This window comes from Coptis chinensis, chromosome 7 (genome assembly GCF_015680905.1).
Source record: "Coptis chinensis isolate HL-2020 chromosome 7, ASM1568090v1, whole genome shotgun sequence".
Classification (NCBI taxonomy): domain Eukaryota; kingdom Viridiplantae; phylum Streptophyta; class Magnoliopsida; order Ranunculales; family Ranunculaceae; genus Coptis; species Coptis chinensis.
In genome coordinates, this window is record NC_141462.1 from 162,368 (window position 1) to 225,780 (window position 63,413).

The window sequence follows — 63,413 nt, forward strand, 5'->3', positions numbered from 1 at the left end:
AATTGACACGGATAGTAATCCCTTTGACTCTCTACTAAAGAATCTCACCCGTAGATAGTTCATCAATCAACGGTTCCCCTAAAAACTTTCAAATCCAACCACGTGACCGACCCATGCCCAAAAACAAAAAGACAGCATCCCATTGGTCCATTACAAGTAACACGGATAGCAATCTAAAAAAGAATCTCACCCGTAGATAACTAATCAATCCAACGATCCAACCAAAAAACATTCAAAAAAACTCAAAAACCAAATATTTCAAAACTCCCGCTTCACAAAATTTTGAGACCCCATCTATAAATACCCCTCATTCCCCTCACTTGCATTCCACCAATTCACAGAGAGAAAAAAAAACTAGTTTTTCAGTAATCATCAAAAGAAATGGCAAGAACAAAGCAGACAGCTAGAAAGTCTACAGGAGGAAAGGCACCAAGGAAGCAACTTGCAACAAAGGCAGCAAGGAAATCAGCACCAGCAACCGGAGGAGTCAAGAAGCCCCATCGTTTCAGGCCCGGCACTGTTGCTCTCCGTGAAATCAGGAAGTACCAGAAGAGTACTGAGCTTTTAATCAGGAAGCTTCCATTCCAGCGTCTTGTCCGTGAAATCGCTCAGGATTTCAAGACTGATCTCCGTTTCCAGAGCTCTGCTGTTGCTGCTTTGCAAGAGGCTGCTGAGGCTTATTTGGTTGGGCTATTTGAGGACACAAATCTCTGTGCAATTCATGCCAAGCGAGTCACCATTATGCCTAAGGACATCCAGCTTGCCAGAAGGATTCGTGGTGAACGTGCTTAAGGTGTTTGAGATATTTGGTGTTTGTGTATGAGTTGTTTAGGGGTTGGGGAATTCAGTAGTAGTAGTTGTAAAAAGTGTTTGATGGTTTGTCTGACTGGGAAATTATGTTTCTTTATCTTCAACTATTAATGAAATTACTCTTTTGTTAATGAAATTTTAATTGTTTTGATTTGTTATTTGAATGCATAATGGAATTGCTGGCGTCCTTACCCCTTTCACAGCGGTGAGCCATTGAGTCATTGGTTCTGCTCTTCTCATACGAAGGGGATACTGGGGATACTTATCTGCATATATTGGCAGAATCAAATATCCAGTAGGCTATTTCTGTAAATGACAATGACATGCTTCAATTAAGATGCAAAAACAAGGCCAATCTCAACAGTTGGGAGTTTTCAAAGCCTTCAAAATTCCATTAGATAATTAAAACTGAAACAGAAGTTTTCATTTACATAATAATTCTCAACTAAAATTTCCAGTAACAATGTAGTTAGGAAGGTAAGGATACTGTATTCTGTACAACACAATAATGCTTATACTTCATGACAAACTTTTCTAGTGCAACATCCAATAAAAGCTCCCGACCAAGACTGGTAAAGACTCATTCATATAGAAATAGAATTCAGTTGGAAGAGCTCTCTGTGCAACTCGACACCTCAACTTTTGTGCTTTCAAAGATGGGTCAGACCAGCGATGAGATTTTAATCTTTTCTCCAACTTCTCTAGTTCCTTCAGTAATGAGATCACGATTTTCACTGCAGGACTTTTGGGAAATCACCAGCATGGAAGATGTCTAAAATCACAACATATGTTGTCAATAGTTAGTCAACTGTCAAATCATTGGTCAATTGGATTACAAATTTGACACTCCGTCTCAAGTTTTTCTTCTCCCTATTTTCTTTTACACATACAGGTTACCAACTTTATGCGGTTGCATGAAATACAGATAAGCATATCATGCACTGTATATTAGATAGTCGTTATGAAATTGCAGATTACAACACAATTCCAAAGAAGAATACAGAGGAGCCCCAGCCTCAAGGATTGAAATGATTTCTCCATTTCAGAGAAATTTATAGGGATGGGAGAAATATAAGATAGAAAACACTGCAGGAAATGAAAAGGGCTTTAAGAGAAACAGAAGTAAACCATCATATTATGGAAACAAACCTTAGTTCCAGCAATGATGGTCCCATTGAGGGGATGGGAGGCACAAGCAGTAACCGTTTCTGACAAAGGAACAAATCTGTTTTGAGTAATTTCCGTTGAAATTTCCTGCATTTCCTCACTAAGAGAAAAAAGAAGTAAGAAATGTCACAAATCAACAGAATGAGAATGTACACCATATGGACATTGGAAAGAAAAAAGTTGAGTAAAAAAATAGCTATAAAAAGCTAGACAATTATTGAAATTTATCTAGAACAGAAAAAAGTGTCATAATTTCTCCAATACAAAACTAACAACCATGAAATATTAGATGTATCAACAAATTTCTTGTAAGCTAACCACTCTTCATGAATGCAGGGATAATGAATTGTGTTGCATACATTGTTAATAGAAGATAAAGAGCTAGAACTTGCCTAAGCTGTGAATTGTAGTGCTAAGACCAAGCCGTGTACACAGTGAAGAGAAAAAGGATGATGGAGGGTGGAGAGTGTGTGTGTGTGTGGGGGGGGGAGGGGGTCCATATCGTTTGGCTGCCCAAGTATGTTATGTAATATAAACTGATCATGGTTTAAACCCTAAGTTTCTGTCAACTACTGCTTCTGGCCATGTTAGCTGCTCATGTAAAAGTTAGAAGATTTACTCACCAATTCTTTCAATTCTCTTGTATGTGTACTTTACTCTGTAGGTAGTTTGTTCTCACTATGATTTCGTATTAAATAGCCAGATGCCTCCTCGAGGGGAAGGGGGAAAGCCTCTTAATGCATTGACACCGATGTCAAAGTATCTCCAATTTGCAAAGGTCTTATTCAGTAAATTAGCAACATATAAGGATGTTTAGCCAGCCATGTGGTGTCGAATTCGCAGCCTGTAAAAGGCTTAGACACTCTTTTACCACTTATCTATCACATATTTTGAGGAAAACTGGAAGAGTTAGTATTAGACCTATATGTGCAGGAATTCCTTAACAAAATCCCTATCTCAGAAAAATAGGACATCCATGGAAGATAAGTATATGATTATCAATTTGGGTAACTCACTTGAAGTCCACATGGCACACAGACGTGGGAACTGGATAGAAATCTAAAAGGTGAATACCATTGTCAAAGGTAGATCCAACTGCATAAATCTGCAGATATAAGGCATATACATAATGAAAGTAATACAAAATAACAATTCTAGAATTTAAGCTATAAAACATAAAACATGATACATTCCTAAATTCCTGAAGTAAAATAATCAATTGTATGCCAATAGACCAAACACTTTTTCCATCAAAACTAACTTGTGCCTTTCTCTTTAGTAAGCACGGTTCATGCAGACAAGTTTATGGTTGGTAACAGTTCCTTACTGATTTTGGTCCATTTCAAGGCTGAAGTAGGTTAGAACTGCTCAATAGACTCAAAGATGACATAAATTTCCAAAAAAACATATCAGCAGCATTCAAATTGTCCAATATACTTTTTATACAGTATTGCACTATATTACAAGTTTGTGTGGTTCTAAGTTTCTAACAACTATGAAGATCAACTGGGTAATCACTAATCAAACATTCTGTTAAACGTCAACTGCAATAACAAAATCACCAGAATCTACAGAGCACACATACTCCCAAATATCAGGTTTGGCGCATGCCTCCTAATTAGCCAGATATTAATTAAGAATTATACCATGGGTCAGGTCTCTGGTGATCTACCCTGTCCACCCGGTTAGGCACCAAGGTGAAATAGCAGAAATAAAGATGAGATCAGAATAGAGATTGAAAAGTTCACCGAACACGTAGGAAGCCATGCCGGTTTTCTCATAAGTCCATAATCAAACGACCCTTCCACGCCATTCCTAATTAATTGAAAAGCAAATTATGAGTAAAAGGACAAATTAACTAAGATATTGAGTTAAACAAGCTTCATTAGGTGTTGTTTCTTACAGCCAAGCAGGGGGTGGGCAATGAATATGAGTTACTTGGGAACTTCTAGTATCCACAACTCCAGACCTGCACAGATATATACGTTTTTAGGGTAAACCTGATCATAATTACATTAAACGAGGAAAAGAAAAGCCTTAGGTTCATCCAAAACAAAAACAAAAATGTGCAGGAAACATACCAACCATTATCGAGATGGAATGCTAATTGATATGAAGCTGAGGGATCAAGGTCAATTGAACATATTTCCCTTGTGACAATATCTGATTGCTCCTGCGGTCATGATTAATTCTGTAAGTATATTTTTTTTTGCACATTTATATAATTTTGTTTTCATAAATGCAGTTTGTTGAATAAGCAGAAAAACTATGCTATACAGAAAAAACTACCGTTTAACATTACCATAAACTCACTGATTTTGTAAATTGCCAAGGTAAAAGACAACTGAAGAAAAAGAAAAATTGTTTAACCTCCAAAGAACATTAAAACAACAGTCAATATGAAGAGCCCGATTCTCATATTGGAGCCTTGATAAATCAGGTTTACCTTGGCAAAATACATTGATAAATCAGTAAAACGGTTACATCAAAGAGACTATGGTAGTTAGCTAAAACTACCTACCTAGGGAGTGTATTGAAGGAAGAAACATCTGGAAACATCAAATAAAGATAATATTTTGGGAGCACTAACTGCAACATTGGATATAGGCATATTTGCATGATGTACAGTTTTGAAGAACTACAAACCTATAAAATGGCGTGCACAAAACTGAAACTAATACAAAATAACGAAGAACATACCTTCAACAACCTAATTTTCCCCAACAATGGTGCTAGCTTTACAGATGATAAGGGTGGATGATATACCTGGTCCAAGATAGAAGTCAAAAACACATTTCATGAGCAACTGGCTTATCTTCACTAAATGCAAACATTAATATACACATAATGACTATTAGAAGTATTTTGATATAGTACATTTATACACAATATACAAATATTGACACACATGCACAAATTCTGAATTATCTATAGCTTCTTTTACCATTAGTGAAAAAAAACAGAAATAAAAACTAGATTAAACTAAGGGTACCCTTAAACTAAACTAGATCAAAGCTGGAGTTTCTGTTGACTTGACTGAAAAAGCAACAATTTGAACAGCAACTATAGAGGGCTTGTCAATGGAAAATAGCAGTTGATGTTTCAAATATAGTCTTCCTGGTTGAATAGGAGCAAACTCCGATGTCAGTGCAAAAGTGCAAAATGATTTTGTTGACCATAAACAGGAGGCTTAAAATACAAACTTTTGGAATTTGGGAATCTGCTGTTCAGTGGGAAAGTGTGAATATTATTTCAAGTTCTTTTCAAGTTTTAAGAAGCATATTTTAGGGGAATTTGTTAGAGCGCATGAACAACTGAAATTAAATTGAATTCAAATTTGGAAATAATTGAAAGACCCTTGAACATGAGATTACTTTTGAAAGAAATCATGTAACACAAACATATGAATAAGATAGTAAAGAAGATCCTAGACACAGTTCCACATTAACAATAAAATAATATAGTATTCATAGATAATACATACCTCTTTATTATTTTGAAAAGCTACGGATGTTCTGCCCCCACGAAGATCCCAAGCATAGATTGTCCCATGTTTGCCAGCCCCAAAAACAATCTACCAGAAAAAAAATACAACTAATTTATCAAATTGAATGGAGGAATCGACAGACATAAACACATTCATTCGAGAATGATAAATTTAGCAAGACTTTTTTTTCCCTAAGGCAGACCCCTACTTGTATATTAAACGCAAGAAATTCTTAAACCCCTCCCTAAGAGTTAGCAGGACTCTCGTACGGTCTTGTCTTTAATGAAAAACAAACATAAAAGGATGGAGCCAGAATTTGATGTCATGATCAATGTTAATAATTCTAAATTATATATAACCTTAAAACACCCTGCATTTCATAAGGTTACACAAAAGCCTTTGTAACAACCCACCCCATACTACCGTACTATCCCCATATAGCCACCTAAGGCCCAATGGCAGTTATGGATGTGGGGTATTCTTAAAGGGCCTCAACATTAGTATGTAATAGATCATTCCATCATATCCTGGACCTATGACACTGTTAGTATGTAACTGATGTGCGACAATGGGAACCTTACAATAACAGTCAAGGCCAAAGGCTTGTTAGGTGCATGTGGCAACTTGTGCAAGACTTTGAAAACAAAAGGAAAAACACACACAGAGTTCACAGTCACACAGATGATGCATTGAAACTGTATGTTTTCAACATCATAGAACAATATATTAGAAAACAAAATCACAATTGACGGTTAGAAGAGAAGATCATACCTGATTTTCCAAACTTAGCTGGATACTATTTAGTGGACTATGAGTGTTGGAGGTAAGCTCAACACATGGAAAATTACTCATTCGCCTATCCCATAAATTGATTACACCATACATATCAGATGCAAGCAACCTAAAGAGGGGAGAGGAAAATTCAAAGGCAGTTAATAAGCATAAATTAGGTACAAAAGTTAAACACAATAGAATGAAACAGTAAAACAACATAAAGAAAGGAAGTCAACATTTACAAAGGAAACATTGGTGTCAGTTCTATGCGCAAATTAATTTCATCATGGTAGTTTCTCAGAGCTATACAGAGATCTTCCACCCAAAATTTGGATATAGGGAAAGATGCTAGATCTGTTTGCTGCTGAGTACCATGAGCCAAATATGGCCTAAAGCAATTATAGTCACAATATCACTCAGTTGTTATCATTTAATTTGGATGTCTTAACAAATTACATTGTCTACACATTCTCGCTCTGAAAAGTTCTCCAAGTGTGTGCACCCACCTATATTATGTATTTATGTTTAAGCATAAGGTGTTCATGATGATTTTGCAAATTCAAACTATATCAAAAGAAAGAAGAAACACAAATTGATGCACCAGGAGTAAACATTATACAAATGCATAGTTTGCTCAAACAATGATACAAGTGATTTGGAAAAGCTACAATCCAACCCTTCAACTGCTGACCTTGATTTGTCACTCGATGAAAACGCTATGTCACATAAGCCTCTAGGGACTTTGCAACCATTTACAGTGACAGTAGGTCTCTTCCTTAAAACCTACTTAAGAGCATTAAAAATAAGTATTAGAAAGATGAGATTACATGGCATAGACATATGACCAAACTACATATGAAAAAAATTCAGAATCAAATACTAATATGTAGAATGATGACCTCCCTAATAACAATCTGATTGCATTAATGCTTTGTAAGTTAGCACATCAATTCATTTCATTACACAATGTTAAGGCAATAACAACACCCACGTATTTAACTTTAAACATCCTTCTAATTAGGTATAGCCTTTTGCTCCTATCCACTTGCCAAATAAAATTACATTTGGTAGATAACGATCACTTGACTGCATTTTCTATATCAACCCAAGCAACATTGAAATAGTTTTCACCCAATTCTTTTACTTTCACTTCCATTAGGGCCTACTTTGATTCAGGGGAAACTATCAAGACCATATGGGATTAAGAACACAACAAGGGTTTGCGTAACCAGAAAATGGCAGGCAAGTTAGAATGCTGCGTACTGAAAGCCGTCTAAAAGCTCAAAAAACTATGAGATTGCACTCCAGATGACAAGTCAATACAATTTTATGAAGATTAACTCACTAGAAACCGATGCTAAACAGCAAATATTCATTATATTAACACCCATTCTTTTTCCTGTACTTGTTTGTTACGAATTTGAGAAGTAAATGTTAAACTTACACAGCCTTGCGATAAGTAAGGTAAGCTACAAATTCATTTCACAAAAAAGCTATAAAAAGACTGAAACTTCCATAGTCATCTGAAACCATTTTTCTTATATATGGCATTCTGGTTTTTCTTATCATAAGTAAATCAAAAGAATTCCCTTAATAGAAAACCACAAAGTATAAATAGCTTTATAGTACAATTGTCATATAGGTTATAGACCACGATATACTTGGAGAAGAAAAAAAATATTATAAGTAAACAGACAAGTAAACTGAATATGTATTTCCAAGCATCAAATATTATCAACTCAAAAATATTGTAAAGCCGTAAAGAGTTAAGAGAGGGACTGACTTCAATTGGATCAGAAGAGACGTAGCCAATATCAAATATACGAACTTCATTACTTGTCATAGATGTGCAAGCAACCTGGGGAAGTAAACATCTAAAATTATCATTTCAAGTTAAGAATTTAAAAACAAAACTGAAACCTAGGGTCAGCTCACAAGTTTCAAAAAAAAAACATCATATCACATGGATGAAAATGATAATAATGTAGAATAGCATAATGGTAACCCAAACACACAAACAATACACAATAGGCTAAAAAAAGTAGCAGAGTTTGCCAGTGAATTGAGAAAATGTAGCTATGAATACTGCACAAGACACACAATATCTCAAAAGTGCAGTAGCAACTTAACATAATGAATTGCGTGCAAGGTTAAGAATGTCCGTACGAGAAGTGTGGCTGTCAACTGCTACAATGAGCATGTGCATTCTTACAAGCAATGTGAACAAATAGTTTAGGCCTCATTAAAGTAGAATCTATGGATTGCCAGTCCAAGTAATTTTCATGCTTTGTTCGTCTTCCCTTTTTATTAGGTATAGCGGAATGTATGGTTCAACACCAAGAATAGATAGAGGGAAAAAACTTGTTCTGGTATTGCTTTATGATGTTTGAAACTTTAAATTACGAATAAATAATGTCAGGATAGAACGTGTCGCATTTTCTTGACCAAAAATTTACTATTATCACCATGAGCACACATGTCAATGAGTACTTTATCATATAATTGAGATGCACCATGTGTAGGGCTGTCAATGGGTTTCAATAACCCGATACCGACCCGAACCAAACCGATAAAAAACGGTTTGGGTTTTGGAAATTTAGTTTGCCCTCCACCGAACCGATAAGATATTGGTTTGGTTTCGGGTTTGCCCTCCACCAAACCGATATGAAGACATTTTAGTAATATTTGTGATTAATTTTGTATAGGTTTTATCAATTGTTTGTCTAAAATTAATTAATTTGATTAAGGATTTAATTGATTTTATAATTTTCGGTTTGGGTCGGTTCAGTTTTGGTTTGTAATATATGTTATCAGTTCGGTTTATCGGTTCGGTTCGGTTTCGGATTTTCCAGAATCCGACCCAAACTGATCCATCAACAGCCCTAACCATGAGTACACAGGTCAATGAGTATTATATTATATAATTAAGAAATTGAATATGATAGAAAACATTGTTAAACGAGAAAGGTCCTAGCTAATTTACTGTAAACAAAATGTGCAAAAGCTGAAGGGTTGCAAACTAAGAAAAAAAGGGTTTTCAGTTCATAACTGTTGATAGCAACCCCAGGTCGAATTTGGCAGATATCATTCACAAAGTAGCCAGGACAGACGTAGTAAAGAGTACAAAAATATTCCACACCTCATCTTGGTTAGCAAGATTCCATCGAACAACATCAAGTCGTTGACCTGTTGAAAGGTGGATCAAATGCTTGCTTTCGTCTTCCACTGAAAGTACCAAAGAACAGTTTGAATGAGCTTAATGTATTAAAAAGATTAATATGACAATCAAATGCATCACAACCAAGAATGCTGACAAATAACATATTTCACTATTGAAACTTACATGCCGAAAGACCATTACTGAGGCAATAAAGTGCTTCAAAGTCGTGAACCGCTAAACACCCCGACTTCGTCACAGATGCCAAGTATATCCCCTAAAAGGCAGTCATCAGTAACAGGAATAGTAGACAACAAAATGTCCATCACTATCATCTTCATGAAAGCATTTTCTAAAATAGATAGATCTCTTTTGTATATAGATCGATCAGTAATATGAACACTCATTTTTCGCTGACAAATAAAAGTGAAACACGCATTTCCCTGAATCATTTGACTGCCCAATGCATTAACTTGAAATGTGAAAGAGACAAGGGAAAAGAAGATCATGAAATTCACCTTGGAGTCAAACTCGAGTCCAGATATGCCTTCCCTGAAAACAAAGTAGTAAAGCATAAAAACTAGTTATTATCCACCAATAATAACAAATCTTCTGGCTACCAAGAGAAATGATGAAAAATTGTGTACCTAGTATCAACATGCACAGGCAAACAAAAAAAAAAATAAAAGCAAGAATATACGACATTTTAACAGTGTAGAGATAACAGGTCCGCTTCCCAAAACAGACCATGGATGCCACATCAGCAACTGTGTATTTATACTTAGTGGAAAAGGTCTTTCAGTACATGTCACATTAACACACTGGTATCCTTATTGTCTATTCTAATTATGATATGACTCTTAAGAGGACTGCTCATAAAGTCCTACAAATATTAGCACCTCATGTCCTAATTCATAGTTTTGTTCAAAAATGATTTGTTATATATTTAAGTATACGTCACTGCCAAAATAGAAGAAAGATGGGACTTTGAATAAATTTGGGAACTGAGATGCATTGTAAATGACTCTGTGAAGGATGTAATTTATTCAGATCACCTCTAAGGAATATATACTGGCTTTAAATAATCTACGTGCTTACTTTTCTTTTTGAAAAGGAACCTATGCTTACGTTGTTTAGCTGAATTTCTTATTTGGTACTGCAAGTCAGTTTTCACAGTTGCAGTTGTAACTTCTAAGCCCCTTATCATAAATCCCGAGGTAGTTAGAAGAAATAAGTTCACCATTTTGGACAGATGGTCTAACACTGTACTTAGCTAATTGTTCTACAACTTCACGGTTCAACAACCTTTGTAAGTCTTCCTTTTAACTCTAGAAACAGAGCACTGGAATACAGATGATCAAGGAAAATATAAAGTGTAATTTGCAAAGCATCACTCACCTACTAATTTGCTGACCACTAACTGCATTTACCACACGATTTGTCTGCGCGATAGATGTTAAAAGTCACCTCAAAAGATCTAAGAGAACAAAATTATTTTATTATGCTGAGTAACCTGTAATAGAGCTATAAGCAGTCTTACATGGGTCAGACATCTCAATTCACCGATGTGGTAAAAATGAGGAAACGCTCCAATCTTTTTCCACGTAAAAAATACAACACAAATCATTAGAATAGTAGGTCTTAATCATGAACTATGAAAACAAGATATTCTATTTAAAAGAAGTTACTTGTGTCTTTGACTTGATTGTTGGGAAATAAATATCAACAGCATCATTAATTTCAAGCAGTTTTAGTATAGAACACTTTATGCAACATAATAATTTAAATCCAGTGACACAATATTCAATTTACACAACTTTGGAGCTTGAATAGCTCCTATTTATGGAAAGATATGCGAAACGAAACATTAATACATATACTGCCATAATGAAAACAAACCAACAATTTTCAGAACAAATGCCACGGTTGCTCCAACCACGTCTGCAAACGGACAAGATGGCCATACGTTGATCACTAACGGTCTAGTGATTCAAGTGCAGCAATTTCTTTGACAACTTGAGCTTTGTCAGCCTCAAATTGCTCGTCCTCTTTCTCAGTTGTGAAGCCTCCAAAGAATCGAAGAAGCTTGCTTCTATTGGCAACAAGTACACTCACAATTTCAGGAGGTTTATTCTGATTGGCAACAAACAGCTTGAAAACATGAAACGCCTCCAACTGGATATTCTTGCTCGATTCCCTAAGAAGATTCATTAGTATCCTCAAATTATCCTTCATGCTGACATACCTAGTCATAACAGATGAATTCGAACGATCCAACAACATATCTCCCAAAAGCTTCACAGCTTGTCTTCTAGTAATATAATTAGGAGACTCCAACAACTTGGAATTAAACTCCACAAAAAACCACTCAAAATTCTTGGACAGAAATTCCGCGACCGTAGACTTATGCCTAGTCATAAGTTCCTTAAAAGTAGTCCAAGCATCAGACGAAATATCAAAATTGGGAAGCTGTATATACTCAAAAAACTTCTTCATATGATCAGACTCCAAAACATACTTTGCAATACTCTGATGCCTAATACATTCCCTCAACATTGCACTATAATGCAAAGCAAGTTCTTGATTCTCATACCCGAGAATCAAAACATCCATAAGATCCTTATTCGATTCCAAATACTCAGACGCAATCAATCTCGAATGAACTTGTTGTCGTTGTAAATTAGCAACGACTTGCGTTGCCCCTTTACGCGCTTCCAAATTCAGTTTAGGCAAACAATTAATTAATAAACGTAAAGTATTTTCTCTAAAAAATTCTTGTGTCAATTGAGCACATGCTTCTGGTACTGGTTCCGATTCACTACTACCATAAAGTATACACTTCAATTCATAAAAACACTTACTTATTTCTTGGTGTTTTTCTTCTCTCTTTTTCACACCTTCTCTTGACGTACTTGTTGAATTTGAACTGTTTGAATCGAAATAGATTAATAGATCACGTGTTGAACGGACAATTTCAGCTGGGGTTTTTGGTTTCGATTTGAAAAGACTCTTCATTTTTTCAAGAAATGATCTTTTTTTTTTTTTTCAAGAAATGATCTTTTTTTTCTGTTTCTCTCTCCTCAAGTCTTCATTCAGTTATAGAAGATTGGAAATTTGATTTTCCATGAAATTTCGTTTTTGTTTCGATAATTAAGATAAAAATTTCGATATATATATACCTGGGAATAAGAATGAAGCAATAAAGCGGAAGCATGACGGCGAAACTTGAATGAATATCTGCCGTCTATTTCTGCTACAACTCTCTTCCATGGGTCCCTGAGATCACGGAAAAAAACTGATTAGTGTAATAATAATAATAACTTTCAAAGTCATGGGTTGAATGGAGAAGAAGAAAGTGAGAATGTTTTACCTTCGGGGTTTAGGATGTTGGGGAGGAGGTGGAGAGGAAGAACGAACAATGTATTTATCCATCACCTCTTTTTTTTTTTTATGTTTTTGGACACAATCAACAAAGTAAAGAGAAAAAAAAAAAAAATGGAGGGAAATTTATATTTTTCCCGCCATTAAAAAAAAAAACTTCATCTGCCAGCTGGACACACACAAACAGTAAAGAACATTTTTTTTTTTTTTTTTTTTTATTTTTAAGTATATTTCAATGCTGACATGTTGTTGTGTTGGCACCAGCAATGCACTTTCTTATATGTTTTGTTTATGAGTTAGGGCATCTCTAATGGGGGTGTAAAATTACACTTTTATATAGGTGTACCTAGATGCCATTAGGATTTTACAATTCCAATTGTAAATTATTGTAGAATCCATAAATATCAACTTTCTATTGTTCCCAATGGAGAAATGACACTTCAAGTTATGTCCCTATTTAAATTAAAGTGGGATGTCACTTAAAGTGTCGTCCGAGTTTAAAATTTTCAAATTGTGAGTTTAGAAATAGATAGGGACGACACTCCAAGTGAAGTCCGAATTTTTTTATACTCAAACGTCTATTTGAGTGTTGTTCGGGCTTTTTATTAGCTGATAACGAGAGGGGAAATTCTTCCACCTTCTCTATCAACTAATACTCTATTATCGGTATAACACCCCTATTGGAAATAGTTTTTTGACATTTGGGAGGTAAATTTTTCACTCTATACAATTTACACCCCATTGGAGATAAATTTAATTTCCAATAGGGGGTGTAAAATTATAGCTCCACATAGGCACCACCTAAGTGCCATTAGGATTTACTACTCCAATTGTAAATTATTGCAGAGTCCATAAATATCCACTCTCTAATATTCTCAATGGAAAAGTGTAAAAAAGTTCAATTTTAAACTCGGACGTCACTTCAAGTGTCGTCCGAGTTTAAAATTTTCAAATTGTGAGTTTAGAAATAGATAGAGACGACACTCCAAGTGACGTCCAAATTTTTTTATACTCAAATGTCTATTCGAGTGTCGCTCTGACTTTTTATTAGCTGATAGCGAGAAGGAGAATTCCCTCTCTCTATCAACTAATACTCTATTATCTACGGTATAACACCCCATTGAAAATAGTTTTTTGATATTTGGGGTGTAAAATTTCCATTCTATACGGTTTACACCCCCATTGGAAATGCCCTTGTGAGTTATTAGTTGTAGCAGTTTTCACATTACCTTTGTAAAGGCAGCGGTTATTCGATCCCTACAATTGAGAGTTGGATAACTAGGCAACTACTAAAATAGAGTGGGAAACAAGTCTAGTACTCAAACTTTATTACGTATGCTGATGTAGAGATTGCGCGAGTTAAAAGAATAAGCTGATGTAGAGATGCATAGGAATGGAAGGTGGTGACTATAGATAAACAGATACCTTACTTGCCAAGCACTTAAACCTCCACTTTTTCCTTCTTTATATCTTCCTTTTGTAAATTTTCATCTAAATTATTACCTCTTTTCTGCTTTCACTTTTTGGACGGTTGCCTCGTTCACTTTTGTCGTCCATCCCTTTCACATATTCCTTATATAAATTTTCCCCTTCAGCATTGGTATTTCTTACCAATTTGCTTATTAACATAACTAGAACTTTCGTCGCCATAATTTGCAAAGGTGCAACCATGGAGACTACAACATTTACTTATCTAGGCCAAAACTCGTCCCAAAGATCAGTTGGAATGTTGCTAGCATTGGCTGCAGCTGTAGTTCTGTCACCATTGTATGTGAATCGGAAGACTGATACTCATTATTTTGATACAAGATGGAACTCTAGCTTTCTTCTGCCTATGGTTCTTGGAGGTCTTATAATTGCCATTAGAACCACTTCTTCCACGACACCATCATCACAAAGAGAGGTTCGTAATCCAACTTTCCCATCTTTGGACGCTTCATCTGTTTTCAGATTTGGAAGCTCTTCCTGGGGACTTGCAGGAGTTCTGATAATGTTGGTGCTTGTACTTTCATGGCAAGACTCAGTACACGAGTTCTTCTGGAGATGAACACTGTTTTATATAGCTTCATTGTTGGTTCTACTACGTGGAATAATAAAATGAATGATTCAAAAACTACCCAAATTTTTCATTCTTATGCTGTATAGTGTAGACTCCATTTGTTTCATAACCACCACTTGCTTTAAAATCACAGAGACCAATATTACCTTCTAGTCTACCTGAATAATTTCCAACGGAGCAACACTTTATATATCAAGCAAATGTTTTTGGGCAACAGGTATTAAATCACGATATTTACATGCAGGAAAAATGATTACACATGTTTTCCTCTCAATTTTAAGCTTATAAACAAAACTTCAGTACAAGTTTCAAACAGTGTAAAACAAGCCAACTGCTCACTATAAATATTTCAATTTCGTTACAACCTAAACTGCACTACGGAAAATGGTGCTAATTATTATAATATCTGAACTTATCATGGATGACAATCTATTATCAATTCAACTCGAACACTCGCCATCTAGTGAGACTGAGACAAGGTGTTCCCCATTGGTGGACACTGATATAGACTGAATGCCATCAGAATGCCCGCTAAATGTCTTTACAGTCACCAGAAAGGCTGTCCCATATTCTTACTTTCCCATCACAGAGCCTGTAGCTACAAATGGAGATGCACCCAGCCATGCCAAGCATGTCACTCCTTCCTGATCAAAAGATTTAAACAGTGAAATGAGTAGTTTTAAACAAATTAAAATTTTTACTGGAAAAGATATCTACAAATCAGCCAGTCATAAGAATATTGGAGACGATTCTCTGACCAAGTTATATAAACCAACAAACTTTTTTGAGGGCTTTGGTTGTTGTGCTAGGTGGTCCCTTACCAATTAATCAAAGATGATGCAACTTAGATCAAAACTTTGCTGCTGCTTCTAAATTACAAAAAATTGATTGGACAGTAACCATGTCAGCATTTGGAGTGAGATCTATACCCGGAAATGATAAACCCTAATCCTTCAAAACTTATGTTTTCTCCAACTTTATTGTAACACCTAAGATATGATAAGCTTCAACTGAGTCTAGGCATGGCTAGACTCACCAAACTGATGCACAGAATTGTATTGGCGTACAGAAGTTCATACTGTTAAGAAACCACAATCTACCTCATGTTCACATGTGCATCGTGCTGCCGAATGCTGAAGATCCCAAATTATGTGTTTCTAACCCATGCTCCCCGTTGCAACCCATTGAAAGCTGTGAAATAGAAAGTAGATATAAGAGGCCTTTCTAGGATAGAAGACAAGAGATGACAGAACTTACAAATTCAACTTGCAATGCTGCTGATATATGATGCCAGAGAAGAATACTTAATCATATATACCACTGAAATGAAAAGCACAGAAGCAAAAATAATATAATAATGAGAAGGAAAAGCTGGAACGCCTGGAAGATGTTTCAAACTTTTCTTTTTTCTTTTTTCCATTACCTAAACTTTACATATACTGGTACCTGTTACTAGTAGAACTAATTTTTTTGAATCTAGATTCTAAATCTTAAGCTAGATGTAGAGCACGTCATTTATCAACAAAGGACTAGTGCAGTATCCAGATAGTATCTATTAATGGGGATGTGGATTGTCACTGGTAAAGGAGAACTCCAACCCTATTGTGGCATGTCATTGTTCAAACGGGAGAATTCAATTATTGACACACATACGACAATGTGGTCAGTCACTCAGTCCTTAAGTCGGGAGGCTGTCAATGATGAACAGATATAAAGTGTCTTTACTCTAGAGATTACTCCAGAGTTTGTTACTATTCAGATTCCCAAACAAAATGGAACGATAAAGTATTTACTTAAATGACTAACACTACATAAATACCAATATTATTGTTTAAGGTAACAGGAAAGCACCATCAGGAGTAAAATCACCACAAGTGACAGTGCTACTATGACCAGAGAACATATTCAAAAAGACATTCTTGTCACCATTCCACACCCATGCTGTGGAATCCTCTGAACCAGCTAAGACCACATATCCTCTTGGATGCCACCTAACCCACTGATTAATTAAAACAATTTAGTCCAAAGTTCATTTTGCTTTTACATTAAAATATGGATTATCGTGAATATAATAATTTATCACCTCAATGCCCCCTCCTGGACCTTCAAGTGTACACTTGAGACTACCTGAAGTGATGTCCCACACTTGAATAAGTCCATCAAACACTCCAGAAGCGAGGAGCTTCCCATCAGAACTAAAGGCTAAACTAGTAACAGAGTCTCTATGCCCTGCAAACATTAAATCAGCGTAATCGTTATAGTTGGCAATAAGATGCAGTAGGCAAACCCTCAACTTTCCATAGGAACAAAATTTAACAATCCAGCACGCATTACAACTATAGTATCCTTATTCATATAATTATTACGGCGGCATAGAAAGTCTCTAGGTGTAAATATGCCAGAAGGTCAAAACGTCAGCAGATCGTTTGTATCATAATGGACATTAAAAATCTTCAGCCAATAATAGAGGGATGGTAATTACAAAAGAATCGGTTTATTATCCACAGAACAAACAGTTTGAAACATTAGGAAATCTATACACCCAAAGCTGTCTCATATCAATCATAGACATACCTGGGAGCTCTTTAGCCCAATCCCCATGACCAATCTTCCACATAAATCCCTTGTCATCTCCACCTCCTGTTGCCACCAATAGTGGCTCAGTTGGACTGGTCGCAACTGCATAAAGTTCACCTGTGACAAACAGAAATGACAAGTTGTTAATCTTTTTCTCTAAAGATTTCGAAAGTACCAGTAAAACAAAACAAAACAAAACAAAAGAGAAGAATATTCTAGGAAATCTTTGCAATCTCAATAAAAAGAGTTTATGAAATATCAGTTAAGAAAACAAAGGTTCATTTCCAACATAATCGCTCTGCTTTGTAGAAAGCTTTTTCAAACATTGATTGATCAAAGCAGGAAGTACAGAATGCATCCCAAAAGGAGGGGAATTAGATCCCACATGTCACCTCCTTAGCAGGGCACAAAGGAGGCTACACAAACCCAAGATTGCCAAGTACATCTTGATAGGTTTTGATACAAAATGGGTTCCAAAAGATCAGTGTTCGGTCATTCCCTGGGACAAGTCTCAAAGACTCAGTCTAAACTCATCGGAGGGATGCTCAATTCAATTAAACTCTTGTAGTTTTGAAAGAAACTAAAGAAAGTGTTGATTGTAATTCTTAGAAATCAACCAAAGCATTCTAATATTCTATACACCTTATTTGTGTCTCTATTTCAATCACTGAGCTTTTGCTAATGTCTTGTATACAATAATGAACATACATGCCCATACCGATTATGTACCAATACATTAAAAAAAAAAAAACTTTAAGAAGGAAGCTTACCAGTATGACCAGTAAACAAATGGATTGAATTCATCTGTTTCATCTGCAAGCACAAAAAGAAAACTAAACTGTGTGAACATTTGTATCTTGTATGAAACATAATGGTGTCAAATTAATGGCAATCAAATAATAAGTAACAGTTAGTTATTAGACATACCCACATCATATTCTGATTCATTCTCATCACCTGCATCAGGAAGGTCTGTGTAAAAAGCACACAAGTTATTATTATCACTAGACCCCAAATAAATAATTTAAAAATAAGTCTTATTTTTATTATTATTACCTTCTTCATCGATGTTAACTTCTTCAATGACATCATTCTCATCTAGAAGACTCTATCCTGTAGCCTTTTCCAACTTTCTTATGGAGGTCACAACTCACAATCATCAGAATTCTAACGCAATTAGTATTTCAGCAGTCACTGCCAATGCATAGCGGTGAGTTCAAAATTCATTACTAACTGAAGTAGTAAACTGAAATTTTCATTTAATCACAAGACCATTGCAGTAGGAGAAGACCTTCAACTGTGAATGCAAAACATTCGCAGGAGAAGCAAAATTACAAAATAACCTCTGTTTCCTTTGAACAACGTTACAATGTCAACACTGATAACATAAAAAAGAGGGGAATGAACACAATCTGCATTGCCCAATTCTACCAGAAGACAATAAGTAGAAACAAGAATACAAGATAACTAACATATAATGCACAGTGGTGAACAACAAACAAAATCAGTACAGTGCAAAGGGTTAGACATCCCCATCTGATTTTTCAACTGAGACAACCGCAGGTGGTCATGAAGTAGACACCTTCACAGCTTTGAATGAGGGGTGAAGTAACCCAAGTTCGTCCTTGACTTGCAGAGGATTATCAGTCTCATTCCTTGTTCTCTTAACTCTTCGACTACCCAGTGATTTATGAGTGAACCCATATATCTGAAGTATCTGATTGTCCCCGAAATTGAAAGCACGGTCCATCTGCTTCAAGCATCTCTCAACAGGGTAATCACCAAACTTGCCACACGGCTTGCAACCGACAAAGTGAGTAACAAGAGGCCAACGGTGATCACCCAAGCCAGGATGGTATTTCTCAATCATTTCTTCATACTTATCCACCAAAATTCCCCAGTATCCGTGTAAGTAGTAAGCACTTTCAAGATAAACCTTATCACCCCATTTAGCTCTTTCTGTAGCAAGAAGATAAACCATTGCAGACTGATCATCAGCTTCAAAAGTAGGCCTACCCTTAAGCTCCCTAGTGAGAATCTTCCCCGCCTCAGTCCTGATCTTCCCCTTAGGACCCATGGGTGCCCAAGCATCCAACAAATCAAGCGCCCATTGCCCATTTCTCAAAAGAAAACTCCCCGTATTCAACCCAATCCAATTCTTCTGATCATAAACCATTTCATTCCAGCCATGCATGACTAAATTAACTTCCTTATACCTCTCCCATGGAAGCTCAAACGCCATATCAGTAAACATAGCATCACTATCCATCCACCATAAAAACTCAACTTCAGGATGAGACAGCAACAACTTCCTAATAAGCGGTAACTTAGCCCAAAAGCCAGCCATTTCCGCATCAAGTAGTGCGAAATTATAAAAAATCTCAATCCCATGCAACCGACAATAATCAATCTTATTCTTAATACTCTTCAACAAATAATGATCCCCGACCGGATTCTCACACGGTTTGGGCGATGACCCAGTTACCAACAACACCCTGGGTTTATTCTTATCTTCAACACCTATAAAATTAGTAAACCCGGGATTCTCCTCCAACCATTTCCTTCTCTGGTCATCCCAGTCATTAATTTTGGGTCCTAAACTAAATGCCACATTGGGATCCCTTTTCTCGTCTTCTTCATCATCATCAGCTATCAATTTCATTGGATCAAATGAGACATAACTATTACTATTACTATCCGTTTCAGTGATTTGAGCTTCTTCTAACACACGATGAGGTTCAGATCTTTTACGTGATGAGTAATATAAATGGTCACGTATCTCTTTAAAATCTTGTTCAGGTGTACCAAATTTACCAGCTCCAATTGTTCCACGGAGAACAAGTAGGGTTAGAAATAAACAAAGGAATGTTATCTTACCATGTTTAAATGCTCTTTGCATTTGACGCACTCGTCTCGATCCCAATATCCGCTCCAACATTATATTGTTTTTAGGTTTGGGAATTTTTTGTTTTTTCAGATCGAGCTAATTTTTTTATTGGGGTGAGATTGGGTGGGTCTGGAAGTTTAGTTTGTTTGGACAGTTGTGTGTAAAGTGTCGGTGTTTGGACAGTTGTGAAAATGTTAGGGAACAGAGGAGAGTGATGTGGGGTTTTGAGTGAAGGAGTTGGTTTGTTATTCAGCGTACAGGAGTTTAGGAATTAGACTTTAGGAATGCTGAGTGTGAGTTGCATATATGCAGAATACACAACTTATTCTTAACAATCAAAACACATTTTAGAATCTTGAAGATGGAAATATAATATTACCTACACTCCTACACACCACATTCTAAGGAGGCACACCCACAAACTCGAAAAGTGTTATTACATTTGTATCCCAACACAATACAAATTTTCTATGAGGACAGACCCCATCAAACATAATGGCAGTCTCAGCTCTTATCGGCATTAACCAAAATACAACTCCTCTGTTCTCCTTCTCCGATCATCAACACACACTGCCAAAAATATAAAATACACACCCTAATGTATAACCCTTCTTTCCTCCTCCAATCAACAACACAAGCACTCCCAACATAACTCAACCCAAATTTCTTGGATTTCATAACTCTCAATTCTTTCACATCTTGACTCTCACAAAGAACACTCAATCTCTCTACCACTCAACTCGATGATCCATCAATACCCAACTCTCATATAAGTGATTTACGGGTTGCAGTTTTGTGCACGACCCGCTAATCCGACGCGAAATTAGTGGGTTCGGGTTAGGAAAAATGTTTTTGGATCATTTAAGGGTTCAAAACCATTATTTTATTTGCATGGAGTAGATCTATCACTATTCCTTACAAACATGTTAACTATACTACTGGAGAGGTTTGGTGTTTAAGGGACAACGACCTGATGATCTGTTTGATAGGGAATGACAACATTCTTATTGGAATAAGAGTTACCTACGTATCAAGTTTCTTGGGGTAAACTTGAATCAAGTCTTACATAGTTCATCTCTCTCTACTTATAGATATTTGAGCTGACTTTCCTTATTTGCTCCAGGGCGTTATGAAGTGTAGATCCACCTTGTGTGCTATCTTGATGATTCGCCATTATTTTGATATTACAAAGTAAATGTCTCATTGATTGTTCGTTGATTGAGCTCAAGGGATTCTTATTTGGCTATTGATTTGCTTCCATAAATAATGGCGATCTTTGGGGGACTGACACGAGTTTGGGTTGTTGGTACGTTCTGATGGATGGGTATGACCTGATAGATTGGTATGACCTAGTGTGTGGACATGTGTACTGTAGTACAGAACGGAGGGTACTTATACAGCCCCATTTATTTTATCCGTTCTTTGGACAGTTGTTGTGTGAAAAAAATAAGGGTGAAATAAAACTTTAAAACGCGTGTCGGACAGCTGGTTGGTTTAATTGGTTATTGAAAAATGTGAGGGAATTGTTAAGCTGGATTCGTGGGCCCAAAATCACGGCGGTTTGTGGGCGAGTTATTATTGCATTTGTGGGAATCAAAACGGTTTGTTTTTCTCGAGGTTTGTGCAGCCGAAGGGTTTTCGTGTGGGAAAGGCCTTTCAATTCTTCATTCTACCAATTCACACGAAGAAAAAGTATAGAGAAAAAAAAAGGAAAAAACAAACCAGCCTTTCTCAACTGGGTTTGTGTCGTTGGTACGTTATGATGGGTTTGTGTCGTTGGTACGTTTTGACTAGTAGGGCAGGGAATCGGGTATGAATACTTCGGGTTTGGGTCGATTTCCATATCCGTTAATTTATTCTGGTCAGGTTTGAATTTGGGTCTGTCGGATTTAGATTCGGGTTCTGATATAATTTGTGGGTTTCTTTTTTGAATTTTTTAGTGTTATCCCAACACAATACAAATTTACTATGAGGACACACCCCATCAAACATAATGACATAGTTTCTACTAGAAAGCGACCTCAGGCATAAGCTGGATGCCAAACGCCACAGAAGTAGGAGCCGCATCCATGAACGACCTACCAACAATAGAAGCAGAACAGTCCGACGATCTAAATCTCTAGGTCGGTCGAGGCATAACAGGAGACAACACTCCTCCATAGGGCTGGTCATCGAGCTACCCGAGTCGAGTTTTGCTATACTCGATCTCGACTCGCACATGCAAAAGCTCAACTCGAACTCGCATTCGAGCTTAATATTGAAGCTCAAGCTCGACTCGTCTAGTTCTACTAATAGCTCGAGCTCGATTCATTTTACACTTCGAGCTCGAGCTCAGGTTCGAGCTCGAGTTCAATTATGCTCGTTTGAACTCGAACTCGAGCTCAAACTCGATAAAAAATGTATATAAAATATTAAAACTAGTATAAATTGTAAATTATAGTTGGGTATAAAGTATAAAATGACGTATAAATTATAAATTATAAATTATATACTACGTTGGGTTTATAAAATGAGTAGCTCGCAAGCTACTCGAACTTGAACTCGACTCATATTTTTGTGCGGACGAGTTTGAGTCGAGCCTTCGACGAGCCGAGCTCGAGTTACTCACGAATAGCTCGACTCGATGACCAGCCCTACTCCTCCAAGCACGATGAGGAAAAGGTAATCAACATGATTACAAACACGTCCAATGACGAAACCTCAGGTTGGGAAAAGCGCAGACGGGTAGGCGCGCTACAATAAATCTACCACCTCTCCCACAAAGTTGAAGTCATCACTCCTACCAGCTTTCAGTCAACAACCTCCATAGCATTCACGGAGGACGATATAGTCAAGGTGTGCCTACCCCACAATGATGCCCTAGTAGTGCACGTCAAAATTAATGGGTGGACAGTTAAAAAAGTCATTATCGATCCAGGCAGCTCTTGCGACATACTCTTCTATCAAACATACAAGGACATGCACCTGCCAGACTTGGTAATGATAGAATCAAATGCACCGCTCTACAGGTTCAACGGAGATCATACATATGTCATTGGAGACGTCATCCTACCAGTCTCTATTGGAGAAAAAGATGACATGGTCAAAACTTCAATACGCTTCAGTGTGATCGATGTCAAGTCGTCCTACACTGCCATTCTAGGACGCCAATGGATTTACAAGATCCAAGCAATTCCATCAACCCTACACCAGGTCCTGTGATTCCCCGGACCCCGAGGCATTATGGAGCTCAGAAACAACCAACTAGAAGCTCACCGATGCAATCATGTCAGCACAACAACCATACCCAAGCCTCAAGTCATGTTCGAAGGGCGCAAAGACGCCCCATGTCAAGCAAGATCCTCCAAGCTTCTACACCAAAGACAACAACCATACCCAAGCCTGAAAAGGTCATCGAAGGCAAAACGCCCCAAAGAAGCAAGATTCAAGCTTTCTTAACCCAGCACAACGTTACGGCTCAAAGATACAAGCTCAAAGGGAAACAAGCACAAATAGAACTAGGAGAAAAAATCAGTTTGAGGACAGATAATAACCCAAAGTTTGTCTATGTAGGGGCTGATTTAGACCCCAAACTTAAGGAGCTTGTATCCACTGTATGCGTCCATGAACGATAGTACTTTGTGTTGAGCATTTTTGCGAATTCAAACCCGACATGAATAAATTAACGGATATGGAAATCGACCAGAACCCGAAGTATTCAGACCCGATTTCCTGCCCCAGTCAAAAGTCAAAACCCCACACTACTCACCTCTGTTCCCTAACAATTTCACAACTGTCCAAACACCGACACTTTACACACAACTGTCCAGCCAAACTAAACTTCGAGACCCACCCAATCTCACCCCAATAAAAAAATTAGCTCGATCTGAAAAAACAAAAAATTCCCAAACCTAAAAATAATGTTGGAGCGGATATTGGGATCGAGACGAGTGCGTCAAATGCAAAGAGCATTTAAACATGGTAAGATAACATTCCTTTGTTTATTTCTAACCCTACTTGTTCTCCGTGGAACAATTGGAGCTGGTAAATTTGGTACACCTGAACAAGATTTTAAAGAAATACGTGACCATTTATATTACTCATCACGTAAAAGATCTGAACCTCATCGTGTGTTAGAAGAAGCTCAAATTACTGAAACGGATAGTAATAGTAATAGTTATGTCTCATTTGATCCAATGAAATTGATAGCTGATGATGATGAAGAAGACGAGAAAAGGGATCCCAATGTGGCATTTAGTTTAGGGCCCAAAATTAATGACTGGGATGACCAGAGAAGGAAATGGTTGGAGGACAATCCCGGGTTTACTAATTTTATAGGTGTTGAAGATAAGAATAAACCCAGGGTGTTGTTGGTAACTGGGTCATCGCCCAAACCGTGTGAGAATCCGGTCGGGGATCATTATTTGTTGAAGAGTATTAAGAATAAGATTGATTATTGTCGGTTGCATGGGATTGAGATTTTTTATAATTTCGCACTGCTTGATGCGGAAATGGCTGGCTTTTGGGCTAAGTTACCGCTTATTAGGAAGTTGTTGCTGTCTCATCCTGAAGTTGAGTTTTTATGGTGGATGGATAGTGATGCTATGTTTACTGATATGGCGTTTGAGCTTCCGTGGGAGAGGTACAAGGAAGTTAATTTAGTCATGCATGGGTGGAATGAAATGGTTTATGATCAGAAGAATTGGATTGGGTTGAATACGGGAGTTTTCTTTTGAGAAATGGGCAATGGGCGCTTGATTTGTTGGATGCTTGGGCACCCATGGGTCCTAAGGGGAAGATCAGGACTGAGGCGGGGAAGATTCTTACTAGGGAGCTTAAGGGTAGGCCTACTTTTGAAGCTGATGATCAGTCTGCAATGGTTTATCTTCTTGCTACAGAAAGAGCTAAATGGGGTGATAAGGTTTATCTCGAAAGTGCTTACTACTTACACGGATACTGGGGAATTCTGGTGGATAAGTATGAAGAAATGATTGAGAAATACCATCCTGGCTTGGGTGATGACCGTTGGCCTCTTGTTACTCACTTTGTCGGTTGCAAGCCGTGTGGCAAGTTTGGTGATTACCCTGTTGAGAGATGCTTGAAGCAGATGGACCGTGCTTTCAATTTCGGGGACAATCAGATACTTCAGATATATGGGTTCACTCATAAATCACTAGGCAGTCGAAGAGTTAAGAGAACAAGGAATGAGACTGATAATCCTCTGCAAGTCAAGGACGAACTTGGGTTACTTCACCCCTCATTCAAAGCTGTGAAGGTGTCTACTTCATGACCACCTGCGGTTGTCTTAGTTGAAAAATCAGATGGGGATGTCTAACCCTTTGCACTGTACTGATTTTGTTTGTTGTTCACCACTGTGCATCATATGCTAGTTATCTTGTATTCTTGTTTCTACTTATTGTCTTCTGGTAGAATTGGGCAATGCAGATTGTGTTCATTCCCCTCTTTTTATATGTTATCAGTGTTGACATTGTAACGTTGTTCAAAGGAAACAGAGGTTATTTTGTAATTTTGCTTCTCCTGCGAATGTTTTGCATTCACAGTTGAAGAAAACATTCGCAGTTGAAGGCCTTCTCCTACTGCAATGGTCTTGTGATTAAATGAAAATTTCAGTTTACTACTTCAGTGAGTAATGAATTTTGAACTCACCGCTATGCATTGTGCTGAAATACTAATTGCAAATTTACCAGCTCCAATTGATCCAAAGTAGCGTTAGAAATAAACAAAGGAATGTTATCTTACCATGTTTAAATGGTCTTTGCATTTGACGTACGGGAATTTGAAACCCTAATTTTTTTATTTTTCAGATCTGTCAAGAAATGAAGAGAGCGAGAGGGAGTTTGGACAAATTGTTTTAAGTGGTTATCATTGTTGGTTCTACTTGGAGGAATAACAAAGTGAACGATTCAAAAACTACCCAAATCTTTCATTTTTATGCTGTATATTGTAGACTCCATTTGTTTCATAACCACCACTTGCTTTAAAATCACACGGACCAATATTACCTTCTATATCAAGCAAATGTCTTTGGGCAACAGGTATGAAATCACGACATTTACATACAGGAACGATGATTACACATGTTTCTCCTCTCAATTTTAAGCTTATAAACAAAACTTCAGTACAAGTTTCAAACAGTGTAAAACAAACCAAATGCTCACTATAAATATTTCAATATAGTTACAACCTAAACTGCGATACGGAAAATGGTGCTAATTATTATAATATCTGAACTTATCACGGGCGACAATCTATTATCAACTCAACTCGAACACTCTCGCAGTACCATCTAGTGAGACTGAGACAAGGTGTTCCCCATTGGCGGACACTGATATAGACTGAATGGCATTAGAATGCCCACTAAATGTCTTTACACAGTCACCAGAAAGGCTGTCCCATATTCTTACTTTCCCGTCCACGGAGCCTGTAGCTACAAATGGAGATGCACCCAGCCATGCCAAGCATGTCACTCCTTCCTGATCACAAGATTTAAACAGTGAAATGAGTAGTTTTAAACAAATTAAATTTTTTTACTGGAAAAGATATCTACAAATCAGCCAGTCATAAGAATATTGGAGACGATTCTCTGACCAAGTTATATAAACCAACAAACGTTTTTTGAGGGCTTTGGTTGTTGTGCTAGGTGGTCCCTTACCAATTAATCAAAGATGATGCAACTTAGATCAAAACTTTGCTGCTGCTTCTAAATTACAAAAAATTGATTGGACAGTAACCATGTCAGCATTTGGAGTGAGATCTATACCCGGAAATGATAAACCCTAACCCTTCAAAACTTATGTTTTCTCCAACTTTATTGTAACACCTAAGATATGATAAGCTTCAACCGAGTCTAGGCATGGCTAGACTCACCAAACTGATGCACAGAATTGTATGGGAGTACAGAAGTTCTTACTGTTAAAAAACCAAAAGAAACCACAATCTACCTCATGTTCACATGTGCATCTTGCTGCCGAATGCTGAAGATCCCAAATTATGAGTTTCTGATCCATGCTCCCCGTTGCAACCCATTGAAAGCTGTGAAATAGAAAGTAGATATAAGAGGCTTTTCTAGGATAGAAGACAAGAGATGACAGAACTTACAAATTCAACTTGCAATGCTGCTGATATATGATGCCAGAGAAGAATACTTAATCATATATACCACTGAAATGAAAAGCACAGAAGCAAAAATAATATAATAATGAGAAGGAAAAGCTGGAAGATGTTTCAAACTTTTCTTTTTTCTTTTTTCCATTACCTAAACTTTACATAAACTGGTACCTGGTACTAGTAGAACTAAAAGTTTTTGAATCTAGATTTTAAATCTTAAGCTAGATGTAGACCACGTCATTTATCAACAAAGGACTAGTGCAGTATCCAGATAGTATCTATTAATGGGGATGTGGATTGTCACTGGTAAAGGAGAACTCCAACCCTATTGTGGCATGTCATTGTTCAAACGGGAGAATTCAATTATTGACACACATACGGTAATGTGGTCAGTCACTCAGTCCTTAAGTCGGGAGGCTGTCAATGATGAACAGATATAAAGTGTCTTTACTCTAGAGATTACTCCAAAGTTTGTTACTATTCAGATTCCCAAACATAGTTTAACATGAGTTAAAGGTCCCCACTGACTACAAATATCACAAAGAAAAGATTGATGAGAATCATCTCCGAAGAAGGATTATGCCAGAAAAAAAAAGCCTTCAAGAGTCAGATGGTGTAATTTGAATACTTTAGGCAGTCTAGAGTCTGTCGAACTCAAAGCAATGAATTTTTCAGTCATTTGAGCTACGGTGTCACGGATGTGACCAAGACTAGTTTCTATACTCAGTCTCTGGAGAAGAATTTCCAGTGTTCCCTTTAAGTTTATAGTGGAAATATAGTTTTCCACCTATATAATGAGTTCAGACAAGCAATATATTGATGGCACAAAGACCAAGCCAATATGCATAGCGTGAAACGCTAGAACTTTGTCTTAGGAAACCTCGCTACCCCAACAGATCCAAATAGTCAGGCGCCAATTGAGCTATGTCCAAGACCTGTCCTAAAGTCGTTGAGAACCCATGACGCACCCTGGCCTTGGTATTGCACCAAGAAAGTTTCTAGCATATGGTCCGTAGACCATGGAGAGAAGTGAGAACTCACCCCTTCTTATAGTAAGTTATTCACTATAAACTAAAAGGAACATTGCATATTTTTCTCCAGAGACTAAGTATAGATAGTAGTCGTGGTATCGAAAAGCACATAATCTGATATCTAAAGTACCTTTGTGAAAGTCTTTGAGAAAGTCCAACACACTCAATTGAGCTGGTATGAGCCAGCAGAGAATTTACAACCTGCAAAGGGTAATAATAATAAAACAATTGTTTCAATAACGATATCGAATAAGTTAGAGTGCAGAACAACAGAAAGTATCAGCAGCAAAAGACTAACAACTCAAGTTAATCAAGATTTTTCTACTCTGCATGCGAGATCCAGAATGTCATAGTTACAGGTTGACAGGATATGATTAAACAATGTCAAAATCATAAACAGTGCAATGATATACAAGAACAAACTAACGGTCTAGAAAAAAGAACAAACCGAAACATGATATAAAGGAAAAAAGATAAAGGGATCTGACCCTCCCAGTTGTAATGTTCACTATGTGGACAGAATTATCCTTTGAACCGGTGATAGCTAAAGTAGAATCACTGGTTATTGCCAAGCATGTCAGTCCCTCCGTATGATATGGATGATCTAGAGGGCAAGAAAGTATGTAAGCCAGTGGTTCCATAAATGAACACGAACAAGGATTCAAACGCAACTACAAAATATTATGAAATCTGAAAGCAGAAAAAACATAAATGGAAGATACATCATCTACAAAATGAAGTTTTCAATTGGACCCTGATTATTTTACCTCTAACAACATGCACACACTCTCCATTTCTGGGATTCCAGATCCTCAATGATGCATCCTCCGAACCAGTACAAACCATTTTACCTGAAAGCAGGGATAATGGAACGATAAAGTATTTACTTAAATGACTAACACTACATAAATACCAATATTATTGTCTAAGGGAGCAGGAAAGTACCATCAGGGGTAAAATCACCACAAGTGACAGTGCTACTATGACCAGAGAACATATTCAAAAAGACATTCTTGTCACCATTCCACATCCATGCTGTGGAATCCTCTGAACCAGCTAAGACCACATATCCTCTTGGATGCCACCTAACCCACTGATTAATTAAAACAATTTAGTCCAAAGTTCATTTTGCTTTTAAATTACAGTATAGATTATCGAGAATATAATAATTTATCACCTCAATACCCCCTCCTGGACCTTCAAGTGTACACTTGAGACTACCTGAAGTGATGTCCCACACTTGAATAAGTCCATCAAACCCTCCAGAAGCGAGGAGCTTCCCGTCAGAACTAAAGGCTAAACTAGTAACAGAGTCCCTATGCCCTGCAACCATTAAATCAGCGCAATCGTTATAGTTAGAAATAAGATGCAGTAGGCAGACCCTCATAGGAAGAAATTTTAACAATCTAGCACACACTACATCTCTAGTATCCTTATTCAATAAATTATTACACCAGCATAGAAAGTCTCTAGGTGTTAATATGCCGGTATGGTAGAAGGTCAAAACGTCAGCAGATTGTTTGTATCTTAATGGACATTAATAATCTTCAGCCAATAATAAAGGGACGGTAATTACGAAAGAATTGGTTTATTATCCACATAACAAACAGTTTGAAACAATAGGAAATCTATACACCCAAAGTTGTCTCATATCAATCATAGACATACCTGGGAGCTCTTTAGCCCAATCCCCATGACCAATCTTCCACATAAATCCCTTGTCATCTCCACCTCCTGTTGCCACCAATAGTGGCTCAGTTGGACTGGTCGCAACCGTATAAAGTTCACCTGTGACAAGTACCAGTAAAAAAAACAAACAAAACAAAAGAGAAGAATATTCTAGGAAATCTTTTCAATCTAAATAAAAAGAGTTTTATGAAATATCAGTTGAGAAAATAAAGGTTCATTTCCAACATAATCGCTCTGCTTTGTAGAAAGCTTTTTCAAACATTGATTGATCAAAGCAGGAAGTACACAATGCATCCCAAAAGGAGGGGAATTAGATCCCACCTGTCACCTCCTTAGCAAGGGCACAAAGGAGGCTACACAAACCCAAGATTGCCAAGTACATCTTGATAGGTTTTGATACAAAATGGCTTCCGAAAGATCAGTGTTCGGTCATTTCCTGGGACAAGTCTCAACGACTCAGTCTAAACTCATCCAAGAAAGTGTTGATTGTAATTCTTAGAAATCAACCAAAGCATTCTAATATTCTATACACCTTATTTGTGTCTCTATTTCATTCACTGAACTTTTGCTAATGTCTTGTATACAAGTGCTACCAACAATACAATAATGAACATACATGCCCATAATGCCCATACCGATTATGTACCAATACATAATAAAAAAACAATCTTTAAGAAGTAAGCTTACCAGTATGACCAGTAAACAAATGTATTGAATCATCTGTTTCATCTGCAAGCACAAAAAGGTGAACATTTGTATCTAGTATGAAACATAATGGTGTCAAATTAATGGTAATCTATATAATAAGTAACAATTAGTTATTAGACATACCCACATCGTATTCTGATTCATTCTCATCATCCGCATCAGGAAGGTCTTGTATAAAAAGCATACAAGTTATTATTATTATCACTAGACAAATAAATAATATAAAAAAAAAAATATCATTTTTTTATTATTATTATTACCTTCTTCATCGATGTTAACTTCTTCAATGACGTCATTCTCATCTAGAAATACTCTATCTCCTTGCTCACCTTCTTCATCGCTGTGGCTACTGTTTGCGTTCATTTTTTTTTTTTCTCTTGGCTCGTTTTTTTGTTGGTGGGGTTCTTCGGGTTTGTCTAAATATTACGATATATCGTGGCATTTCAGTCGATATCGAGATTTAGGACCATATACCCACGTCTAGCCGTCTAGGGGTGGAACTCGGGCGGGTTGGGTCGGGTTACGACATAACCCGAGCCCAACTCGAGTTTCAAATGCTTCATCCCGAGTCCAGGACCAAGCCCTAGTCGATCCTTAAATTTTCAGCCCAAGTCCTATCTCCACTAATTCGGGTTGGGTCGGGTTGGTCAAGCTTCTAGGGGTTTATTTGGAATTAGAAAGTAAAAAACACTGAATTTTTTTTTTTTTTTTTTTTTATTATTATTATTATTGGTAAACCTGTTTTAAATGAGATCAGTAACTCTTTGATGCTGGCGGGGTTCGAACCCCAAACCTCTGGTATCATCACCCAAATGTTTTACCGACTTTGCTAGTCGGCACCTGCAAATTGGGAAACTAACCTTGTTGATTACATTATTCTCTTTAAAATAGAGATTCTCAACCTTATTTTTTATAATAATAGGAATATTGAAAGATATACGTACATATATGCACACGAGCTCGGGTTTCTTGGATTTTTAGTATTTTAACCTGAGCCCAACTCAAAATGATTTTACAAACCCAAACCCAGACAACGATTTTGACATGTTAGCTCAGGACCAACAAAAATCGAGTTTTAGTCCATCGGGCTTGGACTAACCCGACCCAAGTTCCACCCCTACCCACGTTATAGAAGCATAAACCAGAAAACAAACATATATGGTTTTATACTTTAATTTTTCTCGCTGTCTTCATATATCAGACATCAGATTCTTGTACGTCCAATTTATTCATTTTATTTCTTTCACTTAATTGGGCTAAGTGTTGCTTAGGCCGGCAGGAAATTACTAACTGGTGTATGTAGTTGCAAACAAACTTACAATTCGTCCATCTTGTACTGGCGATTTATTGGAATTTATATCATCAAATTGTCTATCAGATATGATGCATGCAAGTAGTTACTTTGGCCACAACACACTAATAAGGCTATACCTCCTAAATCTTCAAAAAAGTCTCAGGGAATTTAATTTGTTGGTTACAATTTTCTGAAAAAAAATTATATCCATCTTAGAGGGCAACAAAATATAACATATTCAATCTGTTGATGTTCTAACCTTCTAGACTGCAACTTCTAAATGCATTCAAGCACTATACAAATGACTGAACGAGTCTAAATCAGATTTTGACTCAAGTGTTTGTTGTTTATAAGAGCATAAACAGTTTTTTATTCATTAGAACATCAATACTTAATTTCTTGAGCAACTATTTAAATCCAAACCGGCCATTCTAATCTTAAGAATCTAATTAGTCAAAACTTCCATAGCACCTCTTTCTACAAAACGCATCATTTGTTTTTCATTCAACAATGGTTGAGTCTGATCTCCTATACTTCACAATGTGTACCATAATTTTGGTGATATCCACACTAGCCATTAGAGCCATCTTCTGGAGGTCTCAGAATCGCCTCCCACCGAGCCCATTAGCCCTACCAATCCTTGGACATCTCCACCTCCTTGGTCCAATCCCTCACCAAGCTTTCCACACACTCTCAACCAAGTATGGTCCCTTAATTTACCTCCTCTTAGGTTCTGTACCATGTGTTTTGGCTTCCACAGCTGAAACAGCCAAGGAATTCCTTAAAACTCATGAACTTAGCTTCTCATCACGACCTTCTTCCTCTGCTATTGATTACTTGACATATGGTTCTGCCGACTTCTCTTTTGCTCCATATGGACCATACTGGAAATTCATGAAGAAGATAGTTATGACTGAGCTCTTAGGTGGTCGGACACTTGACCAGTTATTGAATGTTAGGCGTGAAGAGATACAGCGATTCTTGGTGTTGATGTTGCGTAAATCTGATGCAGGTATTAAATAAGTTGCCAAATTATACTAGTATATATATACTTTAAACTCATAGTATAGGGTAATAGGGATTGGGAATTTCATAACTCGGAGGAAACAACTCATTTACCTATTGTTATGACCTAATTTCTTAACCTAGTTCTTCCTCTCCTTTTTCTTGGCTGTTCACTCCCTCTCTGTTTTTTCCTCCCCTTCTATTAGGTTTTTCCTTCTCTCTTATACTCGGTCCCCCGCACTCTACGCTTAACCCTTGATCTTGCTTTCATCCATCCATTGTGCTACTCCCACGTGTCCTATACTATGTAGTCCATACAGATCCACCGCTATACTCGATCCTCCGCACTCTACGCTTAACCCTTGATCTTGTTTTCATCCATCCATTGTGTTACTCCCACGTGTCCTCTACTATATAGTCCATACAGATCCACCGCTATACTCGATCCTCCGCACTCTACGCTTAACTCTTGATCTTGTTTTCATCCTTCCATTGCGCTACTCCCACGTGTCCTCTACTACGTGGCACATACAGATCCACCGCCAAGCCAATTACTCAATATCCTCTGCTCTATGGTTTTTGCATACTCCTCCTCTTTGGACTTCGTCCTAATAGCCCATTCATTCCTCCGGACCTACAAAGCCCATCAGGTTCTCCGGACCTATGAAGCCTATTAGGTTCAAACTAGACCATAACAGTTGCCCCCTCTTGGAGCTGCGGACTATAAGTCCGCGGTGCCAAGAACTCGTCCTTTGTAGGAACAGATGTGGTGCAGAGGAATCTATACTTGATTTTATTCCTCTTGATCGACTTTATGATTTTTGTTTAGAGGACATGAGCTTATCATTTATGTTTTCTAGATGAGACTCCATATCGCAAAAAAAAGAACTGCTAAATGATCATCCTTTCTAAGAAGACTACATCGCACAGCAATGAAAAAATATTTCAACAGAAATTAGTGGACTTTAATCCCTATATACAATACACCCCGAGACCTTTTGAGGTAAGCCCTCGCACCATGGCGGAATCAACTGCCAATGGATTTATGGACGACTCAACAGTAGTTATTTGAACTGCAGAGTATTCAGCGCGGTATAGCCAATGGAGCCCAATCAAGGCTGGTGTTGGGGTGATAGTATGTGCACTAGTGCAATAGTCAATGCCTGGATGGAAGCTTTGGTTGTATACTACTACTAGTGTACAAAAATTATGTCATGTTGGCATATAGATCGACTATTCTACTACTAGTTAAATTGAAATCATCAACATCCAAAAGAAACTTAGGTCCGCAGACCCTGATGCCCCTAGTTCCACTGTGTTCGCGGTTCCAACTGAGCCACTGCGGTATGCCAAAAGGCATCCATTCCCAAAATTGCTATGGGAGAAACTTCCTTGGCAACTATTCGCCATATTGTCTCCATTCCGCCATATTGTCCCCGAAGATCAGCCACTTACCCTTTAGTTAAGCCGGATTCTCCTATGGTCGACACCCAAGAGAAAATTGTGCGGATTCCTTTTAACGTTACCGAAAAACCATTGAGGAAGAATCAACTCCCGGGGTTGTAGACGATACTCTAGACGTGGAGTAATTTTACTACCACAATTTATTCATAAACTTGCTATTTATTTAGAGTTTCATATCATTAAGAGTTAAAAATTGTACTCCATTTTACAAGACAAGTTTCTTGAATTCTCGACTTTCCTCGTATCATGGAGTTTGCATCTCGACTTTCATTGTATTTTGAATGTTGTGTATATTGATACCTAACATTGTTCAAATAATGTGTTGTACGCACCAGGAAGTGCAATTGTGCATAAAGAGTAACATAGAAAAACTCACTAAAGATCTTTTAACTCAATCTAGTAAGTTTAATTGAAAAAATTTTATATATAGGTCTGCGGTATCAACAATACACAACTCGCTCTGTCAACTAGTCTACTATCCAAGGGATAGGTATGTGGTATCACCCATATCCAACTCGCTCTATTAACTATCCGAAGGTCTGTGGTATCACCCGTACCCAATTCACTCTGTCCACTAGTTTTACTATCCAAGGGATAGGTCCGCAGTATCACCCATATCCAACTCACTCTATCAACTATCCGAAGGATAGGCCCGCGGTATCACCCATGCCCACTTTGCTCTATCAACTAGTCTATTATCCAACGGATAGGTCTGTGATATCACCCATAACCAACTCGCTCTATCAGCTAGTCTACTATCCAAGAGATAGGTCCGCGGTATCACCCATACTACTTTGCTTTGTAAGAAGTCATTCATTTTGAATCTAGATATAACCCATATCACCCATATACAAATAGGGAATTCTTTTTCCCTTGTATTTGTTAGGGAACTTGTAGTATGTGGAAGCCAAACCAGCGGCCCCATTGTGGTACTCCAAATTTTGCGTTGATAGTGAGTGTCCGATATTAGTTTATCGTCTCAATTATTTCATTTTTGCTCACTACTCACTCCGTTGTATTTGGCCTCAGGTTGATTCACTGATATGAAGAGTCGTTCCCCAAAGTTGTCCCCGTTATTGGAGCATATCTGCGAACTCAGAGGTGGCCAATGTTCAGTTCCCGACTTACACCCTAAACTGGTGATCCCCACATTTGTAATCCATTGCTATGCCTGCATGCCCTTTAGCTGGGCCGCACTCTATGTGTCAAGTATGCCACCGCAAACTAGTTTTGACATAATCAACACATGCAATGCCTTGTTCAGTAGGCAATGGTTCGAAATTGTTTCAACGAGTTACGTGAGATCACTATGACCATATGACTATAGGAGCATCACATGGAGCTATCCAGCACTCCAGCCCATATTTTCTTGACCAGACGACAATGTTCGAATCATACCATCTGGGGATATTTTCTAATGTTAGAGTGCGGTGGATGGTACTGATATTACAATCCACCTTTGCCCCTAGTACATGGCGATTACGTGGATGAGTAATGGGCGTACTATTTTCATATAATTGCATTTATTCATATCTTTTGCCAAATATAATCTTATCAAGTTATTCATATCAGATGACACGTATTATTCTTGCTGAATCAATTTACTTGAGAGGGACTACAACTGTTTGCCCCTGGTTGTGTTTCTAAGTTACAAGTCATGTTTAGCGTAATATCTCCTCAGTTTATTTTGCATGAATTGGCGTACTATGCCAAGCCTTCAGTTTTGATTCGGACCGGCGCACCATGCCTAGTCCGGGGACAACTAATATCTGCCCCCATCTTTGATTCTAATTGGCATACCATGCCTAATTAATCCGGGGACAACTAATATCTGCCCCCCAACTTTGATTCGGACCGGCGCACCATGCCTAGTCCGGGGATAACTATTATTCGCCCCCTGTAAAGCATAATCTAGATAATATCATTTTTCTTATATCTCATTTGCAAGACACCATATTACTTTCCCGATAATTTTATGTTAAGAAAATTGTTGCATACTGCAACCAAATTGTTGTGATTGTCATTCTCTTGTATGTGCACATATCGTTTCTTAACTAGTACCGATTTAAAACTACTCACTAAGCATTTATCATACTTTTCTTTTTGAATCAATTTGTCTTCACAATATACTTGAGCCATCTTTTACTGTAAACCTCTTTACCGCACATTGTTTGTAATTGTATCTCCTTTTACATCAATTGGGGCTATTACTATTTGACTATAGTTGTGTTTTCAACCGGCTTGGGCAGTGTTTTGTTTACGAGCTAATATTCGCTCTTCAATTTTGATTCAGACTAGCGTACCATGCCAAGTCCGGGGGCAACTATTATCTGCCCCCGAGTCTTTGATTCGGACTGGCGTACCATGCAGGCCCGGGGACCTCCGCCCCAAGTCTTTGATTCGGACTGGCGTACCATGCCACATCCAGGGACCTCCGCCCCTATATCTTTGATTCGGACTGGCGCACCATGCCAAGTCCGGGGACAACTATTATCTGCCCCCGAGTCTTTGATTCGGACTGGCGTACCATGCCGCATCCAGGGACCTCCGCCCCTATATCTTTGATTCGGACTGGCTCACCATGCCAAGTCCGGGGACAACTATTATCAGCCCCCAAGTCTTTGATTTGGACTGGAGTACCATGCCATGTCCAGGGACCTCCGCCCCTATATCTTTGATTCGGACTGGTGCACCATGCCAAGTCCAGGGACAACTATTATCTGCCCCCTTTTCCTTTGGAGAACAAGTAAAAAGATTTATGTTATGAAAAAGAAAATATCATTTGCATTACATATCATTTACAAAACACTATATCAATTGCATTATTTGATTCTGATCATTTTACCGTTTCTTCTTCCATGATAGATCCCCGCTAACAATGTTCCCACATCAATAAGTTCCACTTCATTACCCTCGATCAAATTGACCATTTGTACCTCCTCCCACGGTTAGATTTGGTCCGCGGATGAGACTTATCCGTGGACATCCCTATCTATAATTGATATGCTTTCTCTTGGGGTTTAGAACTTTTCTGCCCCACCATTTCTCTTTACCATATATATCTTTCACTGTAGCGAAATAACTTGCTTGTGCTGCGGATTGGTCTCTCTTGATTTCATAAGTCCCTATTGTAATAGGGGATCTAACCACGTATTTGCTCCTTCTGGATAATTCAATTTGTATGCTCCATTAGCCCCTATGCAAATTACTGGGTATGTTCCTTCTCAGTTTGGACCCCCACTGTCTTTCATTGGCTTCCGCGGTGTTCTCTCCTTATTATTTCTTCATTCAATTCGGATTCCACTGCTCTAGATTTTGTATTCACCGACAGGTCGTCCACAGTTTACATGAAGCATAATTGGGGTAGTATTGCTCCCTCTGACCCTCAACTGCCTTTCAAAACATCGTTCACTGTGGCAAGGTAACTTGCTTATGCCGTAGACTTGTCCCATTTAATATTGTACCTCCCATTTCGTTGTGGGAGATCTCACCACTTTGTAGTAAGTAGATGGGACGACTTCTATTGCACTGAATACTGGGGCGTGGACTCTACTACGACAACTATGGTCACCACGATAACTGGGCCTACAAACACTAGCAATTCTATCCCCTAGGGGTTCAATCATAATTTGTTAAAGCCAAATAAATTACTTTTAGCATTTCTTAAGGCCAAGGTCTATGTATGCATTTCATCTAGGGCACTACGAACCAATAAATCCACTAAGCTACTACAATCAATTAAAATTTGTTTGGTAAGAAAGTTACCTACTAGGAGAGTTATTACCACCACCGCTTCATCATGGGTAAGGCTGACCTTCTCCCCATTTTCTTACTAGTCCGCAGTATATAGTCCTCCCATCATATGTACTTCTCCAACTTATTTTAGGGTACGACTCTGCCAAACTGGATATCCCTTCCTCACTTCTGATTATAGACATATGCGCGTACTTCACTCCATTGACGCACTCCATTTCTAACTGCTATTACCGCGGTCTTCTAGTCCAGGTATTCTACCTCCATATCTTATGAGTTGAACTCGGCCGACATAGTCTCTCAATGCTTCACCGTCCTCCTATTTCACACAAAACAATGCCGAAACGTCCACCCATCTTTTTTTTTCTAATGGATCGATGTAATGAGTAACAAATGCCTTCTCCGGATCATTGAAGCTCTTTATGCCCTCCACCCGGCAAATGGTAAAACCAATTGGAAGTTCCTTCTTTAAGACTTGCGGAAAAAATATACACCACAACCAATCAAACTTCTTATCTTACCACCGTCCCCAACTGGGCAAATTGAATGTGTTGGAGGTGGTGCCACGGATCCTCCTTTCCATCAAATATGTCGAACTAAGGTGAACAAAGTTTTTGGGTACCTCCATCGCTCTCACCACCGCTACTACTAGGTTATGTCTCAACCCCGCCATTGTCGGTTCACCGCTCCCCTCTTTTTTCTCTCTCTAGCATGTGTTGTAATTTTGTCGCTTTTCCTCTCTTCTCATCTTCGTCACTCCCTTCACTCCTCTAAACCTTTCATTTTCTTCTATCAAACAAACCTCCATCTCTTTCATTCTTTCCACCACAGTCAGATCTATTTCTCCTCCTACCAATTTTGTCTGGACTACCCTCTCTCCTCCGTCTACTGCCACGACCTCTATCTTCGTTTCTCTTCTTGTTTTCCTTTCGGTGATGTCCAACCTTCTCCTACCTCTGCGGTTTCAACCTCGTGGTCGTGGGTTCAGTCCCCTCGGACGGCGCCAATGTTATGACCTAATTTCTTAACCTAGTTCTTCCTCTCCTTTTTCTTGGCTGTTCACTCCCTCTCTGTTTTTTCCTCCCCTTCTATTAGGTTTTTCCTTCTCTCTTATACTCGGTCCCCCGCACTCTACGCTTAACCCTTGATCTTGCTTTCATCCATCCATTGTGCTACTCCCATGTGTCCTCTACTATGTAGTCCATACAGATCCACCGCTATACTCGATCCTCCGCACTCTACGCTTAACCCTTGATCTTGTTTTCATCCATCAATTGTGTTACTCCCACGTGTCCTCTACTATATAGTCCATACAGATCCACCGCTATACTCGATCCTCCGCACTCTACGCTTAACTCTTGATCTTGTTTTCATCCTTCCATTGCGCTTACTCCCCGTGTCCTCTACTACATTGGCACATCTGAATCCACCGCCAAGCCAATTACTCAATATCCTCTGCTCTATGGTTTTTGCATACTCCTCCTCTTTGGACTTCGTCCTAATAGCCCATTCATTCCTCCGGACCTACAAAGCCCATCAGGTTCTCCGGACCTATGAAGCCTATTAGGTTCAAACTAGACCATAACACCTATGATGGACAGTCTAAAACAACATAGGGAGAATGTGCATGTTTTCTTAAACGCTTAATGTAGCGTACACGCTTTTGGGAGTGACACAAATTCATTCTCATATGAAGGGGCGGTTATAAAGCCACCAGGAATGCTTCGTTTGTACTGTTATACAGTTGAAAATGTGTCAAACCTAAAGTTTTTAAGAATGGATGGTGATCACATATTCACATTTATTATAATTGTTTTAAGAATGCAAAAACATCAAATGTTTTTTATTTATTAATCTTCATTCAAGGTCAATGTTATTACCAGCTGAATCTAAACCAAACTTATTCCTGAACAACAGAAGAGACAATTAATGTTGGTGGAGAGCTGATAACGATGGCCAACAACGTCATATCAAGGATGATGATGAGCAGGAGGTGCTCAGACTCTGAAAAAGAGACCGATGAAGTTAGAAGTTTGGTGCATGAAGTTGCAGTGCTTACTAAGACGTTCAACTTATCCGATTACATATGGTTGTGTCGTAATTTGGATTTACAAGGCTTAAAGAAAAGGTTTGAAGATTTACATGTGAGATTTGATAACATGACAGAGAAGATTATGAAGGAGCACGAAGAGGTTAGGAGGAGTAAAAAGAAGGAGAAGGGTGAGGGAGGTGAACGAGTGAAAGATCTTCTTGACATTTTACTCGATGTTGCAGAAGATGATAAATCAGAAATGAAATTGAGTAGAGAGAACATCAAGGCCTTCATTCTGGTAAGATTGCTATTTTGTTACTCCATCATTTGGTCGTTACTGGTAGTTTGCCAATGAGTTCAAAATTCTTTGTCACATCACTTCAGCATTCGCATTGTTTATAGAAGAGCTCAGATTGTAAGCCTTGGGAAGGGAATCAACTGATTGTCTAAATTCGTCTAATGCACAAAGATACTGAAAACAAACCATTTTTTTCGTACAGGACATTTTTGCTGCAGGAACTGATACATCTGCCATCACAACTGAGTGGGCTTTAGCAGAACTCATAAACCATCCAGACATGTTAAGGACAGCAAGAGAAGAGATTGACTCTGTAGTTGGAAAGAGCAGACTGGTGGAAGAATCTGACATTCAAAATCTCCCATATCTCCAAGCAATTGTTAAGGAGACACTAAGGCTACATCCAACAGGTCCCCTTATTTTAAGAGAATCAACTGAAGACTGTACAATAGGAGAATACGACATACCAAAGGGCACTCGGCTATTTGTTAATGTTTGGGCAATCGGGAGAGATCCCAAGCACTGGGAAAACCCGCTTGAGTTTCGTCCAAACAGATTCCTAACTGAAGAGGGAACAGGGAAGAGTCAATTAGATGTTAGAGGACAACATTTCCATCTGTTGCCATTTGGAACTGGAAGAAGAGGATGTCCAGGAACTACCTTGGCATTACAAGTCGTACAAACAACACTTGCAAGTATGATCCAATGTTTTGAGTGGAATGTCGGGGATGGAAAGAATGCAACTGTTGATATGACTGAGGCTCCCGGACTAACACTCCCAAGGGCACAACCATTGCTATGTAAGCCTGTTGCTCGCTTTAATCTCTTGCCAATGATTTGACAGGATTCTTTCCAGCATATGACAAAGCAGTATGTCAATGTGATTTCAATGGTGGCAAAGTTCTTGTTGAATCCAAAAAGAGTCATTACTAATGTCTCAAAGCAGCAAGCTTTCTTTACGCTTCATAATATATTAAAGAACCAAACAATGTAATTTACCTACTTATTAAGTTCAAGTACCTTGTATCACCTCAATTGTATAAATATTGACGTTTGAATCACAAACCATCTAACAAAACCAACACCAGATCAATTATAGTTCAAGGCTACATCAGACCTACAAACCAGTCAAAACACCAAAGTTCTAATTCAACTTAAACCATTTACTGGCAGGACTACAGAGAGGGCTTCAAAAATCAAATGAAACGGAGACCCAATACATATTATACCTAGATAATTCGCCGATATATCTCTCATAACAAACAACCTCAACTGACAAAACATCTAAAAATAATTTTCATTAACCAATACTGAAAGTAAAACCAAATTTCCATTCAACAAATAACGAAATAATACGTTTAACAATAGAAAAGTGAGTAAAAAGAGTAATTTCATTAATAGTTGAAGATCTAGAAACATAATTCCCCAGTCAGAAAACCCATCAAACAGTTTTTACAACTACAACTACTACTACTGAATTCCCCAACCCCTAAAAACGAAAAAGAAACTACATCATGAAACCCCAAACAACAACTCATACCCAAACCCGAAAAATCTCAAACACCTTAAGCACGTTCACCACGAATCCTTCTGGCAAGCTGGATGTCCTTAGGCACAAGGCCCAAAATTTCGATATCGGTTAATATATCGGTGTACCCAAACACCGATATATATCGGATATCTCGGTTTTTTTGGTGACCAGTCCAAAATTTCTAATATATCGGATATCTCGGATCTCTCGCCGATATATCTCGGATATATAGGATATTTCGGAAATTTCAATATTAAATTATTAACAATTGGTCAAAAAGTCAACCGATATATATCGGTTATCTCGGAAATATCGATTATCTCGGCGATATAAACTTTCATATCGAAAATTCCTAAATATAGTGCTTTATGGGGAAAAAAAGAAATAGTTCAATAACCCTTGGATATAAGCGGAGGACCGTGTTATTATTTTTGGAAAAATAGGCCGAAATGGAAAAACAAAACCTACGGTTAAAGCTGAGATCGTCAATGACAGAACTGGGGCCAAAACAAATTACGCAAATTTATCGAGATATATCAAAGGATTAACAGTGGGGCCATAAGATAATCGATAACTACATCATGAAACCCCAAACATTTGGGCCACCTTAAGCATAATGAATCCTTCTGGCATAATGGATGACTTAGGCATAATGGTGACTCGCTTGACACGAATTGCACAGAGGTTTGTGTCCTCAAATAGCCCGACCAAATAAGCCTCAGCAGCCTCTTGCAAAGCAGCGACAGCAGAGCTCTGGAAACGGAGATCAGGAAGGTCTTGTATAAAGCATACAAGTTATTATTATTATCACTAGACAAATAAATAATATAAAAAAAAATATCATTTTTATTATTATTATTACTTTCTTCATCGATGTTAACTTCTTCAATGACGTCATTCTCATCTAGAAATACTCTATCTCCTTGCTCACCTTCTTCATCGCTGTGGCTACTGTTTGCGTTCATTTTTTTTCTCTTGGCTCGTTTTTTCGTTGGTGGGGTTCTTTGGGTTTGTCTAAATATTTACGATATGGGACAAAACCACTTCTTGTTTGGTTTGGCATTTTCAGTCGATATCCGAGGTTTAGGGCCATGGCATACCCACGATATCGAGGTTTAGGCCATAAAGCCTAGGTAAAGGTGGAATTCGAGCTAACCAAGCCGAGATTTAAATTGAGCTCGAGCTCAGCTCATATAGTTAAACGAGCGAGCTCGAGCCGAGCCCGAGCCACTCGGTTATTTTACACTATAAATATGCTATTTGAGCTAAACGAGCCGAGCTTCATCAAGCTCATTTGTTACACGAGCTTTAATTTGAGTTTGAGCTCGGCTCATATAGTAAACGAGTGAGCTCGAGCCGAGCTTAAACGAGCCAAGCCCAAGCCAAGCTCCGAGCCCTCAACTCAAATTCCACCCTTACGTCTAGGGGTGGAACTCGGGTGGGTTGGGTCGGGTTACGGCATAACCCGAGCCCAACTCGAGTTTCAAATGCTTCATCCCGAGTCCAGGACCAAGCCCTAGTCGGTCCCTAAATTTTCAGCCCAAGTCCTATCTCCACCAATTCGGGTTGGGTCGGGTTGGTCAAGCTTCTGAGGGTTTATTTGGAATTAGAAAGTAAAAAACACTGAAATTGGGAAACTTTTTTTTTTTTTTTTTTTTTAAGCCCTGCTTTTTAAATGAGATCAAGAACTTTTTGATTCATTTGGTTCGAACCCCGACCCAGTATCATCACCCAAAGGTTTTACCGACTTTGCTAGTCGGCACCTGCAAATTGGGAAACTAACATTGTTGATTACATTATTCTCTTTAAAATAGAGATTCTCAACCTTATTTTTTATAATAATAGGAATATTGAAAGATATACGTACATATATGCACACGAGCTCGGGTTTCTTGGATTTTAGTATTTTAACCTCAGCCCAACTCAAAATCTAGTCGGATTTTGATTTTACAAACCCAAACCCAGACCACGATTTTGACATGTTAGCTCAGGACCAACAAAAATCAAGTTTTAGTCCATCGGGCTTGGACTAACCCGACCCAAGTTCCACCCCTACCCACGTCATATAGAAGCATAAACCAGAAAACAAACATATATGGTTTTATACTTAAATTTTTCTCGCTGTCTTCATATATCAGACATCAGATTCTTGTACGTCCAATTTATTCATTTTATTTCTTTCACTTAATTGGGCTAAGTGTTGCTTAGGCCGGCAGGAAATTACTAACTGGTGTATGTAGTTGCAAACAAACTTACAATTCGTCCATCTTGTACTGGCGATTTATTGGAATTTATATCATCAAATTGTCCATCAGATATGATGCATGCAAGTAGTTGCTTTGGCCACAACACACTAATAAGGCTATACCTCCTAAATCTTCAAAAAAGTCTCAGGGAATTTAATTGTTGGTTACAATTTTCTGAAAAAAAATTATATCCATCTTAGAGGGCAACAAAATATAACATATTCAATCTGTTGATGTTCTAACCTTCTAGACTGCAACTTCTAAATGCATTCAAGCACTATACAAATGACTGAACGAGTCTAAATCAGATTTTGACTCAAGTGTTTGTTGTTTATAAGAGCATAAACAGTTTTTTATTCATTAGAACATCAATACTTAATTTCTTGAGCAACTATTTAAATCCAAACCGGCCATTCTAATCTTAAGAATCTAATTAGTCAAAACTTCCATAGTACCTCTTTCTACAAAACGCATCATTTGTTTTTCATTCAACAATGGTTGAGTCTGATCTCCTATACTTCACAATGTGTACCATAATTTTGGTGATATCCACACTAGCCATTAGAGCCATCTTCTGGAGGTCTCAGAATCGCCTCCCACCGAGCCCATTAGCACTACCAATCCTTGGACATCTCCACCTCCTTGGTCCAATCCCTCACCAAGCTTTCCACACACTCTCAACCAAGTATGGTCCCTTAATTTACCTCCTCTTAGGTTCTGTTCCATGTGTTTTGGCTTCCACAGCTGAAACAGCCAGGGAATTCCTTAAGACTCATGAACTTAGCTTCTCATCGCGACCTTCTTCCTCTGCTATTGATTACTTGACATATGGTTCTGCCGACTTCTCTTTTGCTCCATATGGACCATACTGGAAATTCATGAAGAATATAGTTATGACTGAGCTCTTAGGTGGTCGGACACTTGACCAGTTATTGAATGTTAGGCGTGAAGAGATACGGCGATTCTTGATGTTGATGTTGCGTAAATCTGATGCAGGTATTAAATAAGTTGCCAAATTATACTAGTATATATATACTTTAAACTCATAGTATAGGGTAATAGGGATTGGGAATTTCATAACTCGGAGGAAACAACTCATTTACCTATGATGGACAATCTAAAACAACAGAGGGAGAATGTGTATGTTTTCTTAAACGCTTAATGTAGCATACACGCTTTTGGGAGTGACACAAATTCATTCTCATATGAAGGGGCGGTTATAAAGCCACCAGGAATGCTTCGTTTGTACTGTTATACAGTTGAAAATGTGTCAAACCTAAAGCTTTTAAGAATAAGAATGGATGGTGATCACATATTCACATTTATTATAATTGTTTTAAGAATGCAAAAACATCAAATGTTTTTTATTTATTAATCTTCATTCAAGGTCAATGTTATTACCAGCTGAATCTAAACAAACTTATTCCTGAACAACAGAAGAGACAATTAATGTTGGTGGAGAGCTGATAACGATGGCCAACAACGTCATATCAAGGATGATGATGAGCAGGAGGTGCTCAGACTCTGAAAAAGAGGCCGATGAAGTTAGAAGTTTGGTGCATGAAGTTGCAGTGCTTACTGGGACGTTCAACTTATCCGATTACATATGGTTGTGTCGTAATTTGGATTTACAAGGCTTAAAGAAAAGGTTTGAAGATTTACATGTGAGATTTGATAACATGGCAGAGAAGATTATGAAGGAGCACGAAGAGGTTAGGAGGAGTAACAAGAAGGGACGAGTGAAAGATCTTCTTGACATTTTACTCGATGTTGCAGAAGATGATAAATCAGAAATGAAATTGAGTAGAAAGAACATCAAGGCCTTCATTCTGGTAAGATTGCTATTTTGTTAATCCATCATTTGGTCGTTACTGGTAGTTTGCCAATGAGTTCAAAATTCTTTGTCACATCACTTCAGCATTCGCATTGTTTATAGAAGAGCTCAGATTGTAAGCCTTGGGAAGGGAATCAACTGATTGTCTAAATTCGTCTAATACACAAAGATACTGAAAACAAACCATTTTTTTCGTACAGGACATTTTTGCTGCAGGAACTAATACATCTGCCATCACAACTGAGTGGGCTTTAGCAGAACTCATAAACCATCCAGACATGTTAAAGACAGCAAGAGAAGAGATTGACTCTGTAGTTGGAAAGAGCAGACTGGTGGAAGAATCTGACATTCAAAATCTCCCATATCTCCAAGCAATTGTTAAGGAGACACTAAGGCTACATCCAACAGGTCCCCTTATTTTAAGAGAATCAACTGAAGACTGTACAATAGGAGAATACGACATACCAAAGGGCACTCGGCTATTTGTTAATGTTTGGGCAATCGGGAGAGATCCCAAGCACTGGGAAAACCCGCTTGAGTTTCGTCCAAACAGATTCCTCACTGAAGAGGGAACAGGGAAGAGTCAGTTAGATGTTAGAGGACAACATTTCCATCTGTTGCCATTTGGAACTGGAAGAAGAGGATGTCCAGGAACTACCTTGGCATTACAAGTCTTACAAACAACACTTGCAAGTATGATCCAATGTTTTGAGTGGAATGTCGGGGATGGAAAGAATGCAACTGTTGATATGACTGAGGCTCCCGGACTAACACTCCCAAGGGCACAACCATTGCTATGTAAGCCTGTTGCTCGCTTTAATCTCTTGCCAATGATTTGACAGGATTCTTTCCAGCATATGACAAAGCAGTATGTCAATGTGATTTCAATGGTGGCAAAGTTCTTGTTGAATCCAAAAAGAGTCATTACTAATGTCTCAAAGCAGCAAGCTTTCTTTACGCTTCATAATATATTAAAGAACCAAACAATGTAATTTACCTACTTATTAAGTTCAAGTACCTTGTATCACCTCAATTGTATAAATATTGACGTTTGAATCACAAACCATCTAACAAAACCAACACCAGATCAATTATAGTTCAAGGCTACAACAGACCTACAAACCAGTCAAAACACCAAAGTTCTAATTCAACTTAAACCATTTACTGGCAGGACTACAGAGAGTGCTTCAAAAATCAAATGAAACGGAGACCCAATACATATTATACCTAGCAATTTCTCATAACAAACAACCTCAACTGACAAAACATCTAAAAATAATTTTCATTAACCAATACTGAAAGTAAAAAACCAAATTTCCATTCAACAAATAACGAAATAATACGTTTAACAATAGAAAAGTGAGTAAAAAGAGTAATTTCATTAATAGTTGAAGATCTAGAAACATAATTCCCCAGTCAGACAACCCATCAAACTGTTTTTACAACTACAACTACTACTACTGAATTCCCCAACCCCTAAAAACGAAAAAGAAACTACATCATGAAACCCTAAACAACAACTCATACCCAAACCCGAAATATCTCAAACACCTTAAGCACGTTCACCACGAATCCTTCTGGCAAGCTGGATGTCCTTAGGCATAATGGTGACTCGCTTGACGTGAATTGCACAGAGGTTTGTGTCCTCAAATAGCCCGACCAAATAAGCCTCAGCAGCCTCTTGCAAAGCAGCAACAGCAGAGCTCTGGAAACGGAGATCAGTCTTGAAATCCTGAGCGATTTCACGGACTAGACGCTGGAAAGGAAGCTTCCTGATTAGAAGCTCAGTACTCTTCTGGTACTTCCTGATTTCACGGAGAGCAACAGTGCCGGGCCTGAAACGATGGGGCTTCTTGACTCCTCCAGTTGCTGGTCCTGATTTCCTTGCTGCCTTTGTTGCAAGTTGCTTCCTTGGTGCCTTTCCTCCTGTCGACTTCCTAGCTGTCTGCTTTGTTCTTGCCATCTCTTTCTTTCTTCCTTCTTTTGATGACTACTGAAAAACTATAATAATTAACTAAGAAACAAGATCTATACATTCTTTCATTAATACCTATGCAGAATCCCAGAAAAGACCCAAGTTGAATAGCCTCGGTATTACATGTACACCAAGGAATAAATCCAATCTAAATGAAAAAGTAAACACCATATAGGATGGAGACAGGAGAGAAGTATATACTTTCTGTTGACACATAAATTAGCAAAAGAATGGATGAAGAAAGCAACTTACAGATTTCATCATCCTGGTGGGATTGGTTGGAATCTTCACAAGGATATGCTATTAAGAATAAGTCCTTGGAGACTGAGCCATCAATCGACATGCATACTAACGCCTTTATTTGTCACTCAACAAGAACTTACGAAGAATAACCCCACCTTCATCATCCATATCATCTGTCCCAAGCTCATGCAGTATCATAGATGTGGTTTCAGCATTCACTGAGAAACCCCTGTCAAGCATTGCTTTATGAAATTGGAGTGCCTTTTGAATATCTTTTTCCTTGAGAAATCCTTGAACCATGATATTGAAAGTAAGGTCATCTGGAGCTACACCCCTCTTTTCCATCTCTATGAACAAGCTTTGAGCATCAATTAACATCCCCTCCTTACAAAAGCCATTGATGATTGTGGTATATGTTATGGTGTCGGGCAGCACCTCTTTTGAAGAAAGGCTGTAAAATAGTTCCTTTGCTTCCAACAACTTTCTTTCTTTGCACATGTGGTGAATAATACTGCTATAAATCACAACATCAGCTCTTAACCCATTTCTTTCCATCAAATGAATCAATTCCATAGCTTCAGAAAGACCACTGTTAGCACACAAGTTTTCTATTAATGTACCATATGTGACAATATCTGGACTCTGCCCACGAGTTTGCATGTCTTCAAAAAATTTCTTTGCGTCCACAACTCTCCCGACCTTACATAGCCCACCAATAAGGGTGCTATAAGTAACAACATCAGGATTCAAGCCCTTGCACTTCAATTTCTCATAAAGTTGCATAGCCTCATCTAATCTCTTAGCCTTGATATAACCATTAATCAAAGTATTACAATTAACAATGTTGGGTTCCAGACCAGCGTCAACCATTAAAAGAAAAACATTCACAGCCTCTTCCATTCGACCTTGCAAACAATACCCATCCATCAAAGAGTTGTATGTGATATTGTTAGGTGCTATATTTATTTGGATCATCTTCTCTAATAGTTGATGTGCCTCACTAAATTTCCCTTCTTTGCAATACGTATCGACCAAAATATTGTATGTTCTCACGTCTGGCCAGATTCCTCGACTGATCATATCATCTAACAATTCAGTTGCCTTGTTCCAATTATTTGAAATGCAAAGGAGGCCATGGATCAAAGCATTAAATGTAACGACAGTAGGCATTATACCTCTTTGAAGCATCAATTCTAAAACTTGAAGTGCTTTGTTGGTCTTACCCTCTTTACAAAGAGCATCAACCAGAATGGTGAAGGTTACTACATTCGGTGAGATGCTCCTTTTGGACATATCTTCAAACAAGCTGATGGCTCCTTTCAGTTGACGAATGTTGCCTAGTCCATGAATTAAAGAGTTGTAACTCACAACATCTGGGACAACTCCCTTGTAAACCATTTCCTGAAAGAGATTGACGGCGTCATTCACCCGACATTGCTTGCAAAGACAGTCAATGATCATACTGTATATGTGGATGTCCGGCCTCAGCTTTTCCTTTTCCATTGAGCTCATCAATTGAAGGGCAGTATCTGAATTTAATGATTTGCAGAACCAATTGATCACAACCCCATAAATGACTACATCGCATGGATATCGATTTGCCACTATTTTGTTGAACAATTCCAAAGCTGGTGCTGATTTTCCCTCCCTAAACAAACCCTTGAGCAGAGTAGTGAAAGTAACCAAATTCGGTTCAAACCCACGTTTAAGAATAGTCCCCAAAACAGAAAACCCGAAATACACCCGACCCATAGAAGAGTAGCAATTGATCAGAGTGTTAAGCGTCACAATGTCAGATTGGACTCCAGCGGAAGCCATTGCATCATACATGGATAAAACAGTAGAATATTGTTTGGTCTTGACAAGGGCACCTAACAATTGGTTGAAAGGGTGAATGGAAGGAAAGGGTCGATACCGAATCAACTCATTAAAGAAACCCAATGCCTCATCAAGCTCAAGGGTTCCAGATTTACACCTTACTCTAACTAATTTCTCTAATAAATGAATGGGGTTGTCATCATCGACGGAAGAATATTTATTTGCAGTAGTGGTTTTGAAACGAAATAAAGAGGAAAGTTTAGCAGTTACATTTCTTGGATGTGGAATAAATGATCGTCCTCTCCACATCGCCATTTCACTTCCTGACCTGAATGTTATAAAAATTGGACTTTTGGTAGTGACTTGACTTGACTGTGCTATGTAAGAGCAAGTCCCAATGGATGGGCATTGCTATGGAAACAAAAATGGGTCGAAATGGTTTTGTGTGTCCGTGCCCGTCTACTCTAATGGAAATGAAAGGCCATATTTAGTTTCTTCCTTCTTTTGTTTTAGGGCGACTCAATCTCCAATAGTCAAGCTCCTCAAAAAGTCGAAACATGAATAATTCATCAACATTACTTATCATTTTTCTCCAAACTACTTGTCATTTTTCTCCAAAACTCATTGCTCTTGGAAAAATAAAATAAAAAACAAATGACATGACCTTTTTCATTTTGCAGATATATACATGAAATTTAAAATTGAATTTAAATTAAAATTCTGTTTTAGCATATAGAACCAAAAAAAATAACAAAACTCCCTCAAACACTAGGGTGTGTTTGGAGATTTTATGATGGAATTCAAAATATATTTGAAAATTATGAACACCTTGTTTGGCAAACTTGGAATATATCCAAAATATTTGTCTTGAACATAATAATTTTAATACTTGAAAGAACTTGGAATTATATTTTCAATTCCAATTCAAACACATAAACTATTGTTGCATTCACTAAAACAATAATAAAATACTACAATAATCTTGAAAACATCCAAAATAGTTAATGGATATGAAATACTACAAAAGACTTTAACACTCCATCATAAAAAGAAAAAGAACACATGAAAGCATATCCAAAGTATATCTAAAACAACCACAAAAGACTTAAGAACCCATCCACTCAATTATCACCAAGCTTCTTCAATAACTAACTAGCACGTTTGTTGGTATTCATCTTGAGAAAAAACATTTTTAGGTTTTCAACACCATCTTGTGAAAACAACTCCATAGCTGCAATCTTTTGTTCCTCATCCAACACATCAATTTCATCAATGGCTAAACAAATTTAGTCCCAAATGAGGGCTAGAGCATTGTTCTTACCAGCCTCAACTGCAATCATCTCACGCTCATTTTCAGTCCTCTCACACTCAATTTCACTCCTCACACGCAAAGAATCTGCCACATTATGCATAACAAGCCTAATGCCTTCTATAACATCATTGTCTCCACCTTCCATGCTCTTGCGCTTCTTCTGAGGCAATTTGTTTGGACGGGCAGACTGACTTGATGGTTGGGAAGTAGCAGTGTGGGAGCCTCCACCCTCGTTACTAGTTGGTGGGAAGCTATCCACATGGATATGCAGGCCTTCTCTAAGCAAAGTATCTGAATACTAAACCTCTGATGACACGTCCATCTCACTTGCCACTGTAGCATCCTCATCCACTGTAAGACCAGTTTTTTGTATGTTACCATAAGCAATATTGTCTCCAAGCACTTCAACCCACTCCAACAACCTAGGTATTTGCTTACCTTTATAGGTCTTCCTTTTCGGGTTTGCCTGCGACATAAAAAAATATTTGTTGGATTTCAATAAAAAAATATTGAACAAATCTTCACTAAAACTATCATAACTTTATTTGTATAACTCGGATTAGTACAAGGTAAATTGGGTATGATACTATACTAAATTGTCTACAACTAACTTTCAGGCCATGAAAGGAGGTTCCCAACAGAAAATGCACAGAACGCCACCAAACACAGAACTTTGTCAGAAAAATCCTGGTTGACCTATATGCACTAAAATTGTCATAATTTTATTTGTATAACTTGGATTAGTACAAGGTAAATTGGGTATGGAACTACACTAGATTGTCTACAACTAACTCTCATGCCATGAAAGTAGGTTCTCAACAGAAAATGCACAGAACACCACCAAACACATAACTTTGTCAGAAAAATCCTAGTTGACCTATCTTCACTAAAACTGTCATAACTTTATTTGTATAACTCAGATTAGTACAAGATAAATTGGGTATGAAACTACACTAGATTGTCTACAACTAACTTTCAGGCCATGAAATGAGGTTCCCAACATAAAATGCACAGAACGCCACCAAACACAGAACTTCGTCAGAAAAATCCAGGCTGACCATTATGTACTAAAACAATTAAGTAACTTCATTGCAAATATCAAAACAAGATGAATCCAATTGTATTGGAAAGCAGACTCACAGATCTAAAAATCTTATTCAAGCCCCGAGACCAAATTCTCAAGCACGATTTTTCAAGAATCTTCTTAACTAACACCAGAAATTAAACCAACAAAAACTGCTTACACAATATATTATTTGTCACAAAATTAAAGGAACATAAAATCTTAGCTTGGGCACTAATAACTATGTTATCAAAGAATCAAATAATTAAAGTACTCACTATACTACAATAACTAACAAAACTTGTTCGCACAAACATTCTTACCTTAATTGCATCTGCCCATACAGAAGCATCACTTTCTATCATCATTGTATCCGGATTCCAACCAAAACCACTGAGAAAAAGATCTCAAATCTTTGAATGATTTAACCGCAGCCCTCTTTGTCTTGATTCGGTTTTCAACGTGTTCAATATCGATAGCAAAACCCAACTAATCTCTCATTACCTCAGTGACATAGAAGAATGTGATTTCTTTCTTCCATCCACCGGTTCCCCTTAAACCCTTCGCAAGATGTTCCAAGAAAACTTCTAACATGACATCATCCATAGATTGAGTCCAAACTAGTCTCCCTTTCTGATCGCGTACTGGTGCTTGTGGTGTTTGAGGTGTTGCTTGTGTTGCCATCCTTATTAAAATTATTATATGATCATAACACATATCTATTTCCACAATATAAATTATTTAAAAATATAGTACATAGGAATTGAAAAGATCCATAAAATTTAGATTTCATCGTTTTAATCAACAACATATAATCAAACCATAGCATTTGCAATTTGTTATTTATGCTAGGAGATACATATGGTGGTTAGCTTGTTAGATTAAAGGGATTGAGTGTGTAGAAGAAGAAGAAGAGAGGATGGAGGCACAAGAAGAAGGTAGGGTTTAGAGTATATCTTACTCTAACCTACAATACATATATTTATACTAGAGATGAAATAACCAAAATAGCAACAAGCTAAATAAGGTACGGTCTCACACTTATAGAATGTGTGAGACCGACACTACATACTTCAACACCCCCCTTCAAGGTGGAGCATAGATATCGCTCATGCCCGACTTTTGTTACCAATATAACTTCGAACTGGACGAATCCTTTGGTTTGGTGAAGATATTAGCTAAACCGATCTCGAGAAGCCACATAAGGAGTACTTATCTCCTTTGTTTCAACCTTATGTCCGACATAATGACAATCTACCTCTATGTGCTTAGTTCTCTCATGAAATCTTTGGATTAGAAACGATATGAATGGTCACCGATTGTCACAATGAAGAGGATCGGTAGCTATACCTCAAAACCTAACTCATGTAGCGGTCACTGAATCCACATTAACTCACCGGTCCCTTGAGCCATAGCTTTATACTCGGCCCTCTGCACTAGACTTTGACACTGTTGTTTGCTTTTTACTCTTCCATGTCACCAAATTTCCACAAAGGAAAGTACAATACCCGGTGGTGGATCGTCTATCTCGCCCGATCTGCATAATCAGCATCTGAATATCCAACAACATCAAAATTTCCATTAGAACGATAGACCAATCCACGACCAGGAGAACCTTTCAAATACCTCAGAATACGAATAATTGCCTAGTAGTGAGGAATCTGTGGTGCATGCATATACTGAGATACTACACTGACTGCAAAGGAGATATCGGGGCGAGTAATAGTAGCATAAATCAGCTTTCCCACCAATCTACGGTATCTCTCAATATCGGCATACATCTCTCCAACATCCGACTGGAGTTTGTCGTTCGAATCCATATGAGTCTCTACTGGGCGAGCTCCTAAATTACCTATCTCACTGAGCAGGTCTAATACATACTTTCTCTGTGAGAGATGAATTTCACCAGGGAACCTGGTAACTTCAATGCCTAAGAAATACTTCAATTCTCCTAGATCTTTGGTCTGGAACTGTCTTGAGAGATTGACTTTAAGTCGATCAATACCCTGTTTGTCAAACCCTGTGACAATGATATCATCAACATACACAACTAAGACAATAATCCCTTGCTGGGTCTTTTGGTAAAACACGGAATGATCATATTCCCACCTAGTCATTCCATTAGCCATCAAAATCTTACTAAACTTCGCAAACCAAGCTCTAGGAGACTGCTTGAGCCCATAAAGAGACTTCTTTAATCGACAGACTTTCCCCCCTTGAGCAACAAAACCAGGAGGTTGAACCATATAGATTTCCTCCAGAAGATCGCCATGTAAAAAGGCATTCTTCACATCCAACTGAAACAGAGGCCAATAATGATGAATAGCAAGAGAAATCACAATACGCACAGAGGTGAGCTTTGCAACAGGAGAAAACGTCTCGGAGTAATCAATATCATACGTCTGGGTAAAGCCTTTTGCAACCAGACGAGCCTTTAAACTAGAAATAGTACCATCCGAATTATGCTTAATAGTGAAAACCCACTTACAAGCAACTGCTTTCTTCCCAAAAGGAAGATCTGTAAGAACCCAAGTGTCATTAGAATACAAGGCACTCAACTCCTCGTCCATTGCTTACTTCTAGCCAGGATGAGATAGAGCATCCCTGTAGTTAGACGGGACAGAGACAGACAACAAGGACGTAGCAAAAGACTTGACAGATGGTGATAAATGATCAGTGGAAACATACTTAGAAATAGAATACTTAGCATACTTACTAGGAAGACGCATACTAGCAGGTGGACGTTCAAGTTTTCGGAGGGCAATAGGAACATCGAGGTCAGATGGAATGGCAATAGGATCCACAGACACAGTGGGAAGAGGTGAGGGTAGCGGAGCAGTTGAACTTTCGGCTTCAAACTCTGGAATGGCAACTGAAGGTGGCGGCCTGCGCTCCTAGAAGGCTATCAGTGGGCGCAAGTCGCACTCCATCGCCTGGAACTCGACCATCAAGGGAGTGTAGGTCGCACTCTGGAAAGCCATCAGTGGGCGCAGGGTGCGCTTCATTGCCTGGACCTCGACCATCAAAGGAGCGCAGGTCGCGCTCTGTAAGGCCATCTATGGGCACAGGTCGCGCTCCTTCTGCACGAGCTCCCTCATTTTCACCAAGATCATATCCAGCAACACCAGATGGCATAACACAATCCTCAAATGGTTTAGAGGACATCTTCCCTTCTGAAGAGTAAAACGAGACATCTTCAAAAAAAGTAACATCCGCACAGACAAAAGATTTGCGCAGATGAGTGATAGGGTTATATACTAAAAGCATTACTTTTGTATTAACTCTATTTCTTTATATTTTGAATGAGAATCATATGGGCAAATGTTATGCATATTATATAGGTTATTAGTTATATGCATGTGTCTAATACTTTATGTTGTAGATGATATGGTGTGGACACACAGAAGATCATATCATCAGTACCTTATAAAGTATAAGTAAACGTTCACAATCTAAATGGATTTGGACAAACCATTGGTATGATTGTAGTATAATTTGGTATTAGCCTATCTTGACTATAGGATTACACTAGTACACTTTGTGTGTATTGAACAGGACCAAGTGAGGTTGTTTCTCCTTATACTGACTATATAAGAGAACAAACGCCTCTGTTATTATGGATGCTTATCCTCTTAATCCGGATATAATAACGGGCACTTACATGCATTGTACATTGCTTTAAATCATCAATGAGTGAGATTCATTTGTGAATCAACAAACTCGATGGATTGGGTAATGACATTATATGTAAGGTGTGTTGTTGATTATAGAAGGAATTTCTGTCCCGCAAGAAGTCGGGCTGATGATGTCCCCTTGAGGAGCTCATAAGGATTGTCATGTAAACCCTGCAGGTGGATTTGATCCGACATGACAATGAGGTTGAGTAGTACTACTCAAGGACATAAGAAGTTGATTAATGTAGTTGTCAGTAACTTCACTTAATCAACAGACATTCGATATCTTAAACACGGGGAGATCAACAAGCATATAATATGGAGCCCATAAACGTAACACGTAATTTGGGATTAGGGTGGTAGTGCAACAATGGCCTTTAATGGAATAAGCCATTTGTTGACGGACTTGGGTCATGTGTTCTGAACGAACATGGGAAGCCCAAGCCCGTCAGGAGGCCCAACCCTAATTTCTCCTCATGGTCCCTGTTGTAGTCTATAAATAGAACCCTTCTCTCCTGGCCGAAATTCACTATTCATTTGTTTTGGAAAAGAGGCAAGAAAAGTAGATCTGAATTCGTTTCTGATCTTGAGAGAAAGAAGGGGGTTGGTAGATCGTTACCACACAACGTCCAATCTATTGAAAGGAATACAACAGAAGATCAAGAGGTGGTTGCTGATTTCATAGCAATTGGATTCTCAGAGTTATCTTAGCCGATTCTAAAGGTATGTTTTTCTATCCAAAATCGTGGGAACCATTAATTATGCTGCGCATGGTTTTCACGGTTTGTAGAAATTGTCATTCTGAAATAACAGTTCCTACAATAAGGACTATAACACTTGTACCCTTTTTGTGTACGTGAATACCTAAGGAAAACACACTTAATAGCACGAGAGTCTAACTTATCACGACCCGGCTGAAGATTATGAACAAAACAGACACAACCAAAAATCCGAAGGGGAAGACGGAAAGAAGATTGACCAGGAAAAAGAACAAAGTGTGGTGTTTTCCCCCCTAATACTGAAGAGGGCATACGATTAATCAAGTATGTGGTAGTAAGGACTGCCTCTGCCCAATAAAACTTTGGGAGATTTGTTTGAAACATTAAGCATCGGGTGACTTCAAGAATGGGTCTGTTCTTTCTCTCAGCAACCCCATTTTGTTGAGGTGTATCCACACAGGAGGTTTGATGTGTAATATCATGGTCATCTAAAAAACTCTGGAATATTGTAGAGGCATAGTCTTTGGCATTATCAGTTCGAAAAACATGCATGTGTGCAGAATATCGATTGATAATCTCAGCATAGAATTTTTGAAAAACAGAGAATACTTGATAACGATTTTCCATAATATATACCCAACAAACACGAGAAAAATCATCTATAAATGTAATAAAATACTTGGCTCCAAAAAGGCCAGTGGTTCTACAAGGACCCGAGATATCTAAATGGACTAACTGAAAAGGAGCACTAGAACACTTATTTAACCTATTTTTGTAAGTAGCACGACGATGTTTAGCTAACTCACAAACCTCACAACTTAAATACTGAATACTAGAAGAAATACTGGGAACTAAACTTCACAAACTCGCCAGAGGAAGATGACCAAGACGTCTATGCCACTGAATAGGAGAGACTGAGACTGTGAGAGCCTGCTTCTGGTGAGAGTGCCCATAATCATCTTGAAAGTAATAGATGCCCCCATGCTCATATCCCCCACCAACTAGTGTCTTTGTCTGTAGATCTTGAAACACAACATGAGTGGAAGAAAACATGACATTACAGTGAAGAGATTGGGTGAGACGATGAACAGACAATAGATTAAAGGGGAAATTTCAAATAAGCAAGACTGAGACAAGTGATATATTACGAGTTAACTGAATAGTACCCCGACCAAGAATACTAGCCTTAGCCCCATTTGCTAATGTGACATATGATGATGTGTGAGTATACGCAAGATTAGAAAACAACGGGGATTACCTGTCATATGATCAGAAGCTCCTGAGTCAATAACCCCAAGAGTTGTTACCACTTGTATGAAGACATGTTTTACCTGAATCGGCTAGGGTCACAGTGGGGTGGTCGGACAAACTCGATGAACTGGGAATAGCTTGTATCTGCTTCATCAGGGCTGCAAAGTCTTCTTAAACTCGTTGAAAATCAGTCACTTTCTGATAAACTACTGTGGCATTGTTGGCTTTGTGCAAAGGTGGGCGTCCTGTTATATCCCAACAAAAATCAGAACTATGTTTTGTGCGTCCACAGTGCTCACAAGGCTCAAAACTGCTAATACCACGACCACGACCACTCCCTTGGGTACGACCACGGCCACGGCCACGACCCCCTCTACCTCCTCTACCGCCATTCCCACAACCAGAAGAGGGGTTGTTATTACTGCTTGGAGGGATCAATAAAGCCGCACTGTCATTGTGCCTTGGAGGAGGTGCAGTAATACGAGACAAACGAGAGTAAGCCTCAGACAAAGTAGGGAGCTTAGATTCAGCTTGAACTTGGGCTTTCACATTAGCAAACTCGGGACGTAGCCCATATAGAAATTTGGAGACTCAAAATTCCTCTCTTTGTTTCTTCAACTGTTTTATGTCTGTAGTAAGTGGGTGATATATATTCAGTTATTCCCACTTGCTACGAAGAGAATTGTAATATTCAGAGATAGACATATCTTCTTGAGTGAGATCAAAGATGTTCTCATATAACTGAAAGATACGAGAAGTATTCTGAGATTGAGAGTATGATTCTTGTAGATACTCCCAAATCTCCTTCGAGGTTTTAAAAAACCGCACATTATTACAAACATCTTTCTCTATAGTATTCCACAGGAAATTCTTAACCAAGGCGTCATCTTTCATCCAGGTTGTCTTTCCTTTATCATCTGGGGGATCTGTCAGATGATTTTCCTTACCTTTTCCAGTAAGATAAACAGTAACTGCCTCTGCCCATTGAAGGTAATTAGCAACACCCTCCAATTTGACAGAGGTCATACTAACAGAGAAAACAGACGTATTACCAAATTCATCGGATTTTGGAACAACATCAGTCATTGTAAAGAGAAGAAAAACTCATGATGAAAAAGAATACGAAACTGCGAGACAAAGTACTACGAGCGCGTGCGCGCTTCGAATACCCTTTAATTGAGCGCATGCGCACCTGCTTGTAGAAATTGAGAGATACAACGAGATGACGATACCACGCCTTCTCCTTTTGAAAACCAAACGTACTCCTTTTTATCAATACCGAGAGATTGCGGAAGCGAAACAATACTAAGACAACAACTAATACTAAAACTGGAACCTTGAAAATGAGGATCTCTCTCCTAGCATTCTCTAAACAGAGTCGGCTCTGATACCATGTTATTTATGCTAGGAGATACATATGGTGGTTAGCTTGTTAGATTAAAAGGGTTGAGTGTGTATAAGAAGAAGAAGAGAGGATGGAGGCACAAGAAGAAGGTAGGGTTTAGAGTATATCTTACTCTAACCTACAATACATATATTTATACTAGAGATGGAATAACCAAAATAGCAACAAGCTAAATAAGGTACGGTCTCACACTTATAGAATGTGTGAGACCGACACTACATACTTCAACACAATTCACACTTTGCATAAATGTCAGATGCAAGTACATATTCTTACCACCCAAAAACAAATACAACATATAAATAACTAAAAAACATAAAAGTGGTCGATCACTCTCTTTGTGTTTGAAACATATGACGCTTCATTCCACATGCTCGGAGAAGGTTGGTCCCTGAACAACTTCCACTCATTAGTTGGCCTCGAAGACACTATAATCCTGAGCTTGGCTACCCATATCTCTAGGTTCCTCCACATCCGGTTCATCCGGCCATCCACCAACATCAGACAGGATCAACCTCTCGTATGAAATTATGTAGTATACAACAAGCTATGATTAAATCAACTTGTATATCCACATTGTAAAAAGGAGTTACCCTCAAATAAGCGAACCGTTTTTTCAGAAGTCCAAAAGTACGCTCGACTACATTACACAGTGAAGAATGTCTAAAGTTAAATAACTCTTTCTCATTCTGTGTTGCCATTTCTCCAATTTTAGATAAATGATACCTTGTTGCCTGGTACGGAACTAAGAAGCCTGGGGCAAGTGGGTAACCGGCATCAGCTATGTAATATTTACCAGGTGGAACAAACAAGCTCTCTCTTGGATGATTTAGAGCAGCTCTCAATATCCGACTATCATGAGCAGAACCCTCCCATCCGACCAATTCATATGATATTTTCATATCAAATGTACAAGCCATTAGAACGTTATGCGCTAAATTCCCCTTCCGGTTGCAATACCGTGGTTGGTCTGCTATAGGTACCATTGCCGTTATGAAAGTACCATCAATTGCACCAACACAATCCTATAAAACGAGGAAATAAAAAAATATATAATTACGACTAACTTTATACCTTTAAGAAAAATGCTAGCTAGGTTTAAGAGTAAGTATTTTACTCGGTTTACCTTAAAATATCTCATGGCCTAAGGCTTCATATTACTTCCTGTTGTTGGGGAGTTCATTTGGCGTGCCTGTCTTATGTATTCCCTACCAAGCCTCAATACAGATTGCAAAACTCTATGAAAATGTCAGTGGATAGTTTCTTGTGACCTTATCATAGTCCAAGCAGTAAGCCCCATATGTGTATCGTGGCCTAAAATGTAAAGAAACATTGTCACTTGTTCTTTCACAGAAACCCACCTACTAGCAGTCAAACATCTTTCTTGAAGTCGTTCACATAAGGTATTAAAACATACTCTATTCAACCGGAACATTTTATGACAATTATTATCATCTTCGAATCTGACCTCTCTAGAGCTAGATGTCTCTCATAGTCTCGATTTCTATGTGGCCCTATCAATAGGCATGTTCTCAAGCATACATTGACATTACAAAATATCGACAAAGAATTACACAAAAAGCTGCGCAGCTATTTCGTAGTCATCAATATTCCTAAGACAGTCGTTATTGATCAACAGAGTTACAATTAATTAACAGATAAACATATAATATTACCAAGGAGTTAATATTAATACAATTAATTAACAGATAAATATTAAGAACAACATATATAATATTATAATATTAACTAACATGAAAATGTATGCGATATCCGATCTTGTATGTTTAGAGTAAATATATACAATGTACAATTCTTCCTCTGGCCTGCCATGAATATGTGTAAATTCTTTATAGAAGCAGGCAGAAATTTACACATGTAATACCTGGAATGATATGGTTCTCTCATCAAGAAAATATGAATATATTAAATTTTTTGTTGTGGCTTGCAAAAGCATAGAACCAGTTTTATATTCCACATTATTATTTGATATGCATTGGATTTTTTGTTTTCTTCCAAGTATGAAAGCAATTTAGTTGTTAAGAAGAGGAGGCCAAAAATAGGCATAGTGTAGAGAAAATTCTGTTTCTCACGGTCGATACCGCCAGAGGGCGAGTGAAAGCGACTTCGCTCACTATCCGATGTTTTAAGCGGCGCCCACTTCAAACCGGCGCAGCGCCATGGATTTGGATTTAACACGAAGGCCAGCTTCTTCTTTTTGGGCTCGTTACAAGAACGCGATTTTTGGTTTTTGGTATAAAACAAAATCAGTTTTTGGAAAACCTAACTTTTCCAAAACCAAGAAAGAGAGTGATTACAAGAGAACAATTCTTTGTGAGTCGAAAGTGTTCATTCTTTGTGAGTGAATTGAGAGAGACTTGTAATCTGTTACTCCGGACATCTATTAAAGCTTGAACTCGCTTTGTGTGGATGTAGGCAAATTGCGAACCACGATATATCTCAAATCTTGTGGTTTGTTCCTCTTTACATTGATTGTTTTATTTCATATGCTTGTTATTTGATATTGAGAAGTGTTGGGATATTGCTTGGAGGGTGTTGAAGTCTTGTCTATTGAGAAAGATCAATCTTTGTGTAGGATTGATCGTTTGGTTTGGTGTGGGTAACGTTGTTTCCGCAGATTAATTATTCACAACAATTGGTATCGAGCGTAGGTATCGACCTAGGATTTTGAGTTTAGTACTAAAAATTTGTGTAGACAAGGTGTTCGATTAAATTCGAGGTGAAATTGTTTCTTTTGGGTTATTGTGTGTAACTTGAAAGATGGCTCCCAAGATGTCAAACGCAAGGTTTGAAGTAGAAGTTTAATGGGAAGAATAACTTTGGGATTTGGCAAGTCCAAGTAAAGGACATCCTTATCCAACAAGGTTTGCACAAGGCCTTGAAGGGATTAAATCGGGCGCGCGAAAGTATGAGCAATGATGATTGGGAAGAGTTCGATCTTCAGGCTTGTTCATCAATCCGGTTATGTCTTGCTAATGAGGTCATGTATAGTGTGATGGGAGAAAATACCGCTGCCGGTATTTGGCTCAAACTAGAGTCTATGTATATGACAAAGAGCATGACGAACAAGATGTACCTTAAGAAGCGTCTTTATCGGTACATGATGGTCGATGGTTCAACGATGCAAGAGCACGTTAGTGAGTTCCGTCGACGTCTAGCGGATTATTTGAATGTTGGTATGAAGATGGATGATGAGGATCAAGCGGCATGTTTGATATTCTCCTTGCCAGAAAGTTATGAGCATCTAATGACTACATTCATGAACAGAGAAGTCGTCGATCTTGATGAAGTTCAGAGTGCACTTCTTTCTTATGAGTTGATGAAGAAGACACGTGTAGAGAATAGCATTGATGCAAGTCAGGGGCTAGTGGCAAGAGAAATTCGATGCCGAACGAATTATTCAAGTAATGATAATTCTAGGTCCAAGTCAAAGAAGCCTTTAAAAATGTGCATGTCTTTACAATTGCAATGAAAAAAGGACATTACGCAAGTAATTGTCCTCACACCAAGAAAGAGAACAAGAGAGATGGTCGAAGAAAGGTAAGGCAAAATTTGAGGCAAATTATGCTTCAGGCTCTCAAGAGAGGATGAGTTCTATCTCGTGTGTCCACACAAGACTATATGAATAGAGGTGGATTCTT

At 38.2% G+C, this 63,413-nt stretch overlaps 8 protein-coding genes and 2 pseudogenes across 13 annotated transcripts; 4 read left to right on the top strand and 6 right to left on the bottom strand.

Annotated features, from left to right (window-relative positions):
- The first annotated feature begins 235 nt into the window (after positions 1-235).
- Positions 236-941, top strand: LOC147484905 (histone H3.2). Its single transcript, XM_086573005.1, has one exon. It carries the CDS (start codon positions 382-384, stop codon positions 790-792), a length of 411 nt encoding a protein of 136 aa, XP_086429131.1. The 5' UTR covers positions 236-381; the 3' UTR covers positions 793-941.
- Positions 942-1,181: 240 nt separating this feature from the next.
- On the bottom strand, positions 1,182-12,848 carry LOC147484906 (Transducin/WD40 repeat-like superfamily protein). The gene is made up of 18 exons (XM_086570150.1): positions 12,766-12,848; positions 12,575-12,671; positions 10,936-10,989; positions 10,794-10,837; positions 9,914-9,947; positions 9,582-9,672; positions 9,378-9,463; positions 8,022-8,096; positions 6,930-7,021; positions 6,236-6,365; positions 5,462-5,551; positions 4,678-4,743; positions 4,059-4,150; positions 3,881-3,946; positions 3,726-3,792; positions 2,994-3,082; positions 1,960-2,077; positions 1,182-1,582 (listed from the first exon to the last, which is right to left on the bottom strand). The coding sequence occupies exons 1-18, from the start codon at positions 12,825-12,827 to the stop codon at positions 1,472-1,474; spliced, it is 1,464 nt and encodes a 487-aa protein (XP_086426276.1). The 5' UTR covers positions 12,828-12,848; the 3' UTR covers positions 1,182-1,471.
- LOC147484907 (putative MO25-like protein At5g47540 pseudogene) lies at positions 11,144-12,491 on the bottom strand (annotated as a pseudogene). Its single transcript, XR_015200850.1, has one exon. The product of XR_015200850.1 is annotated as a putative MO25-like protein At5g47540 pseudogene (transcript).
- Positions 12,849-14,385: 1,537 nt separating the features above from the next.
- LOC147484908 (uncharacterized) lies at positions 14,386-18,609 on the bottom strand. The gene is made up of 8 exons (XM_086570130.1): positions 18,469-18,609; positions 18,340-18,384; positions 18,183-18,225; positions 17,410-17,529; positions 16,919-17,064; positions 16,687-16,834; positions 15,936-16,026; positions 14,386-15,479 (listed from the first exon to the last, which is right to left on the bottom strand). The coding sequence occupies exons 1-7, from the start codon at positions 18,508-18,510 to the stop codon at positions 15,983-15,985; spliced, it is 588 nt and encodes a 195-aa protein (XP_086426256.1). The 5' UTR covers positions 18,511-18,609; the 3' UTR covers positions 14,386-15,479; positions 15,936-15,982.
- Positions 18,610-18,651: 42 nt separating this feature from the next.
- Positions 18,652-20,560, bottom strand: LOC147484909 (xyloglucan 6-xylosyltransferase 2-like). Its single transcript, XM_086570128.1, has one exon. It carries the CDS (start codon positions 20,348-20,350, stop codon positions 18,980-18,982), a length of 1,371 nt encoding a protein of 456 aa, XP_086426254.1. The 5' UTR covers positions 20,351-20,560; the 3' UTR covers positions 18,652-18,979.
- Positions 20,561-24,083: 3,523 nt separating this feature from the next.
- LOC147484910 (xyloglucan 6-xylosyltransferase 2 pseudogene) lies at positions 24,084-25,916 on the top strand (annotated as a pseudogene).
- A 359-nt stretch (positions 25,917-26,275) lies between these two features.
- LOC147484911 (transducin family protein / WD-40 repeat family protein) lies at positions 26,276-31,255 on the bottom strand. The gene is made up of 11 exons (XM_086570129.1): positions 31,095-31,255; positions 30,958-31,002; positions 30,814-30,855; positions 30,106-30,225; positions 29,615-29,760; positions 29,383-29,530; positions 29,205-29,288; positions 28,926-29,041; positions 28,568-28,638; positions 27,241-27,331; positions 26,276-26,772 (listed from the first exon to the last, which is right to left on the bottom strand). Exons 1-11 carry the CDS (start codon positions 31,195-31,197, stop codon positions 26,554-26,556), a joined length of 1,185 nt encoding a protein of 394 aa, XP_086426255.1. The 5' UTR covers positions 31,198-31,255; the 3' UTR covers positions 26,276-26,553.
- Positions 31,256-32,549: 1,294 nt separating this feature from the next.
- On the top strand, positions 32,550-41,709 carry LOC147484912 (cytochrome P450 93A3-like). Its single transcript, XM_086570126.1, has 3 exons — positions 32,550-33,140; positions 40,268-40,680; positions 40,883-41,709. The coding sequence occupies exons 1-3, from the start codon at positions 32,639-32,641 to the stop codon at positions 41,519-41,521; spliced, it is 1,554 nt and encodes a 517-aa protein (XP_086426252.1). The 5' UTR covers positions 32,550-32,638; the 3' UTR covers positions 41,522-41,709.
- A 3,162-nt stretch (positions 41,710-44,871) lies between these two features.
- LOC147484913 (cytochrome P450 93A3-like) lies at positions 44,872-47,318 on the top strand. The gene is made up of 3 exons (XM_086570127.1): positions 44,872-45,453; positions 45,895-46,289; positions 46,492-47,318. The coding sequence occupies exons 1-3, from the start codon at positions 44,952-44,954 to the stop codon at positions 47,128-47,130; spliced, it is 1,536 nt and encodes a 511-aa protein (XP_086426253.1). The 5' UTR covers positions 44,872-44,951; the 3' UTR covers positions 47,131-47,318.
- Positions 47,319-47,651: 333 nt separating this feature from the next.
- LOC147484914 (histone H3.2-like) lies at positions 47,652-50,726 on the bottom strand. Of its 5 annotated transcripts, none has more exons than XM_086570124.1 (2): positions 48,519-48,961; positions 47,652-48,292 (listed from the first exon to the last, which is right to left on the bottom strand). In XM_086570124.1, exon 2 carries the CDS (start codon positions 48,252-48,254, stop codon positions 47,844-47,846), a length of 411 nt encoding a protein of 136 aa, XP_086426250.1. In that variant the 5' UTR covers positions 48,255-48,292; positions 48,519-48,961; the 3' UTR covers positions 47,652-47,843. The 5 variants fall into 5 exon arrangements, with proteins under 5 accessions (XP_086426250.1, XP_086426251.1, XP_086426249.1 ...); XM_086570125.1 differs by having other exon boundaries at positions 47,652-48,284; positions 48,519-48,793; XM_086570123.1 differs by having other exon boundaries at positions 47,652-48,281; positions 48,519-48,679.
- Positions 50,727-63,413: the final 12,687 nt, after the last annotated feature.

Excerpts from the sequence above, each read along its gene's own strand:
- LOC147484906 (XM_086570150.1), bottom strand. The coding sequence starts at position 12,827 with ATGGATAAATACATTGTTCGTTCTTCCTCTCCACCTCCTCCCCAACAT. Across the intron at positions 7,022-8,021 it reads TCTCTTCTGATCCAATTGAA|GTTTTAAGGAAGAGACCTAC; the intron begins GTCAGTCCCTCT and ends GCTCTTAAGTAG. Across the intron at positions 5,552-6,235 it reads AGCTAAGTTTGGAAAATCAG|ATTGTTTTTGGGGCTGGCAA; the intron begins GTATGATCTTCT and ends TTTTTCTGGTAG.
- LOC147484914 (XM_086570122.1), bottom strand. The coding sequence starts at position 50,642 with ATGGCGATGTGGAGAGGACGATCATTTATTCCACATCCAAGAAATGTA.
- LOC147484913 (XM_086570127.1), top strand. The coding sequence starts at position 44,952 with ATGGTTGAGTCTGATCTCCTATACTTCACAATGTGTACCATAATTTTG. Across the intron at positions 45,454-45,894 it reads GTTGCGTAAATCTGATGCAG|AAGAGACAATTAATGTTGGT; the intron begins GTATTAAATAAG and ends CCTGAACAACAG. Across the intron at positions 46,290-46,491 it reads ACATCAAGGCCTTCATTCTG|GACATTTTTGCTGCAGGAAC; the intron begins GTAAGATTGCTA and ends TTTTTCGTACAG.
- LOC147484911 (XM_086570129.1), bottom strand. The coding sequence starts at position 31,197 with ATGAACGCAAACAGTAGCCACAGCGATGAAGAAGGTGAGCAAGGAGAT. Across the intron at positions 31,003-31,094 it reads AGTTAACATCGATGAAGAAG|ACCTTCCTGATGCGGATGAT; the intron begins GTAATAATAATA and ends TTTTTATACAAG. Across the intron at positions 26,773-27,240 it reads GATGCACATGTGAACATGAG|GAAGGAGTGACATGCTTGGC; the intron begins GTAGATTGTGGT and ends TCTTGTGATCAG.
- LOC147484912 (XM_086570126.1), top strand. The coding sequence starts at position 32,639 with ATGGTTGAGTCTGATCTCCTATACTTCACAATGTGTACCATAATTTTG. Across the intron at positions 33,141-40,267 it reads GTTGCGTAAATCTGATGCAG|AAGAGACAATTAATGTTGGT; the intron begins GTATTAAATAAG and ends CCTGAACAACAG. Across the intron at positions 40,681-40,882 it reads ACATCAAGGCCTTCATTCTG|GACATTTTTGCTGCAGGAAC; the intron begins GTAAGATTGCTA and ends TTTTTCGTACAG.
- LOC147484908 (XM_086570130.1), bottom strand. The coding sequence starts at position 18,510 with ATGAGAATGATGTCATTGAAGAAGTTAACATCGATGAAGAAG. Across the intron at positions 18,385-18,468 it reads AGTTAACATCGATGAAGAAG|ACCTTCCTGATGCAGGTGAT; the intron begins GTAATAATAATA and ends CTTTTTACACAG. Across the intron at positions 16,835-16,918 it reads GTCCAGGAGGGGGCATTGAG|TGGGTTAGGTGGCATCCAAG; the intron begins GTGATAAATTAT and ends TTAATTAATCAG.
- LOC147484909 (XM_086570128.1), bottom strand. The coding sequence starts at position 20,350 with ATGTTGGAGCGGATATTGGGATCGAGACGAGTGCGTCAAATGCAAAGA.
- LOC147484905 (XM_086573005.1), top strand. The coding sequence starts at position 382 with ATGGCAAGAACAAAGCAGACAGCTAGAAAGTCTACAGGAGGAAAGGCA.